The sequence below is a fragment of the Podarcis pityusensis genome (assembly GCF_964106645.2).
Source record: "Podarcis pityusensis genome assembly, chromosome: 11".
In the NCBI taxonomy this organism is placed as follows: domain Eukaryota; kingdom Metazoa; phylum Chordata; class Lepidosauria; order Squamata; family Lacertidae; genus Podarcis; species Podarcis pityusensis.
In genome coordinates, this window is record NC_138036.1 from 18,022,950 (window position 1) to 18,083,897 (window position 60,948).

Consider the following 60,948-nt stretch of genomic DNA (forward strand, 5'->3'; position numbering starts at 1 on the left):
AGAGTTTCTTGAAGTTTTATATTGGTAAAAGGATGCATGCAAACCCAGGTACACTGCCTTAAGTAGCTTCTAGCCAGGCAAACCTTTGCACTTCAAATCTAGAGCAAATAATGGCAAGATGTAAGGTTGTTCAAGGTGAGGGGCAAAGTTTAGTCATTGTGGTCAGGTTTATCCATGTTTAGTAGTGGGGCAAGGGCAAGTCTGGGTGAGCCCTCTATTGAATGCCACTCCAAGCGTCTAGTCCTTATGGAATTAAGATTGAAAGGGACCTGGTGAACTATCAGAAACCAGAAGGGGCACATTCCCAGCAGACAGTGGATCGAGCTTCTGTGCCTTGTACGATTTCGGCTACAGTCTAGCCAGTGAGCTGAAGCAGTCTTGATCCACGGTTGCATTTATGTCATTACCTATAAGAACTTTATGGGGTTTGGTTCACAAAGTTTATTTAACTGCTGACTGAATTATTCCCTCTCAGGTGAAGTTGTGCTCAATCTGTTTTATTCCTTTTAATGGAAATAAACTATGTGGCAGAATTTAGGAGATAAATCCTCCCCACCTCCTAATTTCTATACACTTAAATCTGTGCTTGAATATGAGTGTGTATGTATTGCAACAATACTCCTACAAATTTTCTTTTTAGGGTCTGGTACGTAGGTATTATGATTAGAGCTATGAGAGGGACAGTGCATGGATGAAGGGCCTTTCAGCACTGCTGGGTGAAACCAAATGTCACCCTCCAATATAAATCAGGCCCCTTGTCTACATGATAACTGGAATTAGAGACCTCCTTTTTTCCTGCGGTTTCAGTGTTTGTTTACCGACGCAAATTACAGTTGCTCAGATCGTGCTCTTACAAGAAGCTGCCGTGCGCTTTGTAATGTGAATCTTGCAGAAAATATGCTGCGCATGTTTGGCTAATGTTCCTGTCTGGCTTTTGTCATGCTGTGCGAGAAGGGAATTCAATACTGGAACTTTAGGGCAAAGACAAATGTGACATTTTTAGAGCAGCTGAGGACACTTTGAAAGCAACCTCGGTGTGCTCAGATCAAACACAACTTTCCTTTCCCAAGCTGAGCTCTGGAACAAAAGCAAGCTCGGAGCAGAAGCTGGCTGTGCATGGTACATATTGACTGCCCCACTGTGATGCCGAAAGCAATAGAGTAGTGAACCAGGAATGCTGGGAGTGGGTGATATGGGGAAGCGTAGCCGGAGCAATGACATCATAAACTGGAGTACCAGGATGATTCCTGGTCACACACACACCACCTTGATCTGGCAAGTGAATGAAGTGATAACAAGGCTTTCAAGTTTTGCTATTTACTATTAGCATGGAGGAAATCAGAGAAAGAGGAAAACAAAGAAGCATTTACCGTATTTTTTGTTCCATAAGATGCACCTGACCACAAGACGCACCTAGTTTTTAGAGGAGGAAAGGGGGAAAGCCCCATTTTTGGGGGGATCAGCTCACAGTTATGCAGCTTCTTTTGCAAAGGGGAAAAGCCCTGGTTTTTTGAGGATTAGCTCAAAGTTGTGCAGCTGCTTTTGCAAAGGGGAAAAGCTCCTTTTTTTGAGGATCAGCTCAAAGTTGTTGAGCTTACTTTGCAAAGAGAAAAAAATCCTGTTTTTATGGGGTTCAACTCACAGTTCTGCATCTTCTTTAGGAAAGGAAAGGGAGCCGTTTCTACAATTTCCAGACAGATAATCTAATCAGCCGTCACATGTCACTGGGGAAAGAAACAGTCTCTGTTTGCAGGACATCCAACAATGGAGGCCTGGGCAAGGGGGCTGGGCTGGAAAGGGAGCCAGTGATCGACCACACATTCGCTCCATAAGACGCACAGACATTTCCCCTTACTTTTTAGGTAGAAAAAAGTGTGTCTTATTGAGCAAAAAATACGGTATTTCCTTTGGTGGGTTATTACTTCCTGTTAGCAATTTAAATGCTTGCATTTCTTGCATGTCTAATTAAAAGTTAAAGGTTCAAGTTAACCAGGCTGAAGATCTTTTGTTAAGACTCGGTGTATTTAGTAAATTGAACTTACACTGTCAGAAATTAGTCCTACTGAGCCCCATGCAGAGGATTTCGGTTGTGCCCACGAAACATGGCTGATCGAGGATGTGAAACCAGCACACCTCAGATATGTGCTATCCATTGCATTACCCTTTGCCAGCTCACTATTCTTTGACTTTGTATTACTGCTTCCCTTGATGGGATCTATAGCCATATAAAATGAATCAACACAGCTGCTTGCATTTTTGGATCCTTCTCAGGGATGCAGCCATGAGGGCTGTCGGGATGAGCTCCTGCATTTTAAATTTGACCACTGCAGCACACTCCTCCTTTTTATACTGTTTTGCCCCTTAAAACAAAAGTATCCTGAAGGGAGCTGCAAGGTAGCTAAGCTGGCATGTGATACCTTGGTGTGTAGGGAATAAATTCAACTTTCTTTGCATTTTGGCGAGAAGCAGTCTAATTAGCACTTCTTAAATCAATACGAGAACCAAAGCGCTATTACCCTGTGAAATTTGTACTTCTCTGAATTTTGCAATGCATTTCTCCAACCAAACAATGCATACATTTGAGGAAAGCATGCATAAATGTGAATGCATTCTTTCTTTCTTTTCAAAAAAAAACAGACAAATGTGCTAAATGTTAGGGGAAATTGCTTGCATTTCCACTAAAATGCCGGTGAATTTTCATGAGGATTTAAAACCAAGCAACCAACCAACCCCAAATTACTGTGGAAGCGTGGAGAACTGAATTTAAGATTAGAAAAATGAGAAACTGTGATTGATGGATTTGACCATCCCCGCTGGTAAATATGCCAGCCATGCATTAGTGATTTATTCATCACCCCCACTTTCACCTTAAGCTCACAGGGCAGGTTGCAGCATTAAAACACAATGTTGAAAAGAGTTCAGTTTTTAGCGGGCCCTAAAAATGTACACCGCAAGGGTCAAAATCCAGGTTAAAGAGGTGTGTCTTCAACATTCTTTGGAAGCTGTACAATGAAGGTGCTTGGCACATGTCTGTGGGAGGGAGTTCCAATTTAATTATAAAGCCTGGAGGATTCTGGGTTTTCTCAGGTCCTCTCTGTACTCTCTGTTGTCATATTAATTTTGTCTTCTTCACCTTTAGTTAACCTAGTCTATTCATTTACCATTTACCTCCTGTTCTAGCAATTACTTTTTAACTGGGTGTATGTGTGTGTCATACTTCGAACTGAGGAAAAGGGGAAGGGGCCAGCGATGTTAGTTCTATCCACTGGATGGAACCAGTTCTAACCAGGATGGAGTCAACGTACTTTATACCCCCTTCCTTTCCGGTGTGAGCAACAACTGAGCCTCTCTGGTAAAGCTCTCCCCTTGTGAACTGCAGCCACCTCACGTCAAAACTCAGGACAAGGGGACTTTATCTGGCCCTCCCCTCATGCTAAGAGAACCATAGGCATATAAGAAGCTACCTTCTACCAGGGAAAGCTATCAATGGCTGTTAGAAATGATGACTACTGTTATGTATACAGTGGTCTGTGTTTGCCTGAGCTTGAGTCTGGACTAAGGAGTCTGAGCCCCTGTGTTCTGATTCGATACATGATATCCAATCACAGAACAGTTCAGGATTTGGGCCTCTGCCATTGGCCCCTGAACTCTTGAGTTACGATTTGCAGCTTGGAAGTTTAGATAGCCAAGAACTCAGTGTCATTTGATCCTAAGGCCATGTGAAATAACTAAAATCTTTGGCCTCAAGGGCTATGTGGATGCCAGATCTGAAACCCCTTGAGTCTTAACTGGACCACCCAGCTTCCAGCCGCTTGACTTTAATTCTTGTGCATTACTTACATATGTACCAAACTGACAGTACTCCTAAGAATAAACTTACAGAGCAATTCTATATGTATTTCCTCAGAATCCGTCCCACTGAGTTCACTGGGACTCACTCCCAGCTAATAATACTAGGGATCATTGGGAAAGAAATTGAAAATGAAACTGTTGACATCCTAATGCCATGGTGATGGCCTGGGATTCGGACTCAGAGGCTGAACCTGAGGGATCCCAGCCTGCACAGGAGTCCCCGCCTCCAGAACCAGCTGAGCCACGGCTGGGGCCTGAGCCTGAAGGGTCCTCACCTGTCCTGGATCCTCAGGTGCAGGCACCAGCTGAGTCTGCTCTGGCCCCTGAGGTGATGGAGGACCCATTGCCTGTAGGTGCTCCACTCTCAGCCCCGTCAGGGGAAGCTGAGGTTGCCTCTGGATCCGGTAGCCCTCCAGCCTCTCCTGAGCTGCAGAGGCTCAGGGCAGAGAGGCGGAGGGAACTAAGTTCCTGCAGGAGGAGTGCTCACCTCCAGGCCAGGAGAGGCGAGTCACCTGTGGACCGGGGCCGCCCTATGCCTCGGGGCAGATAAGAGCCAGCCAGCCCCAGTCCCAGGTTGCAGGAGCAATGTTGTTGGTAGCCTGTTCCTGCCTGCACCCTGTCCTGCTCTTCTGCCAGAGTCCCTGACCCCACCCGACTCCCTGCCTTGGACCCCGCTTCAGCTTTGATAGGCAGCCTCCATACCGCACCCTCGACCTCGGACTGGACTCGGACCTCGCCACATGGTTAACCCTCGGGACCAGCACAGCCATTCTACAAACCTGCTGTGCGAATGCATTTGAAGTACTGTGTGCAGTTCTGGTTGCCACACCTCAAAAACAATATTGTAGAGTGGGGAAGGGTTCAGAAAGGGGCCACCTAAATGACTGAGGGGATAGAGCGATCCCTTTTTTAAAAAAAAGTTGCAGCATTTGGGACTATTTAGAGAAAAGGTGAGTAAAAGGTGACATGATTTATAGCATTTATAGCATAATGCATGGCATGGAGAAAGAGGAAAGAGAAATTCCTAGGTGTCAATAAAGACTATTTATGTATGCTACTACTGCAATCCATATTTTATTAGCCCAAAAATGGAAAACAAGTGAGGTCCCAACCAAAGAAGAATGGCAACTTTAACTGATGTAATATGTGCAGCTTGCAGACTTAACATATAGAATAAGAGAACAAGAAGAATGTATGTTTAAAGAAGACTGCAAAATGTTTACTGAATATATGGGTGAAAATTGTGTTTCTTTAAAAACACTGGTAGCATTAAGATAAAATCAACAGTGTAAATAAGTTTTGATGGATGTAACAATGGATTACTGAACGGTTTAGTTCATGTAAAATATGCAGGGATGTATGCTATGCAAAAGGGACGCGGGTGGCGCTGTGGGTTAAACCACAGAGCCTAGGACTTGCTGATCAGAAGGTTGGCGGTTCGAATCCCCGTGACGGGGTGAGCTCCCGTTGCTCGGTCCCTGCTCCTGCCAACCTAGCAGTTCGAAAGCATGTCAAAGTGCAAGTAGATAAATAGGTACCACTCCAGCGGGAAGGTAAATGACATTTCCGTGAGCTGCTCTGGTTCGCCAGAAGCGGCTTAGTCATGCTGGCCACATGACCCGGAAGCTGTACGCTGGCTCCCTCAGCCAATAAAGCGAGATGAGCGCAACAACCCCAGAGTCGGCCACGACTGGACCTAATGGTCAGGGGTCTCTTTACCTTTACCTTTATGGTATTCAAAATGAACCATGGAAAGACAAGAAGGGAAGTCATTGATTTAAGGTTGTATAAATGAATATTTTGAAATGTAAATTAGAAAATTTAATTATTATTTTTTATAAAAAATATAAAAGTTTTCATCCCTCTGGAACTAGCGGACATCCAGGGAAGCTGAATTCTGGAACATTTAGGACAGATAAAATAAAGTACGCAGCGCATGGTCAAATTATGGAACTAGGGGCAGATCTACACTCACGGTTTTTAATGTTATTTTACAAGTATGCCCTGTGTCGTTGTAGAACCCTATATCTAATTTTGTTCTAATAACGCTAAACAGGTCAGTGTAGATCCAGCCTTGCTCCCCCAGGAGGCAGTGAAGGCCATCAACTTGGATGGCTTTAAAAGAGGATTAGACAAATTCATGGTGGGTAAAGGTGTCAATGGCTACTAGGTATGCTAGGTCAGAGGCTTCCGAATTCCAGAAGGGGCGAGTGGGCTTGTGCCCAGGTCCTGCTGGCTGGTTTGCCAAAAGTATCTGGTTGGCCGCTGTGAGAACAGGTTGCTGGACTAGATGATTCTGTAAACTCATCTTGGATTCTTAATGTGGCATTGAGTTCACAGTTTTTACTGAACTATAACGCACATCAGCTGAAGAAAGAAATGCGACCATTAAAAGCTTGGAAAGGCATGCTTGACTTAACCATACATTTGCGTGTCGAGACCTCGCAGCCACCCCCTCATTGGAAATAACTCATACAAGGACACAGATATTAGGTTTATGTTATTCGGCAAATTTTGGCCACAATTTTATCGAAATTACAGAAAGTGAGCGGTATTGGCTTAGGCATTGATTGGACCTGACTATATCTGACTCCTGCCCATTGTGCAGGAAGTCCAGTAAGGGTAAGCCACCGGTAGGGGGAGCCCTGTCGATGCGAACCAACTCAAGTTCCCCCTGGTGTTCCCGTCAGGGTCGTGTCAAGGCCTTAGCCCCCCAGCCAGGCTTCAGACTAGATCAACAACCCTGGATTCCTTTAACGAAATACCCTTAAGCATGGAGGGGCAGGTGATCGCCACACCTCCCCTCCCCCACACAAGGTCAAACAATGCCTAACCGCAACCCTAACAAAGTTGTGACGATTGCTATGAGGTAAGCGAAAACCAAGTGGCCAGTGCCAATTTGCCAAGTGGAAAAATTCCTACCAGGCCCCTTGGACAACCAAGGCGACCAACCGAAGTCCATAGCAAGGTCATTGCCTAACCTACAAAATAGGGAGGGAGTGCGGGTGATTGAGGAAGCGAGCCAAAGAGGAAGTCCTCTGGCTCGCTCCTCCGTTAAAAGGCTCCGGCCACGCCCCCCAGCCAGTGGATTGGCTGGCCGGGCTCTGATGTGGCCGGGATCCCCCAGGCAATGGGGGACAAAGTCCCCCGCCCCTGGTGGGGAGTGGGTGGCTACGCGGTCCACCGCAACTCCTCCCCACTGGGAAGTGGAGTGGATTTCCAGAGCTTGGGATTTGCAAGTGTTGGGTGCACTGAATCAACAAGCCAAACATTCACAAGCTACAGGGCGACAGTGAAATACCAGCAGCTTATTGCTATGCATTCAGGTGGACACAGCAATAGCCCAATCAAGCCTTCAGATCCTGGCAGGAAGCAAGAGAGAGGAGGAAAGAGAAGAAACGATGGAGATCTTGGCGAAGCCAGAAATAAAGAAGCTGTTGGATGGAGTAAGGGCTTTATCTGCAAAATTCTCAGGTTGCAAGAAACAGCATGATTAAAAAAAGGGAGCAAAGTGTAACTGGGTCAATGGCAAGAACCTTATGCAACTCGAGTAAACAGGATTAGCTATTATGAGATTATCACTTCATTCTGGGTGCAAAAGTAAAACAGGAAAACGGAAGCAGTGGAGATCATGGTTGAATTTCTGGCATCCCGCAGTTTGAAGCAATCAAACTTTACATATGTAGCACCTCTGGTTGTTTATTTTCCCTGTCCAGATTTAGAGGAGAAAAATGAATCCCCAGACTGTGCTAAATCAGAGCACCCAAACTCCTATCTCTTTCCTCTACCCTTACTCAGATTTCTTCTCTCTCTATCCAACAAGCTTTCTCCGAAGCAGGTCATACAGGGGAACAAATAATACAGCTGTAGTTGAACATAAGAGGTGTTTTATTGACCTGCTGATTACAATCTTGACACAAGAATTAATCTGCAAGAATGACTGCGCAGTCAAATCCTTGTGGGCTGCCAGGGTGTCACAATTATGTGAAAGCACAAAAAGTTGCAAAATGTTTCAAGAATCTCAGCTTTCTTTCTTCTTTTTTTAAACCTGCTTCACAGTCCTTACGGCTGTGAAAATATGCTTGGCAGTGTTTAATCAATGCGTTGTGCATTCTCTGGTGCCAGAAGCATTGCTAAACAATATTTATGGCTCGTGGGAAGCTGCTTTATACCACATTGGACCATGAGTCTTTCTAGTTCAGTGATGTCTAACACTGGCTGGCAGCTGCAGGGTTTCAGGCAGAAGTACCTCTGTATGGAGTTGCCAGAGTTTTGAACCTGGTGCCTTTTGCATGCAACACATGTGCTCTATTAATACAGTCCTTCTCCAGAATCGCTCTTTGCACCTCTGTCTGGCTAGTTAGCAAGCAAAATAAAATATCCAAGACACTAAAAATGCAGAATGAATTATGTAAAATAAGTCTAGTCCTGACAATTTGCTTAATTTACATAAATACATGTTGCATTTTATATGCAGACTATGAAATTCAACTTGGGCAGTTTGTAGATTATATTTAATTTTTATTTTTTAATATACATTTTTATTAATTTTAACATATCATTTCCAACAGTCATTTAACATAATTTCATATCTTATACAATATTTTAGACTTCCATCAACAACCTCTGAAGATTTTCCATTCTTTATCACTTATTCTGCATTTCTTAATTTCTCTATTACTTTTAATTATCATTAACTAATAGTTCTCCTTCCTTCCAATATTTCACCTAATCCTCCTTACAGAACTTCTTGCAGTCCTACTAGCATGATCTGTTTATTACAATTGCTTTTCAAATAGTTCAAATATTTACTCCAGTCTTCTAAGAATCTCTGGTCCTGCAGGTTTCGAATCCTTCCTGTTAATTTATCTAATTCTGCATAGTCCATTAATTTCATTTGCCACTCTTCTTTCATCAGTAATTCTTCTTGCTTCCATTTTTGTGCCAATAGTATTCTTGCTGCCGTTATTGCATATAAAAAAAAAAATTACAGTCCTGTCTGTTAATGTTCTCCCCTACAATGCCAAGTAAAAATGCCTCTGGTTTTTTAATAAATGTATATTTCAACATCTTTTTCATCTCATTATATATCATTTCCCAGAAGTTTTTCAATTTCTTACATTCCCACCACATGTGATAAAAAGTTAGTTTGAGTTATATTTATATCTCATCCCTTCCCCAAGGATCTCAGAGCAGGGTGCATAGACTTTCCTATGCAGACACACATGCCTTTTCATGTGAGGAAGGTTGGGCTCAGAGAAAACGATAGGTTTAAAGTCACCAATTGAGCTCCCAGCCTGAGGGAGCCGGCATTTGTCCACAGACAGCTTTCTGGCTCATGTGGACAGCATGACTAAACAGCCTCTGGAGCAACAGGACATAGTGATGGAAACCAGAGCGCACGGAAACAGTGTTAATAATAATAATAATAATAATAATAATAATAATAATAATAATGTATTATTATTATTATTATTATTATTATTATTATTATTATTAATACCCCACCCATCTGGCTGGGTTTCCCCAGTCACTCTGGTCAGCTTCCAACAACACACTAAAATACAATAACCTATTAAACATTAAAAGCTTCCCTAAACAGGGCTGCCTTCAGATGTCTTCTAAAAGTTTGGTAGTTATTTTTCTCTTTGACATCTGGTGGGAGGGCGTTCCACAGGGCAGGTGCCACTACCGAGAAAGCCCTCTGCCTGGTTCCCTGTAACTTGGCTTCTTGCAGCAAGGGAACCACCAGAAGGCCCTCGGTGCTGGACCTCAGTGTCCTGGCAGAACAATGGAGGTGGTAGCTATCTACTTGCATTGGCATGCTTTCGAATGGCTAGGTTGCAGGAGCTGGGACAGAGCAATGGGAGCTCACCCCGTCATGGGGGTTTGAACCACCAACCCTCTGATCAGCAAGCCCAAGAGAGCTCAGTGGCTTAGACCACAGCGCCACCCGCATCCTAGAGAGCAGAAGGAAGTAGTCACTCTGGTGGAACTCCACTGTTCAGTATTGCACAGCAAAAAATAAAGATGTTTATATTTCAGGAATAACTTTCTGACAGTAAGAGCTGTTTGACAGTGGAACAGTCTCCTTTGGGAATTTGTGAACTCTCCTTCCTTGGAGGTTTTTAAGCCAAGGTTGGTTGGTCATCTGTCATGGATGCTTTAGTTGAGATTCCTGCATTGCAGAGGGATGATGACCTTCAGGGTCCCTTCCAACTCTTCAGTTCTATGATTCATACACACACACGTTTAACAGGATGTATATAATAATAATAATAATAATAATAATAATAATAATAATAATATAACAATAATTTTTTTTTATTTATATCCCGCCCTCCCCAGCCGAAGCCGGGCTCAGGGCGGCTAACAACAATAAAATAGTACAACATTCTAAAATCATTCCATTATAAAATTAATTCAACTCAAATTGATGGCAACCATTAGGCTATAGTTCTGTGAAGATTGCCAAAGGAGGGACTCAGGCTATGCCCTGGCCAAAGGCCTGGTGGAACAGCTCTGTCTTGCAGGCCCTGCGGAAAGATGTCAAGTCCCGCAGGGCCCTAGTCTCTTGTGACAGAGCGTTCCACCAGATTGGAGCCACAGCCGAAAAAGCCCTGGCTCTAGTTGAGGCCAGCCTAACGTCTCTGTGGCCTGGGACCTTCAGGATGTTTTTGTTTGAACATACCACTTTCTCATCATGATAAAGGTTTATGAAAACCTTTACAGCGGTACCTCTGGTTAAGAACTTAACTCATTCTGAAGGTCTGTTCTTAACCTGAAACTGTTCTTAACCTGAAGCACCACTTTAGCTAATGGGGCTTTTCGCTGCCGCCGCACGATTTCTGTTCTCATCCTGAAGCAAAGTTCTTAACCCGAGGTACTATTTCTGGGTTAGCCGAGTCTGTAACCTGAAGCATCTGTAACCTGAAGCATCTGTAACCTGAAGCACCTGTAACCCGAGGTACCACTGTATGTAGTTTTCATAAAATATCATGCCAAACAACATAACTTATTCTGACTGCAGAATTTGAAGTTCCTTGGTGCAAGACTTGGGTGGTATGGTTTTGCAAGGTACATTCAGCCCTGTGCAATAAAGGACATACCACTTACATGCCACTTAATCACTACGACCTAAAATATTATGCTTGTGCAACCTATAGAATTTATTCTGATTGCAGGATTTCTTGGTGCAATATTTGAGTGGCATGGTTTGCAAAGTACACAGAGGTCTATGCCAATAAAGCTGATGAGCGGAAGTCAGAATTAGGCAGGCTGTGCACATGCATGGAGTGGACATGATAATGAGCACGGTGTGATCCAGGCACCTCCACCCACTACGCCACTTTGCACCTGCCAGCTGCTCATTTTTACCAGCTGCTGAACCTGTTCCCACGGGGCTTTGATTACTTATTTGTGCCTGAGGCTGTGTACTTCGGGCAGTCCAATTACAGAGCACTAAGTGTACACCATTGTCTTTGCACACTTTCATCAGGCTTGACTTCTCAGCTGATCCCGAACATTGTGTTTCTTATCAGTCCAACTGCAAATTAGAACAGAGGGAATGGGCTGGCGCGCACACACACACACACACACACACAGACACCTGCCCTGCAACTTAATGCGTAAGAAAGCTCTCCACCATAATCTCATGGGAAGTTGCTTATTTGGTTGGAGTGGAAGTTTCCTGGAGGACACCCAGAAGAAATTCGCTGAAATAATTGCACTTACCTTGCAACCGTATGTGCACTTACCTGGGAGTAAGCACCACTGAACATTAGGGATGGGCGGGGGGAGGGAGAAATTCAGTTCAGTCTGCATTTTAATGTGATTTCCTAGACCACACTTCCTGGGCAAACAAAAACGAAGCAAGCAAAGATGAAACGGTTAAATCAGCTATGATAAGGTGGGCACAGGACATTGGGTATAATATCATGTTTGAGGACTGGGAAAGGTTGTGGAGTAATGGATTGAAATTTACTGCATGTAACGCTTTGAAAGAAAATGTAATGAAAATGATTTATAGATGGTATATGACCCCAGTCAAACTTGCAAAAATTTACCACCTGTCTGATAATAAGTGTTGGAAATGTAAAGAGTGTGAGGGAACGTTCTTCCACCTCTGGTGGACTTGCCCTAAAGTGAAGGCGTTCTGGGAAATGATTTATAATGAATTGAAAAAGGTATTTAAATATACCTTCACTAAGAAACCAGAGGCTTTCCTGTTGGGTATTGTCGGCCAAGGGGTGGTAAAGAAGGACCAGACATTTTTTATGTATGCAACAACAGCAGCAAGGATACTTCTCGCAAAATACTGGAAAACTCAAGATCTACCCACACTGGAAGAATGGCAGATGCAACTGATAGACTACATGGAACTGGCTGAAATGACCGGCAGAATTCGTGACCTGGGAGAAGAGAGGACTGAGGAGGACTGGAAGAAATTTAAGAATTATTTACAAAAACATTATAATTTGAGTGAATGCTAAATAAGATGCTAGACTAAAATAACTGAGCACCACTAAATTTAGAGGTTTTTAAGAAAATAAGTAAGATTGTGAAAATTTAACTCATTTCGAGAACTATAAGATTATGAAACATAGAAGGGACATAAGATTCTAAATAAGATGATAAATTGCTGACAAAATGTTATAACGATGAAAGTGGGAGCGGGAGATGCGAGGAAGTCTAAAGAAAATGTGAAACTATGTTAAGACAAATGTTATAATTGTTTATTATGTTTATTTCTATTGTAAAACCCAATAAATTGTTTTTTAAAAAACAAAAACAAAAACGAAGCAAGCAAAAAATATCACTCGAAATCCACATTTTGCTGAATCTCCAACCAAAATGCATATATGGCAGGGGCAAATATGAAAATGCCTTAAAGTTACCCTTAGGAAAGCAATGAAAGCAAGAAATGAAAGTTAAATACTGAAAGAGATGGTTGAACCAGTTGACTTCCCTTCTACAATCACGGTGGTCCTCCCCTGCACTTCAGACAAGTAGGAATCCACAACTAGTGAATGGAGGGGAGTGTTGATTTATTCGCATTTAAATATGATCTTACCTAATTCACACATTCTGAAACAATACCCAAAGCAAAGCACAGCCATTGTTTGAAATTCACACTTCTCTGAATTTTGCAATGCAGTTCTCCAGCCAAGTAATGTGTACAAAAATATGCTTTACTGGGGCAAAGTTTGCCTATGGATGCCTATGCTAATGAAAACAGCATACCAAAAATGCAGGACATTAAAGGAAATTGCTTCACAAAGCGAAGTGTTTATTAGACCAAATTGCATGCAAAAATGTCTACACTGGGAGAGGGTTGCACTAATATGCTGACAGGTTTTCAAGAAGACTGCAGACTGATGTGGAAATGTGGAGAACTGAAGACTGGAAAAATAAGAAACTGAGATAAACCCAAAGGGATAGATTTGCCTATCCCTACCCACAACGAAATGCAGCTTGGTTTAATAAGAGACGCTGTTCTTTTAAGGGTTGGCCACTTAAGGGAAGAGCACTTCAGAAGCTTGCTCTTACTGCTCTGCTTGGCCTCTGCTTGTTCTCCTCCTACTGGCAGCCCTTTGTGTCTCCAGCTCAGAAGAGAGCAGAAGTGTTGCGTGTGTTTTGAAGAGGCCTTGTGCTTCCCAAGCTGCAGAGAGGTGAAAGTTTGGATATTATAACTAATGCAATGTTGTATATTATGTTTTACATATTCTGTAAGCTGCCCAGAGTGGCTAGGGGAACCCAGCCAGATGGGCACGATATAAATAATAAAATGATGAGGGTGATGGTGATGCAATGTCTATGTGTTTTTTTCTCTCTCTTCAAATGCTTGCAGATGGGTCATCAAGATGCAGGCCACTGATGTGTACAGCATGCATTGCACAACTGAAAACAGAGAATGTGCTTGTAAGTAACGACCCTATAGTCTCAAGATGATTTTGTGAGTCCCACACTCTGGTCAACTACCAAGTGTAGAAGAATCTCAGCTGTAGACTGTATCCATTTACCCTTCAACAGCCTATTCTCCCTTGATTTAAATTCTCAAAGGCTGAGTGTTCATTTGGTTAAGCAAGATATACTAGAAAAGGCAACACACTGTAGGATATTTTCCCCTTTAGGGCATGGCCAACAGTTCAAAATATATGTTGACGTCAACAGTGTGTGAAATGACAGGTTGTGAGCACTGTACGCAGTATCTAGGCATAGCTTTACATACATGGATGATGAGAGACAGTGTGCTTTCACTCACTCAGAACTTCTGGAGAAATGAACCTTAAAGAATGACACTAGTAACTTGCACTCATCACCAAAAGTCTATCAGACAGGCAAAACGAGGTGGGTGGTTTACAACTGACAGGTGTCAAAAACCCAAGACTGTCCTTGGTTACAGCATGCTGGTGCAACCCTCTTGTTTGTCAGTGTCTCTGTTTAGGTTAGAATCAGGAGGAAGTGATGTCAAAGCACACGCCTTTGAATCGTTGACGTTATAAGAGACCCAGGAAACTGTTATCAATGCAGGAAATTAGTGAAGGAAACTGTGCCCTGACAGTAGAGAGATTGTGATGTCACTTTAGTTCAATGGAGTGTGATTTCCAGGTGAGGTAAGGACCGATGCCCAGCCAAAGGCTGCTTTTGGGCCTTGCTTGGTCAAACATCTGGGAACTACGGCCTAATGCATCTTCCTCCAATCTGGTGTCTTCATGATGTTTTGAACTATAGCGCCCATCCTCCCTAACCAATAGCCAAATGGAGGGCACCAAATTGGGGAAGGCTGGACTGGATGAATCCCAAGCCAGAATTAAGATTGCTGGAAGAAATATCAACAACACCAGATATGCAGATGACACAACCTTAATGGCAGAAAGTGGTCTGAAGTTCAACATCAAAAAAACGAAGATCATGGCCAGTGGTCCCATCTCCTCCTGGAAATAGAAGGGGAAGAAATGGAGGCAGTGAGAGATTTTACTTTCTTGGGTCCCATGATCACTGTAGATGGTGACAGCAGTCACAAAATTAAAAGATGCCTGCTTCTTGGGAGAAAAGCAATGACAAACCTAGACAGCATCTTAAAAAGCAGAGACATCACCTTGCCGACAAAGGTCCATATAGTTAAAGCTATGGTTTTCCCAGTAGTGATGTATAGAAGTGAGAGCTGGACCATAAAGAAGGCTGATCGCCAAAGAATTGATGCTTTTGAATTATGGTGCTGGAGGAGACTCTTGAGAGTCCCATGGACTGCAAGAAGATCAAACCTATCCATTCTGAAGGAAATCAGCCCCGAGTGCTCACTGGAAGGACAGATCCTGAAGCTGAGGCTCCAATACTCTGGCCACCTCATGAGAAGGGAAGACTCCCTGGAAAAGACCCTGATGTTGGGAAAGATGGAGGGCACAAGGAGAAGGGGACGACAGGGGATGAGATGGTTGGACAGTGTTCTCAAAGCTACTAACATGAGTTTGACCAAACTGCGGGAGGCGGCAGAAGGCAGGAGTGCCTGGCGTGCTCTGGTCCATGGGGTCACGAAGAGTCGGACACGACTAAACGACTAAACAACAACAAGGCCTTCAAACTGGGGAAGGGCCATAGGTCAGTGGTTGAGCATCTGCTTCATTTGCTGAAGGATCAATTACTGGCACCTCCAGGTAGGACTGGGAACGTCCCCCACCTGAAATCCTGGAGAGCCTCTGCCAATCAGTGTAGATGATACTGAACTAGATGGACCAATCGTCTGACTCAGTATAAGGCAGTTTCCTGTGCTCCATCACATTTTTTCACCCTTGTTATTAACTAAGTGCATTCCATACCTTAGCGTGTTTTTAACTTTAGTGCCATTGACTTCTTAAGCAAAATGGCTAAAGGAGTCAGTTTCAAAACAGCTCACTCACATCCCCAGGCAGGAGCTGGAGAAAAGCCAAAGGAAAGCTTAACGCTATGACTTTGCACACTAAATACAGCTGAGGATTTAGCAACCCTCCACAGCCATTCCAGTTCATCTAGCTACACACTGTTCCCTAAGCCAATGCAAAGATGATACCATCACAAAGATTATATAACTGAGATATCAAGATACAGGATGAGAAAAGGGCTAAATCCTGCCTTCTGCTGTGACTAGGGATGGGGCAGAAATTCAATTCAGTTCGCATTTAAAGGTAAACTTACCTAATGATTTCCTCTGTTTCCCCTCCCCACTGCTTTTATGGCACTATTTCACGATGGAAAAATGAAATGAAATCAATTTTAATGAGAGGAAGTTATTCATTGAATCCCTCTCCCTCTGTAGGAACAGAAACTGACACAGGGGCTATGGGCTATTGGCTATTGCAGCGGCAAGCAAGAGGCTGTTTATCAATGGGAAGCAATAAAACGGGCAAGAACGAGAAAGAGTCCATTTCATTAATTCACAATAGTCTTGATAGAGCAGCCCATATTGGGCAGGCTTTGTGCTGCCATTTTCTTACTTAAACATACACACAAACACAAATTCGGTCTGAAAAAGCACAAGAAAAGAACACAGAAACCTGAATTGCAACAATCTGATGATGTAATCTGGATAAAGTAATCTTACATGAAGTAAGTGAGCAAAGGCAATTCCAAAGAGGAAAAGGTATAGGGGTGTTGGTGAAAGCAACCACAGGGCTTTGCAAAGGTTGTGCATCTAGCCCAAACTACATGGGTCCTAGCCTGGGGAAGTCCTGCCACCTGCCCTAATAAGCACTTATCTGGACCCTAAAATCCAAAGCCCAGCATAAGGTCCATTGGCCAAGATTTTGCTTGCTTCCATAAATACAGAGAAAGGACCAGATCCCCAATGAGCCTTGAGCACTTTCCAATCAGGAAGAAGCAAATGGAAGGTGAGAACACAGCTAATCCATGTTCGCAGAGTTCTGAGCACCTTGCTCAGTGAGTTATTTGTCACGAAACAGCGTGGTATGGTGGTTAGAGTGTCAGCCTAGATCCTGGGAGACCAGGGTTCAAATCCCCCACTTAGTCACAATGCTTGCTGGGTAACTTTGGGCTGGTCACTCTCTCTTGGCCTAACCTTAACCACAAAGTTGTTGTGAGGATAAATGGATGTGAGGGAGAATGATATGTGCCATATTTAGCTCAATGGAGGATATGTGAGATAAACAGATAGTAAATGAATAAAACGACCAAAATATAAATTGCACATTATGGTTCTGATTCCTAGGGGTTCTGTGCTCTCTCAGTCTCCAGAAAAGTCCTCTGTCTCCTTCCTATGATGCCCGTAGACATTGTGGCACCAACGAGGGACTCTCTTGTGGTATTTCCCATTGCTAGGTAAGTATTTATACAATCAAAACAAGTGTTAACTTCCTGTGTTTTATTTTTTAAAGAAAAACAAGCAAAATTAGTAGTTGATTATTATAGGTTTGTTAGAATCCAGCATAAGAAAATAACATTATAGCCGAGAACGTCACAATACCTGGAAAATCAGTCCATTTATAACTTGAGCTATTAATTCCTTTCATCCTTTTGGAAACAACCATCAATATTTATTTATTGCCACAAGGCATGGTCATAAACCACAATCCAGGTTTGTTTGAGTAACCTCAATTTTGATGTTCTCAAATAGAAGCAAATTTCAAATAGCACTCAGGGTGGTATATGACTCTCCTAATCGACTTGCATAACCTCTAATATTAATCAGGTCCAGCTAGAAATGTTTCTTCTTCTCCCAGGTTAAGTGAATCGGTGGCAGAATCATGAGCAAGCCGATTTCATAAAATCCAGACTAGGCAAGAATTATGTGTATCTTTTCTGGTCCTTAGCTAATCCTAAGCCTGCAGCATAATGGCCATGGCTCAAGAGTAGAGCATATGCTCTGCGTGTGAAAGGTCCCAGATTTAAGGACAGATCGTGAAGCTAAGGCTCCAATACTTTGGCCACCTCATGAGAAGAGAAGACTCCCTGGAAAAGACCCTGATGTTGGGAAAGATGGAGGGCACAAGCAGAAGGGGACGACAGAGGACGAGATGGTTGGACAGTGTTCTCGAAGCAACTAACATGAGTTTGACCAAACTGCGGGAGGCAGTGGAAGACAGGAGTGCCTGGCGTGCTCTGGTCCATGGGGTCACGAAGCGTCGGACACGACTAAATGACTAAACAACAACAACATCTCTAGGTAGTGCTGGAAAGCACTCCTGCCTGTAACTCTGGAGAGGTGCTGCCAATTAGTGCAGACAATACTAAACTTGATGGACCCAATAGACATGTTTTTACAGCTTCATATCCCATTTCTAGTGCTTCAGGGCAGTGGGACAAATATTCCTCCTCACTTGTATACACACTTCCTGTACAAAGAACCCCTAGTTATCAGGTGCAACAGTTCTGACCTAGCTTCCCTGTGATATGTATGCTTTATATGTGCATAGGATATGTTTCATAGGAAAACACTCCACTAAATCATTTCCCTCTGCTCTGGAGGCTGCAACGATATGAACTGGGAACAGTTTTACCATTTTTCTGCAACTTTTTATTTTTATTTTTGCAAATGCTCCGTGCGGGTGTAGATGCCCCAGGCTGTGTCTATATTTATCACAACTTTTTGTTTCCACCTTGGTAGCAGGTGGCAAAAGAGGAGGGTGTCAAAATGAGGGAGAGCCTGGGCATTTAAAACGCAAGAGTAATAGGCTCGGTATAATAGGTGACGATCACCAATTAAACCTGCCTGGCAAGGGACTCTTGATCTCCCCTTTATCAGCCTGTCATAGGTGCCTATTATGGAGGTGAAAGAACCTTGGGCTTGAAAGGGGAGTCGAAACACAGGGTGGAGCTTTGGGATTCTGTAAAAAGACTTATCTCCAAAAGCGGACAAAGAGCAGATGTGGGCTGGTTGTCATAGTGAGAAAGCCCCTAGTCAGAAAGTGTGCCCGGAGGTGCCTAACCGTATACTGTAGAAACAAAGGACTGTGTAGGGAAAAGTAAAAGGAAGATAATGGAACCAAACGTTTTTGTTATGGGTGGGGTGGGGCATTAATCGCTATTTGATTTTCAGCTAAACAGAAGCAGAGTCTTACTGGATCAGACTAAAAGCCCATTGTGTTCAGGGTTATATATTATTATTATTATTATTATTATTATTATTATTATTATTATTGCACTGTGGCTTGCCGTTGGCTTGCCGTTGTTTTATTGGTTGCAGTTTAGAAATTATTTATTGTAATTGTTAAGAGTGGATTTCTGATTAATTTTTATGTGCTGATATTTAATATTATTCTATACGATTCTAATGATTGTTGAATGTTACTTTATTTGATGTAGGTTGCTTATTTTAAAGTTATGTTTCATTATCACATTTTTGTATTGCACTAGATGGTTATACAGTGTACATTCTTTGTTTCTTCAGCTTGTAAACCGCCTTGGGTATTGTAAGATAGAAAGATGGTATACAATTTAAAAGTGATGATGATGATGATGTTCTCATAGTGGCCAACCAGATGCATCTTGGAAGCCTGTAAGCAGCTCATGAATGCAACAGCCCCCTCTTGGTCAGAAGTAGGGGTGTCTGAGAATCCCAACAGAAAGAGAAGCAAAAATGTTCAATGTTCACTTCTTTGCTCGCTGTTCAGAACACAAATCCAGCAAGTACAATTGGTATTTACTGCTGCTGCTATTTCAGGTTACAAACAGTACGCAATGGATGATTTCCCCCCTTATTTATATGACATTTGCTTTGCTCAGAAATGAATAGTGTGAAATAGTGTAATGAATTGCATAATGATACGCACAATATTGTGCCACAGTGGACAATGAGACAAATAATGCAATGGACTGCAGCAAAGCAGAAATCCCGCTGCAAGTGATGAGTGCAAGTTGGAAGAGAAAGTGATGTCGTCAAGGTCCTAAGAAACTATCATTTAGAGGCATACTATCTCTCATTTCGGAGGTACAGTGGTACCTCGGGTTAAGTACTTAATTCGTTCTGGAGGTCCGTACTTAACCTGAAACTGTTCTTAACCTGAAGCACCACTTTAGCTAATGGGGCATCCTGCTGCTGCCGCGCTGCCACTGCACGATTTCTGTTCTCACCCTGAAGCAAAGTTCTTAACCTGAAGCACTATTTCTGGGCTAGCAGAGTCTGTAACCTGAAGCGTATGTAACCCGAGGTACCACTGTAGTATAGCCAGCATGACTAGATAAGCCTAAATGCTGCACTGGTATTTTGTATTCCTTTTGTGCCACTGAAGAAGATCGATTAGTCAAAACTTGTCTGGTTACAGTTACTGGTTTAGAAATAATTTGGTTCATGTAACTGCACATGATATTTCATTGTAATTTATTTATATATCCGCATGTATCCAGTTTGTCAATATCATTGCATATGGAGATGAATCTATTAGCAATTGGACTATGATATTGGGTTTTTTTAAGTTATCATTTTGAAGTTGTTTTATGTATGTAATAGATTTTGGTGGCAGTCAACTATGTTTTACCCAGAGCACACCTATTAAAATTCACGAACCTAAGTTAGTCACATTCATTAGTTTCCGTTCTGAGCAAGACTTCACTGAACACCACTCTCTAAATGTAGTTTTGTTTTGTTTTGTATCCATGCAATTCCACCTTTCACCGGTGCTTTTTTCAGGGGGTGCTTGTTGTTAAAAAGTGTAGCACTTTAACAACTTCATGGTGAATACCGGCACCTCTTTTATTGTTGTTTTGTTAAAAAGTGTGACACTGTAACAACTTCAAGTACTGGAACCTATTTTTTAAGGGGGGAAAGCCTTGTCTTTGACACATTGTTATTAACAACTATTTCTCAATTTAGGGTTGTTGTTCGGCTGTTTATTTGTCATTCACATGTGTGATCTCCCTCCCCGTCCCTGTTGCTGTTTTTCCATTTTCTGGCACTGAGTGCAACACTCCCTAAAAGCAAGCCAATGCCTTCTGCCATATGAAACTTGGCTTTTGAAAGTCAGCTCTGAAACTTGGCCAATTAATCACAAATGAGAACTTGTCATTTGTTGTTGTTTGTCAGTTTGGGGTGGCCACTGGAACACAGGGTATATATTTGAACAGTTCAGCTTTTTAAAAAGCACTCTCATTTCCATCCATCTTCTCCCTCTTGAAAACTTTTGCAACTGCCCAAATATTGTAAAATACGTGGGGTATATTATAGATCTATATTTGCATATCTATGCAGAGTGATAATCTGTGCCAAATGAGAGCTGACATTTTCCGTTTAAGAAAGGTCATCCTGAATAAACAGAAAATGTTTAGAGAGCTAAATCAAGGAATTATACAGGTTTTCGTTTGAACACAGAGGCCAAGTTCTTGCTTACTACTTGATGGTAGTAGATCTGTCTGTTGTATAACCCATTCAAAGGGCAAAGGGCAGGAGGATGATAAGGTCTTTGGAAGAATGGACCGGTATTCTTCACTGAAAATAGGGACACTGTATTCCATAATACTAATAAGAACAACAACAATAATTGTTATGTTCTGAGTTGAATGGGATCCTAAAACTTAGAGGGGAGGGGTGTTATGTACTGAGTTGAATAGGATCCAAAATGCAGTAGTCTGATTGGTCCTAGAACAATAGGATTCAGAATGCAGCAGTCTGATTGGTCCTAGAACAATAGGATTCAGAATGCAGCAGTCTGATTGGCCCACAGGAGCCACCCAATCCAGCTCCAGTTGGAAGTGAATCCGCAACCTGACTGGCCTACAGGAGAATCCCAGAATTAGCCAATCACGTGGGGCCCATTGTGTAAATAATGTATATAAAACAGACATTCTGAGGGAACTTCCATTCCTCCTCACCACTATGAGCTGAATAAAGAGCGTGAAATCCACTCTCGACTCTGAGTATATTTCAATAATAATTTTATTATTTATACCCCACCCATCTGACTGGGTTGCCCCAGCCATTCTGAGCAGCTTCCTGCATATCTAAAAACATAATAAAACATTAAACATTTAAAAACTTCCCTATAAAGAGCTGCCTTCAGATTCTTCTAAAGGATGTCTCCTTATCTCCTTAGCTTGGGGGTTGCATAGCTACATACCCTCCAACATTTCTTTGATGAAAATAGGGACGTCCTCAGGAAAAGTGGGATATTCTGGGATTAATTCAGAAATTGAGATGGCTTCTGAAAATCTGGGGCTGTCCCTGGAAAATAGGGGCATGTGGAGGGTCTGTGACTATATGCTGGTACACTGGGGTTCACTGCGTGTTTGCCTATACCCAAAAGTGCTACTGGCTTCCATATACGTCCGTCTCCAGGCCTTTCCAAAGCCACTGCTAAAATTCTCATTCTCTGCACTTGAACTGAAGCCAGCTTCTCAAGAATGATGCTTATTTACTTGCTTGTAGTTGAGAGCTCTACAAGGACCCCAAGCGCCACATTCCACAGCCTGCAGTTAATAATCCTTTCATGGGGATTCATTAGAACGGCACTCCACTGAGCCTGTTGGATCTCGTGGACTTGTTGGTTTTCTTTCCGATGACTTTTTTTTTAAAGAGGTATCTTTAACTTCAGACATATTCCTGTTAACTGTTTGCAAGCACAGAGGTGAAATGTGAATGGATAAACCTCATTGTGAAACTTCATGGTTGGTATTTGACAACATGGGTGATGTGTGATTCCTTTGGTAGGTGTTAACGCTTAGGCTGATCGTGTGATAGGAATTTTGAGGTCTTAGATATATGGTGGGACGCGGGTGGCGCTGTGGGTTAAACCACAGAGCCTAGGACTTGCCGATCAGAAGGTCGGCGGTTCGAATCCCCGTGATGGGGTGAGCTCCCATTGTTCGGTCCCAGCTCCTGCCAACCTAGCAGTTCAAAAGCACGTCAAAGTGCAAGTAGATAAATAGGTACCGCTCCGGTGGGAAGGTAAACGACGTTTCTGTGCGCTGCTCTGGTTTGCCAGAAGTGGCTTAGTCATGCTGGCCAAATGACCCGGAAGCTGTCTGCAGACAAATGCCGGCTCCCTCGGCCAATAAAGCGAGATGAGCGCCGCAACCCCAGAGTCGGTCACGACTGGACCTAATGGTCAGGGGTCCCTTTACCTTTACCTAGATATAGGGTAATGTTCCTAAGCGTACCAACCAAGCACGTACATAGATCAGCACAGGAAGACCGACCTGGAACCATTTTGATTCCTAAACTGAGCAAATGTTTTCACTGCAAGGTCAAAGTGGGAAACCTCCCCATTGCCTCTTTCCTCACAAATCTTAAGGGCACATTTAAGGTATGAATAGGGTGTGAGCCTGTAACATGGCCCAGGAACTAAGCATTTATCATTACAAAAGACTGGCCAGGCTCCCCAGGCAATCCAATCAAGTAACCTGCCAGACAGGAGATAAATAACGACAGGAGAAAAACAACATTCAAATTTTTGTTTTAGACCGCCTTTTCTGTGATGTAGGTGTGATGTATCTGAGGGGTGGTCTTAGGTTACACCCCTTCTGTGATGTATGTATGATGTTTCTGGGGGTGGTCTTGATCTACAGGGGGGCAATTTCAGAAGTCTTCATAAGGCCTTGTGTGCCATTTTTCTGGGTTCCTCCTCTCTCCTGCGGGTGAGGGGAGCACCCTGTTGCAACAGATCAATAAAGATCAAGCTTACTAGGTGCTTTGCTTCTCAATATTCTCTGGTTGGCCTCTGTTATTTTCTCCTACCAATAGGGAACCTATGTAAGGTCTCTATATGGGCTCTTGGATACCCTATAAGGGAAAAGGGCAATTTTTGTTTACAACAATAGACCTGTGATGATGCACTCATAGAATCATTGAACTGTAGAAGTGGAAGGGACCATGAGGGTCATGGTCCAACCCCCTACAATGCAGGAATCTGTTGCCCAACGTGGAGCTTGAACCCAAAACCCTGAGATTAAGAATCTTCCATGCTGCCTTGACCGAACTAACCCTTGGATATCACATAGATAAAAGCCATCCTTTGATGCTGATGTCACAATCATAAACACATGGAAAGCTGCCTTATTCTGAATCAGACTAATGGTGTATCTTATTCAGTATTGTCTTCACCAGGGATGGCTAACCTATTGGCCTCCAGATGATGTTGGAACCTGATAAAATCTCCTATCAGTCCTGGCCATCATAGGAAATGCTGTAGTTTGTAGTCCATCATTATCTAGAGGCCCACAGGTGAGCCATGTTGGTCCACATGGGCAGGTAGCTGCTCTCCAGGGTTTGAGACAGGTGATGCTTGCATGTTGCTAGTCTTCCTTGCCTTGCCTCTTCTTCCCAACTCATCACAGGTAGCAGCATCATTAGGGAACGCCCCTGAAAGAAGGAGCAGGCAGAGAGGCAGCCAGCACAGGCAACACATTCTGGCAAGCATCGAAAATGTGTCTAGTTGTTCTATTAAATGTCGCAGCATTGAGTTGAGTGGGCAACAAGAGGCTTGGAGTGGTGAGCACATGGTAACAAAGTGATGTGTATAGTGTGAGTTTGTGTGTCTTATGCCCTGCATCCCTGTAGCTTCGCCTGCTGCCCTCAGGTACAACAGAGGATGGTCTCCTGTTGCTAGTGCTGAAGCATCAAGTGCCGCACATTGATATTTGAGGTAAGGGGGTGGAGAGAGAGAGAGAGAGAATCTTGCCCATTGCCAAAATGTCTTGAGCTGGCTTTGCACATTGAAACAGTCAAAATAAAACTGGAGTTGTTATTAGGAATGTTGACGTGCCCGACACACACAAATCTTGCCAACGTGCCAGCACAAAATCTTAAGGTGGCTGCTTTCTCTGCCAACTCCCACATTTGGCTATTTTCATACAACATTAAATCAGTGCCAAATTATCCTGTTTATACCCTAATAAGGACTTTGAAGGGCGGGCAGGCAAGCACCTCATGGGAAAGTGCTGGTATTTTAAACAATATCAGTACCTCCCCCCAGCAAACTGCCTGCTCTTGGAGCACTTCCAAAGCACCTTCTTGGCATTCAGCGACAAAACCTGGGCACCACCTTTGCTGACTAACTATAGTCCAACTTTCCAAACCGTTCTTCCCTACCGAAGAAGAACAATCTTTAACTATTTGTGAAAACAGAATATAGCAAGCAGAAGAGCATAGAAGTTGCATGACTGGGTTCTACGAGTGTTCTTGCAACTTGGTGACATTGATGGAATTAAACTGTGGAACTTGCTAGCACAAGATGTAGTGATGTAGAGAGATATCTGTGCCAAATGAGAGGTGACAATTTCCCTTTAAGAAGGGTCATGCTGAATAAACAGAAAATGTTTAGAGAGCTAAATTAAGGAATTATACATGTTTTCATTTGAACACAGAGGCCAAGTTCTTGCTTACTTGATGGTAGATCTGTCTGTTGTATAACCCATGGAAAGGGCAAAGGGCAGGGGGATGATGAGGTTCTTGGAAGAATGGACCAGTATTCTCCAATGAAAATAGGGACACTGTATTCCATAACAACAACAACAACAACAACAACAACAACAACAACAACAATTTTATTATTTATACCCCGCCCATCTAACTGGGTTGCCCCAGTCATTCTGGGGTGCTTCCTGCATATCTAAAAACATAATAAAAACATAACATTTAAAAACTTCCCTATACTGAGCTGCCTTCAGATTTCTTCTAAAGGTTGTATAGTTACTTATCTCCTTAGTTTGGGGGTTGCATAACTCCATACCCTCCAACATTTCTTTGATGAAAATAGGCACGTCCTAAGGACACGGGTGGCACTGTGGTCTAAACTGCACAGCCTAGGGCATGCCGATCAGAAGGTTGGCGGTTCGAATCCCTGCGATGGGGTGAGCTCCCATTGTTCAGTCCCAGCTCCTGCCCACCTAGCAGTTTGAAAGCACATCAGTGCAAGTAGATAAATAGGTACCGCTCCAACGGGAAGGTAAATGGCATTTCTGTGCGCTTCTCTGGTTCGCCAGAAGTGGCTTAGTCATGCTGGCCACATGACCTGGAAGCTGTCTGCGGACAAACGCTGGCTCCCTCAGCCTATAGAGCGAGATGAGCACGCAACCCCAGAGTTGTCTGTGACTGGACCTAATGGTCAGGGGTACCTTTACCTTTAAGGAAAGCAGGATATTCTAAAATAAAAAAAACCAGGATGGCTTCTGTAAATCTGGGACTTTCCCTGGGAAAAAGGGACATGTGGAGGGTCTGAGTTTGGCAGTTATTTGCTGGGAATGGTTTAGACATGCTGTGGAGCCTTTAACTGTAGCACATAGAAATTAAGTGCATGAAAGGTTTCCTACCCAGCATAGGCAAAACTTTGCTTGCTAAATGTTTGTGTTGGGCAGATATCAAAGGCAGCCCTAAAAACAATGGTTATCTGGAATGCTATGATTGTGTAAAGGGAATTGCATCAGCAGAAAACAATTCACATGTCTCCTCAAGAGTAAGGGCTGGTTTTTAAGTTAATAACTAACTATGAAAGAATCGGCTTTGTGTTTAGCTGTTAATTTTTAATTAATCTGTTTTCCTTTGCCTCTCCAGGTTCTCTTCCGGCACTTTGGCTAATTATTAATAGACTTGGAAATGGTATTCTATCCATTACATGAATGCAGAGCCCTAACAAGAGGTAACCTCATTGAATTTTGGGGTACACTCTTACTGCTTCCCCCCCTTCGGTATCTTAGCTCACTATTGCTGCTTTTGTGCATGATTTATTATTTTATCTGCTGCGTTCTATTAGTTTTATTATTGGAAAACTTCATTGTGAACTACTCTGGGAGCTGTTTTGCTGAAGTGTGGTACACAAATAAATGAACCAATTTCCAGACTTGAGACAACTTGCTGTAATGGTAGTAGAAATCAAAGTTTTTGGGAGCACATGCAAAGAAGGAAGTAGTTCTGTGGGATGCTAGCAGATAACTTAGACAGCAGCCATGTTGTTGTATGGCTCTTCGGCATAATAAAAAATAATTTCACTTGTAACAGAAATGACATCTTGTTAAGTAAGGTTTGTTCTAGACTTTGGTGGTTTGAAGTAGCAAATATTACAGACCCCACCTGTGACAATAATATATAGTTAGTTATCACATTTACCGTATTTTTTGCTCTATAAGACTCACTTTTTCCCTTCTAAAAAGTAAGGGGAAATGTGTGTGCATCTTATGGAGCAAATGCAGGCTGTGCAGCTATCACAGAAGCCAGAACAGCAAGAGGGATTGCTGCTTTCACTGCGCAGTGATCCCTCTTGCTGTTCTGGCTTCTGAGATTCAGAATATTTTTTTTCTTGTTTTCCTCCTCCAAAAACTAGGTGCGTCTTGTGGTCTGGTGCGTCTTATAAAGCAAAAGATATGGTATATTCAGCTCAAGTTGGCATACATGGTTCTCTACCTTCCCATTTTATCCTCACAACAACCCTGTGAGGTAGGTTAGGCTGAGAGACTGTGAGTAGCCCAAGGTCACCCTATGAGGTTCATGGCTGAGAAAGGATTCGAACTCTGGTCTCCCAGATCCTAGTCTAACAGTCTAACCGCTACACTACCTTTAGGGATAGCACGATAGCTGAGTGGTATACCACATGCTTTAAATTCAGGAGGCCACACATTCATTCCCTGATATCTCTTAAAAGATCGCAGCTAGCAGGTCTTGGAAACACCTCTGGCCTAGATGCTGGACAGCTGCAGCTACCCCTCCCAGTTTGGTGTCATCTGCAATTTTTTTTTTTTATAATAATTTTTATTAAGTTTTCCATTTTAACAATCCAATCAAATCACATTAAATATTCCAAATTATACAAATACATATCATAAAGTCCAAATATTTTACCAAATTATAAATTTTTGTTGGGGCTTCCCATGCTTCAAGTTCAGTGGGGTCCAATCATCTTATGTTTCTACTGCCTTGAGTTTCCAGAAGTTCCTTCTTTGAGTCCTCCTGTTGTTATTCTTTTCTTTCACAGCCTCTGAGTTATTTCCACAGGCAAGTTGGAGTGAACAATAATATACTTCTGTGTGAAATATGTGTGACTCTCCTTTTTTTTTTTTTTTTGCAGCTGGTAAGTCTATTATTAGCAGTATGTCCTCACATGCTGGTGTTTATGCCGAATCAATCCAAAAGTCCTTCTCTTGTGGCGGACGCCATCTTCTCTCATTTCCGATGAAATAAAATCTAGGCGTTTGCTCATTAATTTTCTCAGACAGGTTGCATCAAACATTAGTCTTTCCAGAGGAGGTTTGCCAAATCGGACTTGAAATACAGATATAATAACAAATTAAGAGCTTACCTCCCCCTATGGTGTCATCTGCAAATTTGATGAGCATCGATTCTTTTATCCAAGTCATTTATAACACATTGAACAACAACAAGCTCAGGACAGAACCCTGAGGCACTCCACTTGTCACTTTTTTCTGGGAAGCATTAATGAGCACTCTTTGGGTTCAACTAGTCAAACAGCTACAAATCCACCTAACAGTTACCTCATCCAGCCCAGATTTGACCAGCCTCTCCATTTTTACTCCTCTCTTTGGCTGAAAAATCAGGCCTATTCCATCACCTCTGCCAGAAGGCATTGGGCCTCCCCCAAAGGTAATCTACTGGCATCCATTCCATCAGGCTACCATCCCACATAGTCACTGTAAAACTGTAAGGCATGGGGCCTGACCTTGCTTTCTTTCCTCCTCCTCCCTCCCCACCCTTTTTTCCTTCTTTGTCATGTCTTTTAGATGGTATCTCGGGGCAAGTCTTATGACTAATGACTTTTATAGGTTGCTGTGGGAGTCTTTTCAGCCAAAGAAAGGAGTAAAAATGCTTTAAATGAATGTATCCGCAGTGTCAATGGGAAAGAGCATGGAGCAGGTGAACGGAGTATGGAAAACAAGCCCTGCGAGGGAAGATTGAAGCATGTTTAGGCTAAGGAAAGAAGACTGGGGTGAGGTGAGCATGACAGCACTCTTCACATACCTGAAGGGCTGACACACTGAAGAGGATAAAGACTTAGGCTGTGTACATACCATACATTTAAAACAAATGGCTTCTCCCAAAGAATATTGAGAGCTGTCATGCCAGACAAATCTCATCTTTCTTTCTTTCTTTTTGTTAAAGTCACAAGTTTGGTGGATCAGGGGAATGCTGTGGACATAGTGTATCTTGATTTCAGTCAGGCTTTTGACAAAGACACACACCCCCCCCCGATATTCTCTGTGCTCTGTAGCCTGATGGAATGCCTGCCATTAGGTGCTTTGGCATGTTATTAATTAATGGCATATTGACTTCACTAAATTGACTGCTCTGCCTCTGTGGTCAGAGGCAGGCCGAACTGCTTCTGAATACCAGTTGTTGGAAATGGCAGGAGAGGAGGGTGCTCCCGAGTTCAGATTCTGCTTGCAGGTTTTCCAAAGGCATCAGGTTGACCACTTTGAGAACAGGACTAGATGGGCTACTGGTTCTTATGCTCCTATGTCTGCAGTGATATGCGCTGTGGGTTAAACCACAGAGCCTAGGGCTTGCTGATCAGAAGGTCAGCGGTTCAAATCCCCGCGACGGGGTGAGCTCCCGTTGCTCGGTCCCTGCTCCTGCCAACCTAGCAGTTCGAAAGTACATCAAAGTGCAAGTAGATAAATAGGTACCGCTCCAGTGGGAAGGTAAATGGCGTTTCTGTGTGCTGCTCTGGTTCGCCAGAAGCGGCTTAGTCATACTGACCACATGAACTGGAAGCTGTACGCCGGCTCCCTCGGCCAGTAAAGCGAGAGGAGCGCCGCAACACCAGAGTCGGCCACAACTGGACCTAATGGTCAGGGGTCCCTTTACCTTTACCTTACTGGCTGATTTTGCTATCCATTTTATGCTTTTATGTCCGTATGCAACTTTATTGCTTTTACATTTTCGCTGATTCGAAGTGTGTCTGTTGCGGTGTGCATTTGACCTGCCACTCACCTTTTAAACTAAGGCATACAGCTCTACACCCAAGCAAATATTATACTTGTATTTGCAGAAGCAAACCCTGAGCAAACTCGAGATGCACATGCCTGGATCTGAATATTCAACCTCCAGTGAACTCAGTTTCCTTAATGGCTGAATGATAACTTGGAAGTCAGTAGGTAAAAAAGACAGGGCTTTACAAAAGAAAAAAGAAAAAAGCACCTAACAAAAACTCATTTTTATTATCTTAGCAACAAAATCATGAACACATTGCAAACTGGATGTGAAAAGAACTTTAATCTCTAAAAGGAGTTGTTTTTTTTTTAAAAAAAGCTATTTTTTTCTGACACAAGAACACCGATAGCGTCTCTTCTTGTACCTAAACCTTAATTGAACAATTTCATTCATCCTGAATACTTACATAAATACATATATACAGTATATTGGTCGCAGTCCAAGTTGGAAGAAACCAGGCACAGATAATCCCTTTGATTTCAATGGGCTTAAGCGTGCTCAGTTCTGCATTGGATCGTGGCCACCATTCTCAACTGCACTTTGCCGGCTGCGCTGTGCCAGAATCTCGTTCCTGGCTTTGTTTTTGAAGGGAAGCTGCTGTTCATCAGCATGCCAGCTTGGCTGCGTCTCATGTTTTGGAACAGAGAGCTGCACAGTTAACTGGGAGCACATAATTTCAAGGGCACTCTTTTTTCCAGAAAAGTGGATCTGTAAAAAAAGATGTCTTTTATTCCCACTTACTGTGACTTAATAAAAAAAACCCCACCCCAAGCCATATTGCTATTTTTCTTAGTTTCGAACACAGAAAGAGTCCTGCTTCGTCAGATCAAATTGAGCCTTCTCTTCTCATGATGGTCAAGCATATGCCTCTTGGAAACCCAAGAGCAATAGCATTGAGGATTGCCAGCTTTCTTACTTGCCTTGGTACTCTGCCTGATTTCTCCCCTGAGAAGCTCAGGAGTACCTAGGTAGTCCTACCACTTATGCTCACAGTACTCTTGGGAGGTAGCTCAGATGGAGAAATAGCAAATGGCCCAAGATCACTGGATAAACTCTATGGCTGAGCAATGGGTTGTACCCACATCTCTCTATTCTGAGCCCACAATTCCAGCCCAGGGAAAGGAACTTGTTTCAGTCCTCAACTAGAGCCAGGGCTTTTTCGGCTGTGGCTCTGATCTGGTGGAATGCTCTGCCACAAGAGATTAGGGCCCTGCAGGACTTGACATCTTTCCGCAGGGCCTACAAGACAAAGCTGTTCCGCCAAGCCTTTGGCCAGGGCACAGCCTGACTCCCTCCTTTGGCAATCTACCCAATGGTTGCCATCAATTTGATTTGAAGCAATTGTTTAATGGAATGATTTTGAAATGTTCTCTTGTTTTATTGTTGTTAGCCGCCCTGAGCCCAGCTTTGGCTGGGGAGGGCGGGATATAAATAAAAAATTATTATTATTATTATTATTATTAATCCAAGGGCCAATTCCTTTCTGGCCAACCTTTGGAGGTCCATGTGCCAGTGGCAGAGCAGGTGGAGCCAGAAGCAAAAGCAGACAGGGCAACAAACGTAGATTTTACCATTGTACAATGTGTACAACAGACATCTCTCTCTATCCTCCATCCAAACAAGAGGCATTATCAGAGTTCAAGAACACAAGCCAGTCAGGCAAAAACATTGTGTATGTGTGGAAAGCGGAGCCAGTGAGGGCGTGGCCTAGGAAGAGTTCAAAGGGCCACACAGAAATGCCCAGAGGCCATATTTGACCTCCATGCCCAAAGTTTCCCACCCTGGATCTAACACAACGCTGGATGTGGTATTTGGTGACAATGTTAATCTTATTCAGAGAAGACCCGTTGATCTCAGAGGTTCAGCTCTGTGACTAAGGCTAAATATCAGTTTGAAGGTAAAGGTAAAGGACCCCTGGACAGTTAAGTCCAGTCAAAGCCGACTATGGGGTTGTGGCGCTCATCTCGCTTCCAGGCTGAGGGAGCCGGCGTTTGTCCACAGACAGTTTTCTGGATCATCTGGCCAGCATGACTAAACTGCTACTGGTGCACAGAGGACCATGATGAGTGCCAGAGCGCACAGAAACGCCGTTTACCTTCCCAACATAGCGGTGCCTATTTATCTACTTGTGCTGGTGTGCTTTCAAACTTCTAGGTTGGCAGGAGCTGGGACAGAGCAACAGGAGCTCACCCAGTCATAGGGATTGATCGGCAAGCCCAAGAGGCTCAGTGGTTTAGGCCACAGTGCCACCCACAGTTTAACTGCAGCCTGGCACATATATACTTGCAGGTCAGACACAGGTAGCCCCCTGACAGTTCATGAAGCTTCCCTGTTTTTCCATCCCATCAGAGTTCTTTCCCTCCTTATATGTGCTGGCCTTGAAAATCCTCCTCCCCTCTTCTCTTTCTCTCCCATATGTGGAAGCTGACTACATGTGTGCCTTGGTGCTCAAGAAAATCTCCATCTGATGTAGGACTTGTGGATGTTGGGGGAGTGTAGCATCCCCACAAAGCACAGAGAGCATTGTGTGAAACCTCATCCCCTAGCAGTACACCAGCTATTAAAGAGGCTGCCCAATGATGATGATGTTGGTAAATTTATTAGCCACCCCTCAGCAAGTCCCAAGGCTGGCTACAACAATGTAAGATTCAGAATTAAGAGGGGCTTACAGTCACAGGAATAGGGTGCACCCTCAAAGCATGCATCTCAGGTGTCAAAGGCCAGGGCAAATAGGTGTGTTTGCAGAATACGCTGAAAGCTGTATCATGAAGAAGCCAGACAGAATAATACAGCAGCTGGGAATATAACTTTTACCTCTGTGATTTCTACCACCCATTCTGCTGTGCCCTATTCCATGGCCACCCTGAAGCTTTTTTTCACTTGGACAATCCATTCCACATCATCAAGAGATAACAACTTTTATTTCTTTTGTTATTATTTGGGGAGGGTGTGGGTGTGTCATGCCCTGCTGATGATCTTTGCACAGGGCTTTGCTGACGCTCACAGACCTTGAAATCCATCTGGTTTTGCTTGATCAGCCAAGTCCTAAAGGGAGAAGATACTTTTTAAGTCCTCCACGCCACAAATATGCTGGTGACCACTCAGAGAGGTGAAGACCAAAGGCTGTCCTTTGAAATGGAGTGGCTGAAAACCAGCTATGCAGCAGTCCTGTGATGGGTTCTCTGTGCCTTTTGAAAACAATGGGATTTAAGGATTTTAACTCGCTTGGCTAGAATTGAGAGAGGTTTATCAGAGGTGATTGCAACTCTGGACAAAACTATATCACGGGGCAATGGAGAAGAACTGATGTAAAGAAAGACACCGTTGGGGCTTGGATTGTGTCCCCCTCTCCCTGAAAAAAGTTTTACAGAGCTCAACACCAATTCGAGAGCTGCCACATAACTCTCAAAAGGCACCAGAGAGACTCTATTTTTTTTTTAATATTTTTATTGATTTTTTAACACTTAATTAACACATACAAAACACAATACAATAACAAACAAACACATAAACATGTAAAATTTCAAATCCTTCTTTTCATACCCCTATTCTCTCCGACTTCCCCATACCCTCCCTTTCTGCATCCCTGTTTTCAAATTTCTTCCAGCAAATCCTCTCTTCAAATTTTAATTAATTGACCTTTAAACCCTCTTGTCATTACCAAGTCAATACAGCAGTAACCTCATAATTTCCTAACCTTGGCGTTTTAGCATTCATTTACTTTATAATAATTCTTAAGATAAACTTTGAATTTCTTCCAATCTTCCTCCACTGTCTCTTTTCCTTGATCTCGGATTCTGCCGGTCATCTCAGCTAGTCCCATGTAGTCAATCACCTTCGTCTGCCATTCTTCCAGTGTGGGTAGTTCTTGTGTCTTCCAATACTTTGCTATAAGGACTCTTGCTGCTGTTGTGGCGTACATAAAAAAAGTTCTGTCCTTCTTTAACACCAATTGGCCAACCATGCCCAGGAGAAAAGCCTCTGGTTTCTTAAGAAAGGTATACTTAAATACCTTTTTCAATTCATTATAAATCATCTCCCAGAAATCTTTAATCCTTGGGCAAGTCCACCAAAGATGAAAGAATGTACCTTCAGTTTCTTTACATTTCCAGCATTTATTATCGGGCAAATGATAAATTTTTGCAAGCTTGACTGGTGTCATATACCACCTGTAAATCATTTTCATAATATTTTCTCTTAGGGCATTACATGCCATAAACTTTATACCGGTGGTCCATAACTTTTCCCAGTCAGCAAACATAATGTTATAACCGAAATCCTGTGCCCATTTAATCATAGCTGACTTAACCGTCTCGTCCTGTGTATTCCACTTCAGCAACAAGTTATACATTCTTGACAAAGTTTTAGTATTGGGTTCTAACAATTCCGTTTCTAATTTGGATCTTTCCACCTGGAAGCCAATTTTTCTGTCTTGTTTAAAAACCTCCATTATTTGATAATAATGGAGCCAATCTCGAACTTTAGACTTCAATTTTTCATAGCTCTGTAGTTTTACCTTATCTCCCTCTTGCTCTAGAATTTCCCCATATTTTGGCCATTTCGATTCCATATTAAGTTTTTTCAACCCTTTAGCTTCCATTGGCGACAGCCACCTTGGGGTTTTGTTTTCCAACAAGTCTTTATATCTAATCCAAACATTATATAAAGCTTTCCTAACAATGTGATTCTTAAAACCTTTATGAACCTTTACCTTGTCGTACCATATATAAGCATGCCATCCGAAGGTATTATTGAACCCTTCCAAATCTAAAATGTCTGTATTCTCAAGGAGCAGCCAATCTTTCAACCAGCAAAAAGCTGCTGATTCATAGTACAACTTTAAGTCCGGCAGGGCAAACCCCCCTCTTTCTTTTGCATCCGTAAGTATCTTAAATTTTATTCTGGGCTTTTTGCCCTGCCAGACAAATTTAGATATATCTTTCTGCCACCTCTTGAAACAGTCCATTTTGTCCAAAATCTGCAAAGCCTGAAATAAGAACAGCATTCTAGGCAAAACATTCATCTTAATAACAGCAATTCGGCCTAACAAGGAAAGCTTCAAATTTGACCAAACTTCTAGATCTTTCTTAACTTCCATCCAACATTTCTCATAATTATCTTTAAATAGATTCACATTTTTAGATGTCATGTTAATCCCCAAGTATTTCACTTTCTTAACCACAGCTAATCCTGTTTCCTTTTGAAACTGCTCTCTTTCCGTAGCTGTTAGATTTTTCTCCAGCACTTTAGTTTTTTGTTTGTTTAATTTAAAACCTGCAACTTGACCAAATTCTTGAATTAATTCCAAAACCCTTTTCGTCCTAGTGTCTGGCTCTTGCAAAGTAAGTACTAAATCATCTGCGAAGGCCTTCAATTTATAATGTTTTGCTCCGACCTGAACCCCCTTAACCAACTGGTCTTTTCTAATTATATTTAGCAGGACCTCCAGGACTGATATAAAAAGCAGTGGAGATATTGGGCACCCCTGTCGTGTCCCTTTTTCTATCTGAATTGCTTCAGTTACCACGTTATTTACAATTAATTTGGCCTTTTGTTCAGAATATATTGCACCTATACCATTCTCAAAACCTTGGCCTACCCCCATCCCTTGTAGATTCTTCTTCATAAAACTCCAAGAAATGTTATCAAAGGCTTTCTCCGCGTCCACAAATATCAAAACTGCCTTAGTGTTTCTATTAACTTCTAATAATTCCATAATGTCTATTATATTCCTCACGTTATCTGACAAATGTCTTCCTGGGAGAAAGCCTGCTTGGTCCTTATGAATCTCACCCACCAACACTTTTTTCAGTCTTTTTGCTAAAATGTCTGCAAAAATTTTGTAATCCACATTGAGTAGTGATATAGGGCGGTAGTTCTTGATCTGAGTCTTTTCAGTCTCTGTCTTTGGTATCAGTGCAATATACGCTTCTTTCCACGATTCAGGAAAAGGCACCAGAGAGACTCTAGGGGTGAGGCTGAGGAGGCTGCTGTTGCTTTCTCACCACTGTATTCCAGTGTCACCACAGCAGATACAAAAGGGGTGTGGCATTGAGGGAGTCAGGTGATGGCAGAGACCAATGGTGATTTGTGTAGTCTTGTAAAGCTGCAAACTCTGGCCCACCTCTTCAGTTTGAGCAACTTGTTCTTCAGACTTTGGCTGGGCTATCCACTTAAATGTGGCATTTAGCCATCGTGAATCTGGGCAGTGTTTTTAGATTGACCTTGAAGTTCTGCTAATATTATAAATTGTAAAGCTTAGGTGTCATGGCAGAAAGGTGGTTTACAAAAGCAACCAACCAAGCAACCAACAAATAATAGCAGTTGTTTCCAGATGACCTGTTTTTCGATCATTCATACTGATCTGCAGGGCTGGATTTAGGTTTGATGAGGCCCTAAGCTACTGAAGGTAATGGGGCCTTTTATATGTCCAGCTGTCCTTTGTCAACAACAAATTGTCACTGTTTTTTGTGTTGAATATATGCTATATGGTAATTTATGGACCTAATAAATATCTAAAGCTATTTACACATAACAAAATAGGAGCCTACACAACACAAAACACTGTTGCTGTATGTAAGTTTTATTTTATTTGTTTTTTTATCTTATATTTGGAGATGTACATCCAGGGTTTTTTCCCTTTAAATTTTTTTGGGGGCCCCAAGAGAGTGGGGTGCTAAGCTATAGCTTGTTTAGCTTATATGTAAATCTGGCACTGCTGATCTGTCTGCAGAAAGATAAGACAATTCTGTCTATTTCTTAAGCGTCCATACCAATTTGTTTCCAGGGCAGGTAGGTGACACTGCATGAAGCATTATCACCCACTTCATACGGGAAGTGGCAGCCCTTAAAGATACCATACAATGGCTTTGGACTTGATTTGTGACCCACTTAAGAGATGGAGGAGAAATTCAATTCATTTTGCATTTAAAGGTAAGCCCTACTTAATGCGTACTTTACAAACAACATGTGAACTGAAACAGAGCCAGCATTTGAATTTGGCACTCCTCCAAATCTTGCAATGTAGCTCTTCAACTGCATGCAAAAACACTGCATCTATAAAAGCATATATTAATGAAGATAACAAACATCATTATATATGGGGAAATTGCTTTGCAAGAATGTGCATATTAGATAAAATCGCATACCAAAAATGAGTCTTATTAGGAGAAATTTGCACTAAAAGGCTGGTGAATTTTGAGAAAGACTTTAAAAATTAAATAAAATTGCAAACTGATATGGAAATAAGATTATAAAAATGGGAAACTGAGAGAAACCAAAAACTAACACTTTTTCCCTTCCTTGGAAACTCTTTAAGACCATCAGTCTAACAATATGGAACAGAGAAGCAAGCAAGCTGGGATAGCTCAGTTGGCAGAGCATGAGGCTCTCACTGTCACGGTCATGGGTTTGAGCCCCACATTGGGCAAAAGATTTCTGCATTGCAGGGGGTCGGACTAGATGACCCTTTTGGTTCCCCAACTATGCAATTCTATGATACTCCAGGAATGTTGGTTTAATTTGTACACTGCCATATTTCTACACTTACTCAGCCGGTAGTTAGAAGGCTTTACCTGGAGGACTGTGGTTTTCTCTGTTGAGTTCCACATGGCTTATATCTAATCTGTTTTTCTACTTTTTTATGTTTGCATTTTAAATAGCTGACTCCTTATACAGAGCCATTAGTCATTGGTGACATTGGCTTACCCATGTTCTAGTGTGTCAGGGTTATGACAATGATCTTCACCGAGACGTTAATCAGCACAGTGGCAGTGTAAAGAAAACAGAGGATAAGTCGTTGAGGCATTGGCACAGACATAAACAGCCAAGCTGTCTGGTAAAAACCTCATGTACTATGTTTGCTGAAAGAAAAGAGGTCAAGCTCACTGGAACTCAATTCTGGCACTTCTTGGGAGAACAAGGGAGGTGTTCAGTTCATGGTGAGTTTGAGCTTAATTTCTCAGGTGAATTGTACTTGAGGAAAGGTATCTGTGAGCATCATGGCTCAAGCTAGGGTATGCAGGTCCACGACCATCAACTTCAAGGTCAGCAGCAGCAATCTGGTTCAGTTCCAATTAATCTAACTGATTACTTCATTTAGTTGCAGTTCTAACCTCAAGGAATGTAAATTCAGAACCTGTTAAGCATTTTTGCTTAGGCTGCACAATTTATTTCACTTCAGAATACTGTAGAAGACCCATCCAGACTGGTATTTTATTGCAGGTATATTCTGCAACATGTCCTTAACACGATAATATTGCATTGGTGATGGATTTATTCCACTTTCTTAGTTTTCTGTGATGCTTCCTTTATGCTGCCACATGTTTGCTGTCCAGAGGGACTATAGCACAACAAAAGCCGGAAAAATAAAAGCCAGAACACTGGTGGTATAGAAAATTGTGGGATTTCAGCATGAAGCTATGGGATAGGCACTGAAGCAGCATGACCAAAAACTTTAGCAGGTGCACAAAGTATTGAAAGTGGGCTTGTGTGTGACTGCCCCAATAGCATTAAGGGTGCAAATCATCATGAATGTGCAATAAAAGGGATGTCTACAGGTGCTACAGGTGCTATAGGGACACGGGTGGCGCTGTGGGTTAAACCACAGAGCCTAGAACTTGCCAATCAGAAGGTCGGCGGTTCAAATCCCCCCCCCCCCGATGGGGTGAGCTCCCATTGCTCGGTCCCTGCTCCTGCCAACCTAGCAGTTCAAAAACACGTCAAAGTGCAAGTAGATAAATAGGTACTGCTCCGACGGGAAGGTAAATGGTGTTTCCGTGTGCTGCTCTGGTTCGCCAGAAGTGGGTTAGTCATGCTGGCCACATGACCCAGAAGCTGTATGCCGGTTCCCTCAGCCAATAAAGCGAGAGGAGCGCCGCAACCCCAGAGCCGGCCACAGCTGGACCTAATGGTCAGGGGTCGCTTTACCTTTACAGGTGCTAAAGATGGCAGGGAGCTATCAGTACACTGAAACTCTGCCCTATAACCCTCTTGGGAACTTGAATTTTAACACACCCACCCACCCACACTCATAGACAAATATCCTTTGCAGCAAATTTAGATCCCTGGAACAATGACAGGAAAGCAGGACGCTCTCAGGTACTCTCCACTAAATACCAAGGGAGGGATTTGAAAGCTGAATCATATGGAAATACTCAGGTTCACTATCATCTGGAATCCCCCCTCACCTCTGTTTATGTTGCATCTGCTGTGTAATTGGCTGACAGGCTGACTACTTAATTGTCTACTTTGTTATTGTTGGAATTAGCACTGTGCCAAAATCTGTCATCCAGTTTCTCGGTAGGTTTCATCCTCAGTCTAAGACGCTTCCATTTTTCTGCCTCCTTCTCGGGGCCTTTGAGAATTGCTTTATAATTTCGGTGTGTGTGTGATTTCCTTTCCTTTCATTTCTGATCTTAATCATACAGTGGCGTAGCGTGGGGGGTGCAGGGGGGGCTGGCCGCACCGGGCGCAACATCTGGGGGTTAGGGTTAGGGGGCGCAAATCCACGGGTTAGGGGGCGCAAATCCATGGGTTAGGGGGCGCAAATTACTTGCCTTGCCCTGGGTGCTGACAACCCACGCTACGCTACTGTAATCATAGCAAGGTGGCCATGGGTGGGGTGTGTTTTTCTTTCCCTGGAAACATTTCTCCAGCTCTCTGTCCTGGTTCTGGTTCTGGTTCTGGTTCTGGTTCTGGTTCTTGTTCTTGTTCTGGGTCTGGGTCTCGTTCTGGTTCTGGTTCTGGGTCTCTCTCTGTCTCTGACATCATAGAGGCAGAACTGAACCCCCACCGCACATCTTAACGAACCAGAGCTACAGCATTCTTTTGTCATTTCTTGCCCTGCTTAAGAACCTTCTTTATTATCTCTTTAAAAAACAAAAAACCAGTCCCTGAAAATTGCAAGAAGCATGTCCCTTTTTAAAAGGAGGAAATGGAAATGAGCTTCTCGTGAACTAGCCCTCGCAGTGATCTCATTAATTTGCCTCCCCTCCTCCAAAGAAGCAGGAGGTCACGCAAGCAACAGCCGCCTTTAAAGGCTAATAACTTTGCTCCTTCTGGAACGTGAAATATGGGAAGTGCAGAATTGTTACTGGAAAGAGCAGTGAGACCTATTCCCATCGGTCACTGCTTCAGTGTGTGACATGCGAAATGTGTTTTTTTTTTATTTAAAAAAAGTCCCTAGTATAATAGATGCATGTATGGCTATTTCTCAGGCGTTTATTTAAAAAAACTCTCAAGAATTTAGGGGTTTTCTTCTTCTTTAAAAAAATCTATTTCCAGGAAAACTTAGAAGAATCTGGCCAGAACATGATCCGAACATTTGCTGTTGTTTCTCTGCTTCAGCGCAGCTTGGGAAGGGAAGGAGTGGTGCGTTGAAGGAGATCTTAACCTCTGACTCTGCTTTCTCCATGGAATTCCCCCCTCCTGGCTTTTACTCTACTGGCCTTCCATAACAGTTCCAAAGCTTGCCTTTATCATGTATCTGAAATCTGGATTGGGTGGGTGGGCAGCTACTGGAAGATGGGTATTTGCAAGGAGAAAGTGGCAGATTTCTGAGCATGAGTTTCCTTTAAGAGTGTGTATCCCAAGAGATAGGATGCAGGTGGTGCTGTGGGTTAAACCACAGAGCCTAGGGCTTGCCGATCAGAAGGTCAGCGGTTCGAATCCCCATGACGAGGTGAGCTCCCGTTGCTTGGTCCCTGCTCTTGCCAACCTAGCAGTTTGAAAGCAAGTACAAGTAAATAAATAGGTACTACTCCAGCGGGAAGGTAAATGGCGTTTCCGTGCGCTGCTCTGGTTTGCCAGAAGCGGCTTAGTCATGCTGGCCACATGACTCGGAAGCTGTACGCTGGTTTCCTCGGCCAATAAAGCGAGATGAGTGCCACAACCCCAGAGTCGGCCATGCCTGGACCTAATGGTAAAGGGTCCCTTTACCTTTACTATCCTAAGAGATAAACAACTATACGATTTTTAGAAGACACCTGAAGGCAGTCCTGTATTGGGAGGTTTTTAATGTTTGGTTTATTGTGTTTTAATATTTTGGTGGAAGCATATAAAGAATAAAATTATCATCAGCATCAGCATCATTTTTCTGCAGGGGTTGATCTCGACAGTTTAATGTTCTGGGTGTTGAGTTTTGCACATTCATGGATGCTACACAGTGGAGACAACTATGCTTTGTATCCAGTGCTAGTCTAACTCAGAGTAGACCCATTTAAATTAACGCATCTAAGTTAGTCATGTTGGTTAATCTTAATGTGTTTATTTCTTTAAAAAAGTAAAATGTATCTTAATGGGTCTACCCTGAGTAGGACTAGCCCTGATTTCTTTCTTTCTTTCTTTCTTTCTTTCTTTCTTTCTTTCTTTCTTTCTTTCTTTCTATCTTTCTTTCTTTCTTTCTTTCTTTCTTTTTTAACAGTTATAAATTGCCATTATGATTTTGCTTAAGCTGGCACACAATTAAAGTGCATAAGGCCAGTTTGCCTTTTTCTCTTCACGTATATGTGATGGTTTTTCTTACCAAGTGTAATTATTTTGTTTGTCTCCTTTGCATTTTATTTTAAATAAAAAAAGATTTTGAAGACGTGCTTCCAACTATTCCAGAAGAAGTAGCTTTTTATGACATGAAAGCATTAGGACGTCTCCAAGGTACTGCAAATAAAATAATTTATGGTAAATGAAATTACTGCTGCTGGGAAAAAGACTTGCCTAATGTCAGTGTGCAGTGGGGGAAACCAAAGCAAGCCGGCTGATGGGGATGTGCTTATGGGTCATACACACAGAAATGTGTATGAAGAATGCCAGGCCAAGGAATGGGGAATATTTGCTGAAACAAGAGTGCTCTGTGTTGAGACATCAGTCTCTTTATTGGAGGTTGGTAAAAGGTCTTGGAATGTGAACATAGCTACATCTTTTCAGTTCACCACTGGGCTGTCCCATTTTTTTAATGGCACATTGCTCAAAGTTGCTATGAATGCGTAAAGCGTGTAAGTCACAGAAAGAATATTACAGGGGAAATGTGCATCACTCCTAGACGTACTACCTGTTCCTTATCAGTGAACCTTATTTATTTGTGAGATGCACTATAAAGGAAGGAGGAAGAATTTGGGTGATCTTTCAGCTAAATTGTACTCAGAGCAGACACACTGAAAGCAATGGATCTACTTGAAGACTTGCATTGGCTACTACCCCTACTAAATTTAATACGTTATAGGGACAGTAGATTCTAATAACTCACTAACAATGTTCTGAAGCATGCAATATAATCTTCTGACACATGCATCGTTGTCTTGCTGCAGCCTCCCTCAACTGCTGCTTTGGACTACAGCTCCCATCTGCCCTATCTGCATAGAACTTAATTTAAGTCCCTCCTAGCACCAAAGCATGGGACACGGGTGGCGCTGTGGGTTAAACCACAGAGCCTAGGACTTGCCGATCAGAAGGTTGGCGGTTCAAATCCATGCGACGGGGTGAGCTCCCGTTGCTCGGTCCCAGCTCCAACCTAGCAGTTCGAAAGCACGTCAAAGTGCAAGTAGATAAATAGGTACCGCTCTGGCAGGAAGGTAAATGGCGTTTCCGTGCGCTGCTCTGGTTCGCCAGAAGCGGTTTAGTCATGCTAGCCACATGACCCAGAAGCTGAACGTCGGCTCCCTCGCCCAATAAAGCGAGATGAGCGCCACAACCCCAGAGTCAGTCACGACTGGACCTAATGGTCAGGGGTCCCTTTACCTTTACCTAGCACCAAATCAACAGGTGCAAAATAACCAAAAGGGAGATTAGAATGCAGAAAGATAATTGTCTTGTTCAGGCATGCATAAAGGGGCGACTGAGAATATGTGGGCTAGCCCCACCTCTAGATGCCAGCATGCATGCTGACCATGGGCACCTTCCCCTGAGGAACCAAATGCCCCCCATTGAACACCACAGTTGAGCAGCACATGGAGCACACTAGAAGGGAGGTTATGGAATGGAGTGCCCATCCACAGGCCAGAGGGTTGGTCTTTTAAGGCCCTGAAGTTCTCTATCAATTGGTGGAGCCTGCAAGTGGTAGCCGGGAGAAAGAGGCTTAAAGGTTTTATTTTTTTATTTATTTTACTTCATAAAATTTATATGCTGCTTGACTGCACCAAACAATAAATTAAAATGATCAATAAGCACAGTTATAAACAAGTTTATCCTGCAAACTCTAACCTCGCTGTTCTTGCAAACATGTGTTTTACTACTGAACTGTCATCTCTCCCCAATAAGCAACAGATAACAATGATTTTCATCATGACATTCTTGCTCACTTTCCTGGGGCATCTGGCTTTTCATAGTGGAAAGTTGGTTGGTGAGTAAGAGACAACTTTCCTCTCTTCTGGGAAGCCATTTCTCAACATTCATATTCCAAGAGTTCTCCCTATCGGTGCAAAAGGCCATCTTGAGACTGGCCTTTAAAGAGGATGATTGGGAGTGCATCCAGTACCCAAATTTGCACACAGTGTATGGGGGAGCCTGTTATTCTGCTTAATATAAATATTTGCAGAATTATACTTAAGTAATTATCCATGCAAGAGGGAAGATGTTTATGCACGCTGAAGCAAAGTTTGCTAGCAGAGGCTGAGATTTCACCACTCCCAAGGGGACTTCATAGGAATGGAGATTTTCTTCTAACCTCTGGCCCGCTTGCCCTGACATACGACTTTAATTTTCGAGGGAAATTGGCACTGCGGCATCTTGGTACTGGTAAGCAATCCATCATCCTGAGTAAATGTGGGTGTGACAGTTGAAAATGCTAGCCTTCTTAAAGCCATGGTACAAGACATCTTGGATGAAGCCCACAGGAACCACAAGCCTTGGAGAAAGTTTCACACAGGAACCTGCAGTGGGAAGATAGCTCCTGGGTCACTGCTCTCTCTAAATATCTCAAAACAGAGCTCTTTGGAACGATAGTCTAGACTAAAGGACAGCATTGGCAGAAGATCAAACATGTGGCTTCGCTTCATGTCCCTGTTTAATGAAGTGAGTTCACAAAGGGTTTTCTCTCAGCCCCCTATTCTCTATCTCACTATCTCATGACATTCTGTTTACTAGCTGCTATTTTCTTGTACCCATTCTCGATCAATAATTGCCTGTTTGATCTTTCACACTATTTGAGCAATGGTTTAAAAAGAAGAAGAAGAAGTTAGCATGAGTTCTGAAGATGCTAATTGCCAGGTCCCAGTTCCTTCTCCTAAGTCTTTAAAAGTGAAATGTGAGCGGTAGATTACCCTGGCTTAATGGTGTATGAATGTGAATGTGCACAGACACACACTGCAAAATGTTAGAACTCTGCTTTCCCCATATTCAATATTCAGATGTCATTCACCTTTCCAGGTGTTGGACCATCATCTGGAGGTAGCAATGGCCTGGATGAATTATAATAATAAAAATAATAATAAAATTTTATTTATATCCCGCCCTCCCCAGCCAAAGCTGGGCTCAGAGAGGCTAACAACAGTAAAATGATAAAATATTCTAAAATCATTTCATTATAAAATTAATTCAAATCCGATTAATAGCAACCATTGGGCTAGAGTTCTGTGAGGATTGCCAAAGGAGGGAGTCAGGCTACACCCTGACCAAAGGTCTGGTGTAACAGCTCTGTCTTGCAGGCCCTGCGGAAAGATGTCAAGTCCCGCAGGGCCCTAGTCTCTTGTGACAGAGCGTTCCACCAGATCAGAGCCACAGCTGAAAAAGCCCTGGCTCTGGTTGAGGCCAGCCTAACCTCTCTGTGGCCTGGGAGCTCCAAGATGTTTTTGTTTGAAGGCCGTAAGTTCCTCTGTGGGGCATACCAGGAGAGGCAGTCCCGTAGTTACAAGAGTCCTAGGCCATATAGGGCTTTAAAGGTTAAAACCAACACCTTAAACCTGATCCTGTACTCCACCGGGAGCCAGTGCAGCTGGTATAGCACCGGGTGAATGTGATCTTGCAGCGAGGACCCTGTAAGGAGTCTCGACGCGGCATTCTGCACCCGCTGGATTTTCTTGGTCAGTCTCAAGGGCAGCCCCAGGACTGCGACTGGATATTGAGAAGATGGAGGTGCTGAGGGTAGATGGGGCCATGTCCAGGAACTGAGGGGGGTGGTACTCCCCCTAAAGGAACAAATAGAAAACTTAGGGGTATTCATGGATCCAGTGTTGTTACTTGAGGTCCCTTCACAGCTGATTTGCCAGCTGTGGTGCTTCCTGTTCACAGTAATCAATACTCTAGTACCGTATTGGCCTGAATATAAGCCTCACTTTCCCCCCAAATTCCAACCGTGAAAAGTTAAAGTGTTGCTTATATCTGCCACCTTACAGAATGCAGCCAGGAGCGTGGGGCAAACAGTGCCAGGAGAGTGGCAAAGTGCCCCCCGCCCTGCCTGCAGTCCCCCACCCTCTTCCCCAAGGCAGGGACGGGAGAGAGTAAAGAAGGGGAAAGGCCGTTGGCAACAGCTCCCTGCTGCTGCCGCCCAGTATGCAGCCAGGAGCTGTGAGGAATGGGGTGGCTTATATTCAGGTATTTTTTCTTTTTTCTTTCCCCCCCATCAATTTGAAGGGTGCGGCTTATATTCGGGCCAATATGGTAACTGCCCTGTTAGACTACTACATTACCGTACTGCAGCTTTTGCAGAATGCAGCCACCAGACTGTTGTCTGATGCCTCACTGTAGAAACATGCAACATAAATTCTTCAGAAGCTGTGTGTTTGCTACTAGGCATAACCCAAGGTACATTAGTGTAAGCCCTGAACAACTATCTATCAATTATTTATAAAGTAGTTATAAATGTAGACAGTGAATCTAAGTAACCTCTGACCAGAAATTATATATATATACACTATGTCTTAACAATTTTGTCAATCACATCGCACTACACCTTCTGTAAAATAATCACGCTTCGTCTCCAAATAAGTGAGATTTGTTACCAAGACACTCCTTCTGGCAACCTATTCAAGACTTCCATTCCCCTAAAAGGTAAAGGAATTCTAAATTTCCAGTCTAAATTTACTCATTTCCTGTTTATGTGCATTTGCCCTCATGCCAACAATTGTCCTTTAATATAAGGAGGGTTTTTTCTCACTCCACTCGATGTTCCTACCATAGCTCTATTTACGGAGACTGTGAGTGTCCACCTTCGGCTTACATTTTGCCAGACTAAACAATATTAAGTCTCCTCTTTTTATTCCGTCTGGACACTTTAAATGGTTTTCTGTGAGCCAGTTCCAGTTTGCCATCACCTTCCTGAAAATGGTTGACCACAGTTGTACACCCTGTCCCAATGTGGTCTTCCTGGTGTCTTTTACAAAACTTCCAGTGTTTACACTCTCTCTGCTTGGGCTGTTGTTCTTAATTCTCCACATATCATATGTCAAAATGTGCCATATTTGGTCTATATGAGGGGTAGCTAACCTCGTGCCCTTCAGATATTGAAATATCTTCAGCTCCAGCCAGCATAGCCAATGGTCAGGAATGAGGGAGATGTAGTTTAGTTCCATGTTGGCTATTCCTGGTCTATATATTCTAGAACTGAGGTAAATAAATGACTGAAATTAGAATTCCAGCATATAGTGGGGTGTGGGCAAAAAGTCAGGACTCAAAACAGGAGGCCATTTTGGGATGAATTCACCACATGCACTCACTCTCTCTCTCTCTCTCTCTCTCTCTCTCTCTCTCTCTCTCTCTCTGTCTCTCTCTCTCGTGTGTGTGTGTGTGTGTGTGTGTGTGACCACTGAAAAAATGGAAATGGCTTTGTCTTTGCTGCTGCTGCAGGCATTGTTCCCTTCTCAGAGACCCAATCACCATTTTCTTTCCTCACAAACCCTAGTAGACACAGCACAATTCCAGGCTATTAGGGCTATCTCCACTGGTGGCTACCATTGAAGACTAACACGTTGGTATTGTGTTAAAGAGCTTTGATAAGCAAGCACGTACTTCATTAGATGTATGGATCTCATGTGCAAGCCTTTAAGCTGCCCACATTTGTTATGAAGATTTTCTGCAACCTTCTCTACGTACAACAAATTCATTTTCAAGTTCCAGTCATTTTGCAGCTTCTGTGGGAGTTACATTCTGGGGATTGTGCATAAACCTGACATCACATGTAGTCAGAACAAATTCGGATCCACCCTGCATGAGCATCCCTACATTTCCGAAGCCAGTACACCAAGATGACCTTGCCCCCAATCACAGGAGCCAACTCCTAAGGGCTGAGGTCTTTTTACCCACCCACCCCCTTTTTAGGGCCTCCCCAGTGGATTGGCATTGTCATTCAAATGGTGTGTGCGCCCCATGTCTTGTGACTGATTATGCAGAGCATAATCTATTTTATTCAAGTTGGCCCCCCTGCCCCCAATGCAAGGTTGACAGCTTTTAAGCTCTCCACCTTGCTTACCAGGCTTTGGGAGGGTCTTGAGAAATCTTGGAGAGCTCCACAAGGTCTTGCAAGAGCTTCCCAGAGCCCTAGAGACGCTCAAAACCCAATAAGCAATATGGAGAGCTTGAAAGCTCTCACCACAAAGAGCTTTGAAGCTCTCCGCCTTGTGTGTGTTTAATGTGTGTGGTTGTAGCTGCACGTAATGTTGCGATCGTCAAGTTAATTGCATGCGAGTTGCAAGTCGACTGTCTTTACAAGTAAAAAAATTCCTTCCTGTAGCACCTTAAAGACCAACTAAGTTAGTTCTTGGTATAAGCTTTCGTGTGCATGCACACTTCTTCAGATACACACAAGGTGAGCATCCCCTGCTTGATTTGGAATGAGCCTCACTCAACTTCTCAAACTGATAGGATCTCAGTTGACTCCTTTAAGCTCAGCCTCATTCCTAGCTAAGCCTTTCCACACCTTCCCACAACACTGCCTTTTACCTATCTGCTGCCAGCAACACCTCCCAGCAGGGCATGTGTAGGATTTGCAAGATTACAAATGATTCACAGAGACCGGATTAGAAAGAACAACCTCTGCTTGGCACTGTGCAGCTACCAACTGTATACAAAACTGAAACTGGTCAGATCTCCTTTGTTTCCTTCCCTTGCTAGTCTGACCCAGAACTGATTCCCTCCATACAACCATTTCTAAATCACTTTAGTTTCTGCTCACATTACAGGGCATCTCTTGGGCTCCAAGAGATGATATATATCTCCATGGAAGATATAGTTTCATGGCTCCTAATTTCTATATGTGCAAGGGCTGCCAAAAACAATATCAAATGATTTCTAGTGTGTCTGCTAGGGATATCAGGAATAGTGGAAGCTACCTTTTCCAAGGTTCCTGGAGCTCAGTATGGTTGAAATAGTTTCTAGTGCCTAAGAGAAGCTTCAACAGGAATCCTCTTCCTCATCATCTCCACTACTATTTGGGTACAGAATAGTAGATGTGGGGAAAGCTCGCAGTGAGGTGGGCCCATTGCTACCTGGGACCTAAACGATCCCCCAAAGCCTTAAGGATCCCCAAAAGCCATAAGGAGCAAACCCTTGAATTTGCCTTTCCAAAATCCACCCCCTCCCCCTGCCTGATATATAATAGATGATTCATCATCTCCAACTGAAGTCAGGCATATTGCTGAAGTAAATTTATTATTCATCAATTACCAAAAAGAAAGAAGCAGCTATTTACACGCCTTCTTTTGATATATCATGTGCAATTTAGTCTTCCACTGCCAACAGCCTGTGTATGATAAATGGGTCCTCTTCCTTAGTATTAACAAGCCTCAATTATGTTTACACAATACAATTTGTCATGAGGCCATAAATGGTAATGCTGGACTTAAGACTGATATTATTTGAGAAGCACGCCAGGCAGTTTCCCCACCACCACGTAATTCCACTTCAGTACAGCTCCTTCTGACCAGTCCACTCACACTTTCTCCACACACGTAACCATTCCTACATTAATTCCTCTATCCTGACTTTGAACTCAACATGTCCCTTGCAACACCTCAGCTGCATACAGAAGGCATTTCCCCTCTCTGCCATTTTCTTTTTCTTTTATCACATTGTGGAGAATTCAGGACAGAGGCCTAAGAAAGGGAACGAACAAGTGTCTAGGCCTGCAGCCCTCCAGATGTTGCTGGGTTGGCCAACAGTCCAGGGATGTTGGGAGTTGTCCAGTGATACCTGGAGGGCCACAGGTTGGCCAATAGAGTGGACTTACATCGCTGCAGGCCAGTGAAGTCATTCCATGTCTAGGTGACTGGTCTCACATTGCTTTGTTGGTGTATTTTTATTATATTTTAGTATTTTTATTTTATTGGACTTATTTACCGCCCTTCATCATAAGATCTCAGGGCGGCTCACAGAATAGTGTAATGCGAATAATGGATTAAATTGCACAGTGCTTGGTCTCATGCTTTGAGGAGCATGTTTGCTCTCACATCTGGATGTTCTGAGAGAAAGGTGCCAGGTACACTGTGTTGCCATAGCAACACCAGAGAGATCGTGTGTATGACTTGCTGAGTCATTCACCCTTCCATGTAGAGATGGGCACAATGATCTCTAGGACATCGCTTTCATTAAGTCCTGTTGCAAATCCTGATACTGTCTGACTCTGAATCTGTGAGAGTCAGGGGAAGAGGCTGTAGGTTTCATTCAGTGGCATTAGCAAGCATGGTGATAGTCTTAGTGGATCTGTTCTTCTTTGGCGATCACTCATAGCCGAGTAAGATTGTCTTCCATAAACACAGTTTTAACAATGAGTCCATAAGTGACTGTGAAGGCCAATTATGGATCCACACATCATTCCACAGTGGGGACACTGGTTTCTGGGCGGGAGTTGATCACAGTGTGGATTTGCCAAGCGTGCCTTCCTCCTAGCATGTTTCTCCCTTGCGTCCTGAATTTGAGTGTCTTCAAAGCCCATAACACCTTTGGTAAAGGCTGCTCTCCAACTGGAGCACTCGCAGGCCAGTGTTTCCCATATGTATCTTCACTTCAAAGACCAGAACTGTGTATAGCAGATAGCGTTTAGCTTTCTCTCTTGTCTGGAGACAATAAACACTTTGTTACTTTGAACTATGTGGGAGAAAAGTTTTACCCTTAACCGGGGACTCTGGAAGAAGCTGTCTTCTGGGAGCAGGAAACCTCTGAAAACTCTGCTGGGGCTCTGCTTACTTTGGTGATACATCACACCGGCTTCCACAAGTCACCAACATGCTACGCATTGGTCCCCGTCCAAATATCTGAATTTAGGCCCCATCTACACTGCCCCTTTTAGTTTTGCAATGCCCTGTGCAGTAGACTAGGTTAAGTTAATAACAGATACACAAAACAGCAGCTCTTGTCAATAAATTGTGAGGAGTGGGGTGCATGGGGCCTAAGGGGTTGTGCATGATTACAGTGGTACCTTGGGTTAAGAACTTAATTCGTTCTGGAGGTCCATTCTTAAACTGAAACTGTTCTTAACCTGAAGCACCACTTCAGCTAATGGGGCCTCCTGCTGCCACCACGCCGCCGCCACATGATTTCTGTTCTCATCCTGAAGCACAGTTCTTAACCCGAGGTCCAATCCTGGGTTAGTGGAGTCTGTAACCTGAAGCATCTGTAACCTGAAGTGTCTGTAACCCGAGGTACCACTGTATACTGCTCCAGCCTCCTCCTCTCTCATTACAGTAGAACTCATATGGACATCCAACAAAGCTGAATGTTAGAAGATTCAAGATAGACAAAAGAAAGTACTTTTAATGCTGTGCATTAACTGTGGAGCTTGCTCTCACAGTTGGCCAGCAACTTGGATGGTTTTAAAAGAGGATGAGACAAATTGATGGAGGGCAAGGCTATAAATGGCTACTAGCCCTGAATGGCTATGTTCTGTATCTACTGTTGGAGACAGGATGCTATTGCCCTTATGTCCCACTAACAGGCTTCCCACAGGCATCTGGTTGGCCAGTGTGAGAACAGGATTTTGGACCAGACGGGCTACTGGCCTCATCTAGCAGAATTCTCTTAAGTTCTTACCAACGGGCTGCCTGGGAAAACACTGAATAGCTGGCCTGCTCCCACGTTAAACCTCTCTTGGCAACTCAGTAACTTACCCAAGCACTTTTGCTGGTTAGGCTGTATTTAGTTGAGGTTCTCCATGACAGGAAATGACAGTGCCCTTGTTTTTAAGATTATACTGTTTTGTACTTAAGATTATACCCTGCCATTTCGAGTTATAATTTAATTTGCATTAGGGTTCATGCCCTCCTTTTTAGGTTATGTTTAACCGTAAACTTCTAAGACAAGGTTGGCGCAGCATCTCTGAGTGATCAGCAAGGATTCTGACTCTTGTCTTTCCTTTTAAAAAACAAAACAATGAGAAGGCTTCCTTTTTTTCTAAATTAGGCTACTAAGATTAACACAGCTGCTGGTGGTAGTGAGAATTAGGAGTGCGTTTTTGTGTAAGTGAAAAGAAATTCCTGGGCTCAGCATACGCTCAAAGTCACCCTGTTAGTTAATTCTCCACAATCAATTTCAACGTCTTGCAATTTTCACAATGAAAATAGAGAAGCTTTCTGTACAAAGAAAAGGAGACAAAAATTAAAATGAACCTAGAAATGCTCCATAAGTTGACTGTTGTCCTGCTAATTGTCATTCCAGAGCATTATAAAAGTGACTATTTTTTCCATGAACTTATTCAAGTTTCCGACACTGGCCCTTTTTTAATACGTTAATTGGATCATTATTACTGTGGTCCAAAGCCTGCCAAATCTGGAGTGCTGTTCTTTTTCCAGCTTCTGGCAATGAAGATCATTGCAGCTGTTAGCAAATGTGCTATTGTTTCTAGATCTACACCTTAATATTCTTTGTTTCAGGTAGCATTAAACTTATTGTATCTTTGGTTCTGAAGGCCCCTTTCCTGATCTATGGACATATCTGTGAGGCATAATGCAGTGTTAGCTTTCACACAGTGCCTTCAGTGCTGGCTCCAGGGCAAAGGGCCTCCACTGGGCTTACAAGCCCCCTCCTCAGGGATTTACTGGGTGGTCCAGCAGTTAGGACAGTGGACAGACTGGGAGGAACTCCAGCAGGACTTGCAACGGTAGACTTGCAGCTGGTATCTTCTGTCCCCCACAATGCAGTGCTGTGTATATGACTGTATCAAATACCCACAAGATTAAAGGGTAGGCAACGTACTGATTTTCTAAGTCAGGATGAAAGGAGAACAAAAAGGAAGGAACCGTGGCAAGTTCTATTTATAAAGATAGGCAAGCAGATCAGCAGAAACCATCTTCTGAAGACTATGACAGCTAGCAGGGTATAGTCTGAAGACACTGGGTGTCAACCCCTTGCTGAAGCTAAGCAGGTCTGGGTCTGGTTAGGGATAAAGTCGCAAACCACAGCCATACCACAGAGGTGTGCAGACAATATTTCAGAGTTATCTGTGTTCCACCTGGATATTGGTTATGGTTCAGGCTACATCCATGTCTTTCTATGACCAGAATTTCAGCCTTTGGTTCCCTGCACAGGCTATCCATATAAAAATAATAATAAGATGACCTCATAATATCATACATCTGAGGAAATAGGCTCTAGTCTATGAAAGGCATATGCCAGTATACATTTAAAGCAGCTTCAAAGCAGTTTAAACAGCCATGGTGTCTCCCTGGGAAGTAGTTTCTTAGGGGTGGTGAGAGTTGCTAGGAAGACCCTATTTCCCTTAACAGAGCTACAATTCTCAGACCAGTTTGAATGTCAGTCCTTCTTCCCAGGGACCTCTGGAAACTGTAGCTTTGTGGGGCAGGAATACCAGGAACTTGTAACAACTTTGGCACCCTTAACAAACAAAGCCGTGACTTCATTAAATGTATACTACAGGCGGTGCCCTAGTTGCAAACTGACTAATATGCCTCTGAAAATTCCTTCTTAAGCGGAACCTTGGATTTCAGTAAGGATTAATCAACTTCCTTTTTGCTTGTGCAGAGCAAAGCTAATAGCTAGAGAACCAGTTTTCCACTTGTGTACAGCTTGAATGTTGACTCCATATAGTCCCAAACATCATTTTAGACTCTTTGTAATAATCAAATATTATTAATATTGTCCCTCATACTTTTCTTGGAAGTCAGCTTCTTTCTGTTTTTAAACATATCCCCCTTTAAAACATTTTGATATCTGTTGAGTTCCATCAGGGCACACAGTATGGTTCAATACCTTTTGACCTCGTTGTTTTCTCAGCTTTACCTTTTTCCTTATGGCTTTGAAGCTGAGAGTTCCTCTAGGGTCCTCTCTCTGTGTGTTTTTTAAGTACACAGAAAATGAGTTTATACGTTGCACATTTTGTCTCTTCTTTCATCTTTCCCTCTTTATCGGTCACTTCCCTTTTAAAACTGGCCTTTGACAAACCAGATTTCCATCGACGTCGCACAGTTGTATGTGTGTACCTTCAAGACAGTGCCTTACAAGAGAACTTGTAAAACAACAACAACACACCACACACACACACACATCTATTAAGCAACATATAATCCTTTCTCTCTTTCTGAAGAATCCAAAGCGGCATGAAGAGTTTCTTCCCTTCCTTTCATATTTCTTCAGCAGAGCTAGTGCTCTTATTCTTCCAACATTTGGCAGGTGGAAGAAGAATGCTGAAACTGATAATTACATTCCACATGCCTTTGTGAAACGATTTCATAAAATTTTCTTATTTATTTACTTTTTAAAAAACATTTCTATGACTGCTAAATCATAAAAATATATATCAAAGTGGTTTACAAGATTTAGAAAGATTAAAAACCACGCAATAGGAAAGCGTTCAAAAATTTAAAACAATTCAAAAGCTGAAAAGTTAAACACAAACATCAATAAACCACTGTTGGAAGAATGAGCTCTTAATTGCCTGCATAGGCCTGGCAGAATAGAAAAGTTTCCAGCATTTAAAAGTTGGCACAGAAGGCAGTACGATTAGTAGTAGAACAACAACAGTAGAACAGATCATCAGTAGAACAGATGGTTTGCATGCAAAGAGTTCAAAGGTCGGCCCTTGGCATCTATGGACAGGGCTGACCCAAGGCATTTTTCTGCCTGAAGCAGACATGAAAATGGTGAACTCCCTGTGGGAACTGTAGTTTGTTAGGAGTGCTGTGTTGTTAATAATAATAATAATAATAATAATAATAATAATTTTTTATATATATCCCGCCCTCCCCAGCCAAAGCCGGGCTCAAAGCAGCTAACAACAGTAAAATGATACAACATTCTAAAACCAGTTCATTTTAAAATTAGTTCAAATCAAATTAATGGCAACCATTGGGCTAGAGTTCTCTGAGGATTGCCAAAGTAGGGGGTCAGGCTGTGCCCTGGCCAAAGGCCTGGTGGAACAGCTCTGTCTTGCAGGCCCTGCGGAAAGATGTCAAGTCCCGCAGGGCCCTAGTCTCTTGTGACAGAGTGTTCCACCAGATCGGAGCCACAGCCGAAAAAGCCCTGGCTCTGTTTGAGGCCAGCCTAACCTCTCTGAGGCCTGGGACCTCCAAGATGTTTTTGCTTGGTGACCGTAAGGTCCTCCGTGGGACATACCAGGAGAGGCGGTCCCGTAGGTACGAGGGTCCTAGGCCGTATAGGGCTTTAAAGGTTAAAACCAGCACCTTAAACCTGATCCTGTCTTCCACTGGGAGCCAGTGCAGCTGATATAGCACTGGGGTGAATGTGATCCCGCAGCGAGGATCCCGTAAGGAGTCTCACCGTGGCATTCTGCACCCGCTGGAGTTTCTGGGTCAGTCTCAATGGCAGCCCCACGTAGGGCCAGTTACAATAATCCAGTCTGGAGGTGACTGTCGCGTGGATCACAGTGGCTAGGTCAGGGCGAGAGAGGTAAGGAGCCAACTGCTTAGCTTGGCGGAGGTGTTAGTGCATGGATAGGCAATATCAGACTCAGGAACCAAATGCAGCCCTCAAGAGACTCAGACCACCCTGCCTCCAGTCCTGCTTTGTATCCTCCTTGAGTGCCTTTGACTGAAATATGTCTTTGGATGGTCTGAGACCTCAGGGAACTGTTGCCACTCTTGGTAGATAGTATCAGGTTGGAAGGATTGATGATCTGACTGAGTAAAAAGCAGCTATTCTTGCAATGTAACATTCCCCTCTATCTATTCCCCCACCCGATCAAGGAAACAATTTGACACAATATGGTTTCCATTCCTGACTTTCATAAATACTTTTCTTGAGAGTTCATGACCTCCAACTACCCACAGTGGGTTTTGGAGGGCCACATCAGACAGTTGTTTTACTTATTCTTTATCTGATTTCAGTGCTTATCACTTCTTTCCAAACATATACTGTCACAACACATGAGAGATCTGTACCTGTTTGTTCTGTTATTGTTGTTCTTTATTATAGTGCAAGTTGCAAATATTATTATTATTAATGCTGAAGTGAAATTAATATTTATTATGTTATTTGCTGTAGTGAATGATGGGTGAAATTTCTTTATTTTCTTCTTGTTTAATTGGTGTAAAACTAGTCTGTTTAAAAAAAAAAAAGAAGAAATTTAGCACAAAACGGACAACTCTCCATAGCTCCTTCTTCTAAAGTGAACAATTAAGCACATCATTCACCAAGATGCACATTCTTGAAGCAGGAAAATCCATTAGGGAAAGATCTTGTGTTGACTTTGCTAATAGAAATAAATTCAGGGTAAATATGTAAGGTTGGTGCATTGCCAACGCAAAGAAAAACCTTCTTAAAACACTGCTAGATTGCCCCCCCTCCCAAAATGCTTTGAGAAATCTCAAGTTTCATTTCCTCACAGATGAGCTCTGCCATGTCCTGCTGAAGAGAAATCATGTGATCTGGGTGCCAGAGCAAAACTCTGCAAACAATTCCAAAGAATACAAGCTTTTCCCAAAATAGGACGTGCCGAAATGAAAAGCTTCCGCCCAAAATAATTCCTAAGGTATGTTACCTGTATGATATGACTCCAAAATTAGCAGGATCCAATGGCAGTTTTAAGGTCTGCAACCTTCCCATTCTCCTGAAGAATGTCACCAATCTTCTTGATCTTCCTTTAGTTTGTCTGCAAAAATCTAGGGAAATTTTGACCAAGCAGAAAAAAGCTCCAAGTTCATCACATTTTTTTCTTTAAATGAAATTCAGCAGCTTTTCTGCACGTCCTCCATCCTCCAACAGTCCCCAGAGCTTCAACTCTAGTTGAAAAGAGAGTTGCGTGGAGAAAGAGTGGAAGAGAGAGCTGGAGAGCAAGAAAAAACAGACCTTTTAGAGGGTGCGCCTCACTTGCGCAATTTTTGCTTATGGTCGTGGGGCTCCAGAACATAGCCTCTGTGTAATGGGGGGGGGGGGCGCTCCTGTATATGAAGGGTATTGACAACCAAGCATGTGGTGAGCATATGGGGTGGATGGCTGCCATAGGAACTGGTGTTCCGATTCATGTACTCATGGCAAGGTGTGGCCAAAGTTATGGATGGCTTAAAGGGGAAGGATGAGAAGATGGCATGAGTTGCAAGTGCAACTGTGTCAAGGCACGCAGACTGATCTTATTCACACTTAGGAATATAGGGACCTGTCTTGTATTGACCCAGGCTATTGGTCCATTTAGCTCAGCATTCTCTAAACTGACCAGCAGGCTTCACACAGAGATTTCTCCCAGCTGTATCTGAAGATGCTGAGGACTGAACCTTTTGTATGCTCTACCACTGAGCCATGACCCTTTCCCTAAGGCTGGCAGCTTATGACAATGAGGTTTCTATTTCAAATCTGCAAGTCTCTGGCATGTGCCATGGGTTGTGCATTCTGGAAAATGCACTGTTTTTCCTAACAGTGAAAATAATTTCAGAAAATAGCCATCTAACTCCTGAAACACCACTTGGAGGATGTTTGGGGTGGCAGGAAGGCTGATGTAGGGTACCTGAGATTTGTGAACCACACAACGAGCCCGGTTTGTCCAAACAAAGTTTTATTGGGCAAGTAGTTTTACAGCTCTTGCTGCTGTCCAAGACATTTTTCTACCTGAGGCAAAGGATGTTTCCCGCTTGCAAAGGCACTAACCACTCTGGCAGCTGAATTATATTCCAACACTTGAGAAAGGCCAGCTTGTTCCACCAAATCTGAAATCTAGGTGACACAGGGCAGGTCATGTGACATGGACAGTTCAACAGAGGTGAATGGGCTGGGAAGCTTAGGAAGAACAACTGGGGCAAAGGGTTTCTCCTCTGTTGCCTCCTTCATCCCCCCACCAAGCACCTGCCACCTCAGCTGGCTGCCTCAATCTTCCTAATGCAGCAGTAGGAACATGTGGTCCTTCAGATGCTATTGGACTCCAGTTCCCATCAGCCCCAGCCATCATAGCCAGTGGTCAGGGATGGTGGAAGTTTTAGTCTAGCAACCTACAGAATGCCACAGGTTCCCCATCCCATGCCCTGTCATTCAGCGGGCAGTGGTGGAAGCCAACCAACTGCCCCCTTCAAGTTCATCCTGAATAAGCAACAGGCTCTTCTTGTGGTGATAGGAAAGGGACTTGATTTCCTGGTTCCAGTCAACCAGTCTGGAAAAAAGCAAAAACACCCAGCTGCTGCTTTTCTAAATAACTTATAATTAGACTGCAAACTGTAGTCATTTGTTAGGTCCGGATTCAACAGATATGATTCATAGGGTTGTAGGGTTGTTCACAAAAGCAAAACAAACAAGGCAGGATGAAACCAGCATGACTGACAAAATACGTGGAGACTAGCCAACCCCCATTTACACATTCACACTTAGCGTCTCCAGCTTAGTCAACTGGAAGCCAAATACTCCTTCATGGTGCAGCAAGCAGCTCCAGTCCCACAAGCAGGGTGCACCATGGCTTGAAACTTGATGTGATGTGCCACAAGAGGAAGAGGGGACTCCCATCCTTCCAAGAGCAGGATTGCTGGCAGCCTAACCTGAGCCCATTGCTTGCTGCACCATGAAGGAGTATTTGGCTTCCAGTTGACTAAGCTCTTCGAGAAACTCCGGCAGCACCGGGAGAGAAAGACTAGAGAGAGAAAAAGACTAGATCACATACATGCTGCATTCTCTAATCTCCTGCTTCGTTGGTTTAAAATGGGTACTTTGTGGTGCTAACAAGTTTCCTAATGTGCCCCCAAGCCCCAAAAGGTTGGGAACCCCAGATGCAGTTTCCAGCTTTTGTCTTTTCTTCTTTTTTTCTCAGCCCAGAGGAGAGGGAGTTTCCTAACAGAGTTAGGCATCCTCAGAGCCCCACAGCTACTTCTTGACTTCAGAGGAAACATGGCGAGTCCCTAATCCCTGAGCAAGAGGCCTGAGCATTCTGCTCAGTGTGGTGTAGTGGTTAAGAGCGGTGGACTCGTAATCTGGTGAACCGGGTTCGCGTCTCCGCTCCTCCACATGCAGCTGCTGGGTGACCTTGGGCTAGTCACACTTCTTTGAAGTCTCTCAGCCTCACTCACCTCACAGAGTGTTTGTTGTGGGGGAGGAAGGGAAAGCAGATTGTTAGCCACTTTGAGACTCCTAGGGTAGTGATAAAGCGGGATATCAAATCCAAACACTTCTTCATCAACACATACCTTGTTTACTGGCACTTTCCCCCACTCCCTGAAAACCTCCCACCCCAGGACTCCTCCAATTAGTTCCTCCTGCCTTTCTGGCTTGCCACCCAGTAATTAGATGTGGGCAACTCACAGTTCAGAGTGGCTTTTGCTTGGCTAGTTCCTTTCCTGTTTTGCTCCTCATTGTGGGAGGAGCTTCCAGGTTCCAGCCTTTCTAACAGAATTTCAACTCACTTGTTGGCTGTCCCAGATCTTTATGAGAGCCAGTCTCTCAGCCCCACTCACCTCACAAGGGAAGGGAAAGGAGGAAGGGAAAGGAGAATGTTAGCCGCTTTGAGACTCCTTAAAGGGAGTGAAAGGCGGGATATCAAATCCAAACTCTTCTTCTTCTTCTTCTACCAGAATGCTACCTGCTGCTGTAACTCATCACTTCCAGCCTGACCATGTTTAGTTCTGGCCAGGCAGGTCACAAGATGATGTGATGGCAGGCACCAGCTCTTACCACCTGGCAGTTTTATAATTATCTTACAATTCTTTTACATTATTATTAGCTGTTGGTGGAGTTGGTGGGTGTGGGAAACAGAAATATATAAATATTTTAAATGAATGAACAAATGCATGCATGCATTCTTGTTTGTGAGGTGTTAAAACCAAAGATGTAAGTATTTTAAACGAATAAATGCATTCTTCTTTGGCATCTGCTTGAGGTTCACCTTACTTTTTCACTTTTTTTGGTGTTGACCCTCTCCCTTTTTTTACTGTCTCTGAATGGGAACTGCTAGTACATGTTGCATGAAGCTGATATTCTAAAGTACTGAAGCTACCTATCTGTAAGAGGCCTTCAAATATTGTGGGTGGAGGGAAGTTCCCTTTAGGTTCACAGTTTGTTCCAAAATAGGATTTGTTATATGTAATTTGTAATAGTCCTGAAACAAGTTTGCTATTTCACTGGGAGTCAGCCCTAATTTATAGCATATGCTTCACTGTTGTTTGCACTCATGCCCCGCTAACAGGCTTCCCATAGGCACCTGTCTTGTTGGCTGCTGCAAGAACAGTCTAGGTGGGGCTGTGGTTTGATCTAGCAAGACTCTTCTTATGCTATTACGTTTAATAATTAGATCCTGAAAAGGGATTGTAGCTTTTAAGGAAAGTGAACCAGATAAGTAAACCATTATGCTTTTCAACCATGAGAATTAATGGATTGGGAAAGAAATGGACAGGTATCGGCTGCTGAAAGCCCATTTAAGTTGGACCAAACAGGCCATGGTCAGATCCAGCAAAGCACTTTCTATATGGATACTGAGCTTTCAATGTTCCTTTTGCTCTCAGCAGGAGCCATCTGAAGGAGGCCCATATAATTTCTGAGTTATCAGTTTATCACAGATTCTTCATTCGAAAAGGTCAGAACAGCTTACGTATGATTTCCAGATAAGCCCCCTGGTCCCTGCCCACTTCCCCTTTCTTCTGCAGGTACAAATAATATTGCCATGCTCAGCTTTCAACATATAGCAAGGAACTATGGTGTTGGAGGAGACTCTTGAGAGTCCCATGGAGTGCAAGAAGATCAAATCTCTCCATTCGTAAGGAAATCAGCCCTGAGTGCTCACTGGAAGGACAGATCGTGAAGCTGAGGCTCCAATACTTTGGCCACCTCATGAGAAGAGAAGACTCCCTGGAAAAGACCCTGATGTTGGGAAAGATTGAGGGCACAAGGAGAAGGGGACGACAGAGGACAAGATGGTTGGAGAGTGTTCGCAAAGCTACCAGCATGAGTTTGACCAAACTGCGGGAGGCAGTGGAAGACAGGAGTGCCTGGCGTGCTCTGGTCCATGGGGTCATGAAGAGTTGGACACGACTAAACGACTAAACAACAACATGAGACTCTGGGCTGGAAGCTGTGATCTTGGGGTCACAGGTGGTTGTTTCATCACTCCTTCCTGTTGAAGGTCGTGGCCCAGGGAGAGAGAGGAAAATCCTGGAGGTAATCCACTGGCTGTGCAGGTGATGCCATCAGGAATTGGACACAGTACTCCAGGTGTGGTCTGACCAAGGCAGAATAGAGTGGTACCATGACTTCCCTTAGGACACTATACTTCTGTTGATGTATACTTCTGTTGATGTAGAATAGCATTAGCTTTATTTGCTGCTGCATCACACTGTTGACTCATGTTTAGCTTGTGGTCCACCAAGACCCCTAGATCCTTTTCACTTGTACTGCTAGTAAGCCGTGTGCCCCAGCCCCACCCCATCTATGTGAATATGTTGCTGCACACGTAGGGTCCCTCCTCATGCTTGCCAAACACAGGGGTGTGTGGTCACAGGGGCTAGCAGGTGGAGCCTCGTTCCCCCTCTCAGTGCATAAACTGTGTTCTTTGAACACTGCTAAGAAGAAAAGGGCTTGCCCAGTGCACAAAATGACGCAGAGAGATCAGTACTATTTACCTAAAGACTTCATAAGGAATCTGGGAATGTAGAAAGGAGTGGAGATTAGTATATAGTATATAGTTGCAGTGGATAATAAAGGAGCAGTCCTATGCCAAACATACGTTCTGCCCACAGAATTCCTCCTCCGAAAATGCCACTGAAATCCTAGTTCCTCTCTATCAAGAACATCTGGGTTTGGGCTCTTGTTGTTTACATGTTTGCCAGCCTTGCACTCTTATTCAAAACAAAAAAAAACCAATTTCTCCCCGTCCAAAACATTTCTCATTCCAACTTCTCTCCCCGCCCTCCCCTGTTAAATATCCTGTCTGGATTAATATCTGC

The 60,948-nt window shown here is 43.2% G+C and overlaps 1 long non-coding RNA gene across 1 annotated transcript; it reads right to left on the bottom strand.

The window, feature by feature from the left end:
- Positions 1–29,601: 29,601 nt before the first annotated feature.
- LOC308458423 lies at positions 29,602–56,082 on the bottom strand. The gene is made up of 3 exons (XR_013977392.1): positions 55,584–56,082; positions 51,601–51,830; positions 29,602–30,421 (listed from the first exon to the last, which is right to left on the bottom strand). It is a non-coding gene; the product is annotated as an uncharacterized lncRNA (long non-coding RNA).
- Between the last annotated feature and the right edge of the window lie 4,866 nt (positions 56,083–60,948).